Source organism: Anas platyrhynchos, chromosome Z (assembly GCF_047663525.1).
Source record: "Anas platyrhynchos isolate ZD024472 breed Pekin duck chromosome Z, IASCAAS_PekinDuck_T2T, whole genome shotgun sequence".
Lineage (NCBI taxonomy): Eukaryota > Metazoa > Chordata > Aves > Anseriformes > Anatidae > Anas > Anas platyrhynchos.
Genome location: NC_092621.1, coordinates 63,847,995 through 63,914,763, shown reverse-complemented (window position 1 = coordinate 63,914,763; position 66,769 = coordinate 63,847,995). Strand labels below are relative to the sequence as shown.

Sequence of the window (66,769 nt, the reverse complement as noted above, 5' to 3'; positions counted from 1 at the left end):
CAAAGGAACGAACCTTTAGGAGCTATAGGGTGGCACATTAAGCAGCTGTCTGCCCATGGTTGGGCCCACAGTCCCACCAGGAGGGGCTGTGCTTCTGCAGATCTGTGTGACAGGACCTTTCTGTGGTGACCAGGTTTGTGGTGCCTCGCTCTGCCCTGCAGAACATCCTCCAGAGGACCTGCCGAGCTATCTTACTGCATGGTCTCAGCTCGTCATGGTGCTCTGCTTGCACTTGCACTTGGGGAACAAGCCAGAAGCGGGAGGCTTGGCCTCACACAGTCCCTGCCCAGCCCTGGCATCTGTCTCGCAGCTGGGGCTGGAGCTGCTCTCCCCCGTCCCCTGTGTGCTCCTCACAGCAGGACCAGGGAGCAGGAGAGTGACTGCTCTTCAGTGCTGACCCTTGGCTTTCTGTCAATACAACCGGAACATTTTGCCTTGCTGTGACTTCAGACAACCTCCCGCCAGTGGCATTTTAGGCCTTTAGCTCAGCACTGCCCATCCCTGTATACACATGAGCAAACTACGCTGGTGCTGTAAGCAGGTGGCAGGGCCTGGCCGGGAGGACCTCAGGTGCCTGCGGGACAGGCAAGGAAAGGGACACGGCAACCCTGGCCTGGTGCAAAGTGGGGACGGGCAGCAGGTATCCAGCAGGCCTCAGGGCCTGCACAGATGTGCAAAGCCACTCCACCGTGAAACTGAACCCACTGTCAGGAGGGATTAAAGATTGGTAAAAGCACAGGGCAGAGTCATTGAATGAACACAGGGCACGCTACTCTGTGAAAGGAAAGTTAGCTCCAACCCAACCCTGGCATAGTTAAGTGTCAGAGCACAGCTGCTGCCTTCAAACCATGGGCACAAAAATTGGACGAGCTCTGCAAAGAGATGTGATATGCTCTGAAGGCCAGCTGAGTCTGAAAAGCTTTCAGGGCTCTGCCCCCTCCTCAGTGCCTGCACTGTTTCAGACATGTCCCCTCCCTATCACATGCAAAATTACTGAAATATGCATCGCTGCATTTGTATGCAGAGATTGGTAGGGCTCATCTTTCCTGTATCTTCACCCAATTTCCATGTCTCTGATTTAATTAGACAAACTCTTTTAAGTAAATCAATAGGCTCAGTAAATTAGCAGGCTCAAGCCTGCTGTTTTACTCAATATTTGTTAAAACTCCACATATACACAAAATTCTCGTTACATTGTCAAACTTGATTAACTGTAGTTGTAGCAAAAAATGGCAATTGCATTATATATTCATGGTATGTATCATTATGTACTTTAGCTGATTCCTTATAAATATATAATAACATACTCAATACATTAAATATTAATAATAATCTACGTACTTAACCCATATTTCTTAAATAAGCTTTTTCCCAGGGGTGTGTGATATTGTGTTAGAGTCATATGGGAAAGTCTAGATGAAATCATACATAAAAATAAATTTTCATGTGGCATGGATGCATTTTTAGCTCTGTGCTTTATTTTGTGTGTTTGTACCTGAAAAGTATTGGATAGAGATATTCATGGTATTTGAATGGAGCTCTCTAAATGGAGCATTGCCATTTAGAGCCTAGAAGTAGATACCTACCTGTACCTATATCTAGGTATCTGTATAGATAGATGTAGAGAGATATATATCTGATACAGATTTATTATACCTGTAGATACCTAAAGGTGACAAAAAGTCTGAACACAAGCTGCAGCTGCTCTCTGTTGAACATAGCAGAACAAAACATCTGGCTCCAAAACGTTGTGGATTTGAAATTCACATTTTAATTTTACTAAATTTGCCTTAGCCAGAGGACTTGCAGCCAGAAGTAAAGGAAATGTGAGGTACAGGCTGAGGGTGAGACTGGTTATTTTGGCCATCAATGATGGACAACATCACACTTAGCCTCAGAGCAGCTGCAGAACTGTCTCAGTATCTGTGTGGCTTGTTGCTGTTTGTGTGCTATATTCAGTGCTACATGTTTAGCGATCTTTTGGGGTTTGCCAGTATCTATCAGAATGAGGTATGCAAAACTCAGTAAAACTCTGTTTCAGACTGTGTTGGTGGGGAATAAAAATCAGATCACTAAGGAAGTCTAGACTGGAGACGTGAAGGAGGCAAAATCACATTCCCCAACATGAAGCATGGATGTGAATAGTCAGCTGCAGTGTGGAAAGGGATCTGGGGATTCCCAGGAATCACAGACTTGCTCCAGACCCAGAGCAGGGGCCATTAACACTGGTGTCAGAGAGTGGGGCAGGAGTTTGTCTTCTTGGGGTGGCTTCGGTGGAACCTCAGCTGAACACAGAATGGATGCAGAAGCAGACAGCTCCCTGACTGCTTACTAAAAGGCTTACATGGGGTTTATCCTCAGAGCAATGAAGGTGGGAATGGAAACAACCCTGTGGTCCCAAACAGAACTAGTAGGGATGGGTTTTGTTGCAGAGAGAGCTTTAGATCTGCATGCAGGTACTGCAAGCTTTGAAATACAATTTGGTCACATTTGTCCTGCTTGCAAAATCTTTCCAATCATCAGGTCTCATCTGTTTCAAGGCAATTTTTCTTCTTCTTCGCAACAGTTCCCGTCAACATTACTCCCCATGGAAGGAAACAGTTTACATAAAATTCATAAACTATTTACAGAAAATCTCTTCATTATTACTCAATTCGGACGTAGGCCTCTAAAAATTGTTAGGAGAATTAATGCACGCCATAGTCCTTACCACAGGCAGACATCCCTGGATATGCATATTTTGTTTTTTCATGATTTCAAATGTTTGCCCAAATGTACACTTTAACACTGATGTAGGTCCTAGTGAATGTCAGCACACTTTTCCACTACCTATTACATCATCTTTCTTGCCATCGCTGATGTTGACACTGCTGGTGACATCTGAGTCCTCTGAGATGGCAATGCACCTACACAGATCCATTTCCCCCATGAATACTGTAAAATAGAAGCACAGCACTTTGTATCTCCTTAGTACTGAAATATTATGGTGAATGGGGCTGCGTCAGGCTGGCGGGCGGTCACCAGTGGGGTCCCTCAAGGCTCCATTTTAGGACCGGTACTTTTCAATATTTTTATAAACGATCTGGATGTAGGAATAGAAGGCATTTTGAGCAAGTTTGCTGATGACACCAAACTTGGAGGAGTTGTGGACTCGAATGAGGGTGGAAAGGCCTTGCAGAGGGATCTGGATAGGTTGGAGAGCTGGGCGATCGCCAACCGCATGAAGTTCAATAAGAGCAAGTGCCGGGTCCTGCACCTGGGACGGGGAAACCCTGGCTGCACGTACAGACTGGGCGATGAGACGCTGGAGAGCAGCCTAGAAGAGAGGGATCTGGGGGTCGTGGTAGACAACAAGTTGAATATGAGCCGGCAGTGTGCCCTGGCAGCCAGGAGGGCCAACCGTGTCCTGGGGTGCATCAAGCACGGCATCGCTAGCAGGTCGAGGGAGGTGATTGTCCCGCTCTACTCTGCGCTGGTGCGGCCTCACCTCGAGTACTGTGTGCAGTTCTGGGCACCACAGTATAAAAAGGACATGAAACTGTTGGAGAGTGTCCAGAGGAGGGCTACGAAGATGGTGAAAGGCCTGGAGGGGAAGACGTACGAGGAACGGCTGAGGGCACTGGGCCTGTTCAGCCTGGAGAAGAGGAGGCTGAGGGGAGACCTCATCGCAGTCTACAACTTCCTCGTAAGGGGGTGTCGAGAGGCAGGAGACCTTTTCTCCATTAACACCAGCGACAGGACCCGCGGGAATGGAGTTAAGCTGAGGCAGGGGAAGTTTAGGCTGGACATCAGGAAAGGGTTCTTCACAGAGAGAGTGGTTGCACACTGGAACAGGCTCCCCAGGGAAGTGGTCACTGCACCGAGCCTGACTGAATTTAAGAAGAGATTGGACTGTGCACTTAGTCACATGGTCTGAACTTGGGTAGACCTGTGCGGTGTCAAGAGTTGGACTTGATGATCCTTAAGGGTCCCTTCCAACTCAGGATATTCTATGATTCTATGATTCTATGATTCTATGATTTGTATTAGCCCCTTCTGTATGGCCACCTGCAGCTGGTTTCAAACCCACCTTTGAGTAGATTTCCTCAGGTCACGATGGCCAACAACTTCACATGTGGCATGCAGCAGGGCAAGGCCCCTCCTGAGGGTGATGCTAGATTGCTACCACAGGTGTATGTTTGAGTGTATCATCTGTACTGTGTAAATGGGAAAACACTTTACAATCCTGGGTGAGCAAAAAGAATATAGTGTGCAGATTTAGTTAGGAATTAGAAACTTAGATGGAGGACATCAACCAGAAAATCTAGAGCTGTCACTGCTGTCCTGGGAGAATCAATGTAATTCACAGGTCAGGAAACATAAATTTCCTTTACAATTTATTTTCTGCATTAGTGTGTCAAGGCAAAGCATTGTGCCGTGTAACATTTCAGGATAAGAATGCAGGACCAGATTTTCCACTGGTATAAAACAATCAGTGCATAATTGGGCCAAGGATCCTTGCTTTTTTGGAGACACTTCCAGTTTAAGTGATATGAAGGAAATTAAATCATTCTACTGATTCATTTCAAGAAACATGAAGTGTTCTGACGTTGATAATTTCCTGATCACCAAAGTTTTGGATGCATTTTTGGGTGTCGATGTTCCATAGAAAGGAACCAACCTGAGACAGAAAACTGAGGGAGGAATAGCAGAGAAAGCAAATTCATACCAGCGATTTATGTGGAGCAGGTGAGGCATTCCCCACTATTTCTGCCGTACAGCCTACCTTGCAAAGGTTGCGTGAAACACAGCAACCAGATACCAAGTGGGGCTAAAGCCCCTGGGCCACCAGCTGCAACAACATGAGGCTTCTCCACCTGTCCCCGGCCTTCCAAGCACACATTCCTCTGTCAGCCTGCAGCCGCTTGAGATAAAGGCTGGTGCAAACTTTCCTCTGTCCTGGGGGAGGTAGATGGGACCCCTCGGGGTGGCCAGGAGAATCGATATCTGCTGCAGGGAGCAGTCCCAAACCCCTGGCCAGTCTAGATCTGTGGGGATAGCTCATGTGAGTGATACCGACCCATCCATGAGGCCCCCAAGCCTCGCAGCAGTCTGTGGGAATACCCCCTTCTGCAGGGCTGATGGCACACAGGGCTGTTGTACATGGATCTTTCCACAAAGAGCCACCTGGGAGGATGCCACTGCCAAAGATGCAAGATCAATGCAAAAGCAGGCAGTGACCTTGTCCTGCTTGCCTGTCACTGACAGCCACCTGAGCCCGGGATGCTAACAGAGCTAGTGCTGAAACAAAACCGCTCCAAATAGATGGCATGAAAGAACCACCAGCTTCGTCCTTCTTCTCCTGTATCCTCTGTGCCCTTCGTGACTTGGGCTACATTTACATCTCTTTTGTAAGCAGCAGCTAGGTCAAAATACCGGTGTGATTCATGGCCAAAGGACGCTGGACAGACGCATGCCACGTCAGAGCACGGCCTCGCAGGACGCTCGGTGTCGATTATCACGAATGTGACAGCCCTGCCATGAGGTGCGGGTGCAGACACACCTCCAGCTGAAGGCAGCAGTGAGGAGCCATCGTTTCCTATATAGAGCAGGAAGGGCTGTAAATTCCTCAGCTTTTTGCATGGCTTGTCATTGCTGACCAGCACGGTCAAAGGTATGTTTGCTGCTGGGCTCCAGTTATCGTTCAGAGGTTGATGCCGATGCCACGGTGCAACCCTCCCTGATGCCGGGGTGCCGCGGCTGGCAGGGAGCCTGGGTGCAGCCAGGTGAGGAGCTGCACAGCCCTCATACCCAGCCCCTGGCCGTGCTCATACCCTCCGAAACCACAGCATCAAAGCTTCCCCACATGGCTGCCACTTGGTGAGCTGGAATTAGATCAGAGGAGCAAAACATCTCAGTTGGAGTTAAATTATATATCACAGGCTTCTCAGCTGCGTGGGCGATGACAACTGACTCTCCACCGTGCCACTGCCCATCGTTTATTCCGATAAACTCTCTGCTGCTTGCACAAAAGCAATACGGGGAATGCTGAAAGCCTCCCTATACCCCAATAACAGGCTATTTGATTAATGAGTCATCTGATGTATGTAATTCTACCGTATCTAGTAACAGAAAAGTCCGGTGGCTATTCATGAGTCCCATTTCCTGAGAAAGAAAGGTATATTGTTTCTGTGAGTAACCTGCCGAGAGAATACGGTGTAGCATTACTACTGCATCAACAAGCTTAGGAAACACAGCCTCCGAAGGGATATGTTATCCCGTTATAAAACACCCTTCGCTATGCGTTCACCACGCCGGGGTGATGTGCCCCATGGGCCACCCGATATCCGAAGGGTAAGCGCGGCTTGTCCCCTTCCACCCCTTGGTCCGGGGGAGAGCTGGCGAGGGACCAGGGGAGTAAGAAGTCATCTGAAGTGCCCCGTCCTGCTTCCACCATCACTAGCAGGTGATTCCAGCTGTGCAGAGCGGAGGCCCTCACGGAGCAGGGCTGCGACACCTGCCATGCCTCAAGCACCCATCGCCGGCCACCCCACGGGGTGCCCTTGCCCAGCTCTTCCGGACGGCGTTTTGCAGAGTCCCCCCTGCCGGCCGCCCCTCTGAACGCCTCATCAGACCCCGAGGATCTCCTCCCCAAGCAGCAGGGTGCCGGCACCCCTCCCTGCGCCTCGGCAGCCTCCGGGCACGCCGCATCCCCCCCGCCCGGGCGGCAGCACGGCAGGCAGCCCATGCAGACCCGGTCCCACCCTGCCTGACGCCCCCCGCAGCCATGCAGCCGGCCGGGCACCGCACTGCACCGCATGCCAGCAGCAGCAGCCCCGTGCACAGCCCCTCGCCCACCTCCCCCCGCCGCCCCCAGCCGCCCGCCCCCCGCCGTGCCCCCCGCTCCCCCCCGCCGGCCGGGGCGCTGCCGCCCGGCCGCCGCCGCTCCCGCAACGCCCCCGGCGGCTGCGGCATGGCGGGGGCGCCCGAGGGCGGCCGCTTCGGCTACATCGCGGAGCTGCTGGAGCGAGGAAAGGTAAGGCATGCAGGAGAGGGGGGCGCGGGGGGCCGCGCCGGGACCCCCCTGCGGCCGGGGACGGGGCGAGGGGCGCGCCCCCGGGGCGCCGCCGGGCTGGGATGGGGCGGGCGGTGCCGCCTCCGCCTCCTCCTCCTCCTCCTCCCGGCGTTTCCCACGTCCCCTACGCCTTTATCTCACCTTATCCTACGTTATTTTATTTATTTTTATTTTATTTTTTATCTCATCTCATTAAAATTATTATTTTTAGTTTTATTTATTCTATCTCATCTCATCTCATTTCATTATTTTATTTTTATTTTATTTATATCATTTCATTATATTTTGTATCATTTCATTTCATTTTATATAATTTTATTTTTTATTTTTATTTATTTTATGTATACGATTTCTTTATGTTTTGTGCTATTTCATTATTATAAATAATATACGTGCATTATAAATAATAATGCGTTATTATTGACTATATCATCCTATATTATTATAACCATCATCATTGTTCGATTATTTATTTATTTATTTGTTTATTTATTTATTTTGCTTGTTTATTGGTGTGCCTCTGAGCGCGATGCATTTTGTACGCCCGCTTCGCCCTCGCAGCACACTCCTGCGGCCGCCGGTTGGAGGCCCAACAAAACCCCCGCTGTGCGGGGCACTGCTGGGCCCACCAGCTCGGCGCCTGGCACTCGTGCGGCCCGTCCCTGCGCTGACCTGTGGACGTGGGGCTCCAACGGGGCCGCACGCGGGCTGGCAGGGTGCTGGGTGCTTTTCCTGTCACCCACGGTTGGGCTGGCTGCGGGCAGCGCCGGAGCGGGAAGTGGCACCCGCAGGAAATGATTCAGGGCTTGAAAATATTTTGAGGGAAAGTAGCCAGTGCATTGCTCACAAGAAGGGGGTCATAAATCCAGCTTCTCGTGTTTGTGAGCTGCTGGTGCATATACAAAGCAGAAGGAGCTTCTTCTCCCCTCCCCTCAGAGACTCCGCTCTGACAGGTTTAGAAAACACGAAGCAAGCGCTGCATTTTTAGCCTTAAACCCAAGAGTGACAAACAAAGGGGTTATTTGGAAGAGTCTGCGTGTTCTGCACGCGTCCTGTGTCAGCTCCAGAGGTGCCTTTGCACGCTGCTGTTCGTGCCCACCACAGACTCCCCGTCCCCCTCCCCTCTTCCCAGTGCAGGCCCCTTGGGCCTGGCTGAGAGAGGGCCTGCCCCAGTGATCTGCTTATGGCCCAGCAGGAGCCATGCCCAGGGCGCCTGGGTCAATTTGGATGGCCGGGTCTTGTTCCCGTCCCATCCATTTTACATGATACACAAAATCATGAAGGGTTTCAGTCAAGAAACCCCTTTTTGCCCCTGATTTCCCTGCGAGAGGGTGACAGCCTGTGCTGCCTGTGCTGGTAGCTTGGATCAGACTTCCCTCCACGAGAGCATATGCCTCGATAGACAGCCGAGTTCGCACGTCGGAGTGAAATGTGCATGTTTACTGCAAACAGTGCTGTTCCTTGTACGCAGAGCATCGCATTGCCAAGTCCCAGCCCCAGGGATGCTTGACGTGTGTGAAGGAAAGCGGAGCAGTAGCTGTCCTGTGACCTTTACAGACTTTCCGTAGTGGCGGTCACTCTGCCCCCGGCTCTCCAGGGGCCACCTCGGAGGCCTCCTGCTTTCCGTGTTTTCCGCTTGCATGTCTTTACCTCCAGCCCGGGGTTTAGATTACAGCCCCTTTGTAATTTATTGATGTTATCCAGGAGCCGAGAGATATTCTGCTGCGATAATGAAGCTTCTTTCTCGGGTGACATAAATCATGCTAGCGAAAGGATGCTTCTGTGTGGTAAACCGTACGTGCTTAGGAGCAGGGTATTATTGCTTACAGATCCCATTACCCCAGTTTTGCCTTTCCAAACCTCTCACATCAATAAAGCTGTTGCAACAAAGCCGGGGAGCGCTAGCGTACTCTGCATTAACTGCTAAGCATCTGGTTTTCTCCAAACAAAGAGCTCCTGTTAGGGAAAGAGGATATATCACCAATTCCTTATTCCCGCACGCTCCTGTCCCTGCGGTGTGACATCCCAACAGGTATTAATTCCCTCCCTGCACACCAGTGCCTGCACCCTGGGCACGTTATCTTTTTTGGCAGTCACAATGTTTTTCCACTTAGCTTGTCAGCCCTCACACCAGGGCAAATGATTGCATATTGCTGTCCCCCAGGGGGACATCACTTCGCCAACTCGTTATCTTTCCTAATGATTTGTACTGATTATTCCCCTGTGACTCTGTTTCACAAGTTGCACGTTGTACCTGGGACACAGGGACGCGTGTAACACTTCTAGCCCCAAGAAGGCAGTCCTCGTGTAATCCATACACCCACGACATCTGCTTAGGCTCAGTACAATGCTCTGTGAGATATCCTAGGCCCCCAAGGCACCTGTCACAAACGTCACAGTAGCATCTGAGCACTCCCAAATATCCCTGTGAGATAGATTAACAATCAAGTGCATTTTATAGCAGAGGCACTGAGGCATTAGGAGATTGTATGACTTTCAGGACTCTGAAATCCCAGTTCAAATCACAGGAAAGGACTGTCATAAAAGTGCCATAATATTATAGAAATGGTTTCAGGCTTCTTTCCTTCTCTTTACTTCTCACCGTGTGTAAGTTTCCTTTTGCAGCAGTCAGCCACATGAACACCCCTGCAGTTATTTACCCTCAGTCTACTCAGAAGTGTTTTACTTGCACAGACCTATGTTTCCTTCATTGGAATTCATCTGTGTCTCTTGTAGCTTTAACTTCAAAGTATTTTTAGATGCTGTGAATAAATATTTGTGTCTGATGGTCTGATTGATAATAATACTCGTCCCTTCTTTAGAGCCATTTCAGGCATTTTTCTGCAAGTGGAATAAAAATCAGTAAACCAATATAAAATAGTGTGAATTTCAGAGAGAGGACAGCAATACTGGCACCGTCCTTGTGCAACAGCTATTGATTTTGTTGAAATAAGGATCTCGGTATACTCTGGTTTTTAATCAAATCCCTACTCTTCTCTGTTCGTATCTCATTCTTTTGCTCTGCTCTAAGATGTATTCCTGCTCTCAGTATGGTTTGCAGAAACCAAGAACTTGTCATTTATGAGGAATGGAATAAATAACATTTCTCCAGAAGGAGCCATTTAGAGAAATGGACAGTACTAGATACAAGCCCCTGATCCCAAATGATATGAACATGAGAACTTTCTGAGAATAGTTTTAAAAGCGTTTGAAATTCTGCATGTTCTCCACCAGGACCCTGCAGGTGACACCAGTTTCTGTCCCTGTCTTCTGCCTGGTTTTATATAGTGACTGATACACAGCTCTCTTGTGATGGCATTTCTTCTTTCCCCAGGTGGGGGTAAAGGATAGAGCTGGGCAGCGGTACAAAATTGAATCACATGAGGAGCTGCAAAAAGGAAATAAGCAGAGATTGCTGCTGGGACTTGGAGGTTTGCTCTGAGCTGCCTGACTCACGTGAACCTGTTGAACCCCTCATCCTTCAGAAGAAAAGCTTTTCATATTTCTTAATGAGCAGAAAAGGACTTGTCTACATTTTCAGTCCCCATGAAGACGCTTTGCTTTAAGATGAATTTTACTCCTGCTCACAGAGCATCAAGATGAGTGTTTGATTATGTCTGTGTTGAGAGGAGTGCTTATGCAGGAAGGTGACTTGGGTTGAAAGACTTGGCTTAAAAGAGCTGTAAAGGTAACGGGGAGTTCAGTTTCAGGTAACAGCTTAAGCCAGGTATTGTAGAGGAGCCTGAGTTTGAAATCCGGTGGCTAAGAGGAACTAAAATCCAATTTGCCTGTCTTTGCAGCTTTTAATCTGAATTACTTATCTGGGCTAGTTAGCCTGTGTGTGGAAGGTGTGTTTGCAGGCCTGCCCTCACTGTTTCGGCAGTGGTTCTCTGAGGAGCTGACAAGAGCAGGGGATGTGGGGGGGCGAGGGTGGGCTGCCCCTGTGCGATGGTGGTGGGGAAAGCAGCCACCAGAAGTGAAGGAAGGAAGGCAGCAGGGCAGAACAGCAGCCCACCCTCTACAAACGTCTGTATTTTTCATGCTTTTCACACCGTATCTTACATAGCATCAGAAACCAAGCCCATGGGAGAGCTTCCCGTAATTTGGACTTCTTATACATAAGGTTCTAAATCCTTTTAAAAATAAGTCCTATATTTCATTTCTGCTAAACAGTAGTATTTATTCACAGGTATGCTTCTCTTCCAGAATCCTGTAAGACAGAGCTAGAAGGTATTTCAGTCTGAATTCTGTATTCTTTTAGGAAGCCTTTCAGTTGTAATTCTTTCATTTTCTCAGCAAGTAATTACAAGGAAGGGAGGGAAACAGCAGTGTCCTCTGTGCAGACTGTTGCCTGTGGCTGCTCCTTGGATCCCCTGATGCTGTTGCTCGCCACGCGTCCTGGACGTGAAACAGAATACTGTACACACTGCACAAGGTGGAAAAGCCAAGATATACTGATCCAACACAAATCCTTTCCAAACCTGAGCACAGTCCTAAAATGCTGGCAGTTTGATGAGCACAGTCTTTATTGGCTGAGCACTCTGTGCAGCAGCAGCAGCTAATGTGACCTTCCAAACTTGTTCGGTCCAGCTGATCAGGTTATGGGATTCGTTAGGAAACCCGTCCGACCATGAAGGCTGTGGGCCTGTAGCACTTCTCTGCATGGTAGATAAACAACCAGAACCAAAGGATTAGGGCTTGATAGTTTTAAATTTATGCCCAGAAATCCTCAAGAGATCCTTAATTTTACTTTCAAACACCCGAGCTCTGTGGGCTCTTGCTGGCTGTTTGGGATGACGCAGCTGAATGGTAGCTGTCAGGAAGACAACGATGAGCCTGTATTCCTAAGCCAAAATGGACACATTTGTCTCAGGAAGCATAAAGTCCAGCCTTATTGCTGAGCTAACCATGCGTCTTTCAGCCTGCAGGACTGAGTAAGTCCTGGGGAAAACAGCGATCTTCAAGGCTGAACTTCTCGAGGCTGAGTAGAGAAGCAGATTTCACCAGTGACAATTTACAGAGAGGTGTAAATATGGTCTAAAACCCCACAGCTTCCACCCTGGCAGAAAATACTTTCCATTGCATGGAAAGGAAGGTGTCTGTCCGGTAGCTCAGTCCCCAGGACTGTGCCTGTACTATCGTGTGTGCTCAGGAACAAGTCTCACACGGCATCCTGTTTGTTTCTGCTGTGTACACATTGGCTGTGCTGTGGTGTGACTCTCCTGCCAGCCAGACAGTGGTTCGGTTCAGGAGACGAGTGCAGGATGCGAAAGTAGTGCAAACAAAATTGTCTTGGAAAATTTGGTAGTGACTTTGAGCATGGCTGCTGAAGGCAGTGAAGGCATTGCCAGGATGTCCTGAGCTCTCTGGGTCAGGTCTGTACTGCTTAAAAAAAGTGCAGGACCCTGATCACAGACCAAATACTGTCAGAGAAATGCAGGATTTTTCCAGCTAACTGAAAACTTTGCTCATCTTTGAATTGCACTGATAATTAATGCAGATGAGTGCATGGGAGAGTGCTGGGTAGTCCTGGTTAAATGAACGAGTGAATTCAACCTCGGGGAGGTGGCAGAACAGGGGTGACAGCCCCTGCTCCCCTCCAGTTTCAGCTGCAGCTCCCAGCCAGGCCCCCCGGCTGAGGGTGGGAGTGAGCTCTGCAGGATGGGCTGAGCCACCTTCATTCTTTACAGGGATTCCTTGGTGTAAAAGAAAGCCCTTGCTAGCACAAGAGGTGTCCAGCTGATGCATGCGTGTCTCTGGAAGCAAAGCAGACGAGCAGGGCCGACACCTGTGGCCACGCTGGTCTGACCATTCCCTTCCGCAGAGGCCAAGAGCAGGAGTCCCTTCTGGCCGTGGCTTCTGCTCTTACTTCTTTAACTTACCAGTGATCCCTAACTGTTCTCCTTTTCTCTCAGCAACTCAGTGCTAATGCAGCTTTTGGCACATGTCTTAACATGGTGGTGGAGTAGGAGGAGGTGGTAATTAAAATCCTGCTCTAAAGTACCCTGAAGCCAGAGCAAACAGACACAAGCAAGTTAATGCCTTAACGATCTGTCAGGGGATTGAAGAGTCACCCACATGTCCTGACCGTAAAAGCAGCTGGCACGGGGATGCCCCTGCGGGGCTGCGGGGAGACTGGAGCCAACGCGTGCCCCAGGTCTGCCTGCCCTAATGTCAGCCTTTGCTGGCACCACACCACTGGCATGTGGAGCAGGGCGGTTTTCCTGGCCCAAGGCAAAGTCCCTGACACTCCTGAAGGCAGCAGCAGAGCCAAACTGGCTTCATTCTGGTCTGCGGAGGAGAGTTTGCTCATTTGGACCCAAGTTGACCACGTCCAGTGTCGGCAATGAGCAATGCGCTAATGCAGTAAAGGGCTTCTTAAAAGCAACATCCTTTAAAGCCTGCCTGTAACATTTGGGGATAATAGCGGAGATTCGGGGATGACATTTTTACTCACAAGCTCACAGATGGCTGCACAAAACCCGGTGGGGAGGCGGACAGCCCAGCACATCCCTGCCAGCCTGCTCTGCCCCCTCGCTGGTTAGGTGGCGCGTTTCGGCCTGGATACACACAGCGCCCATCATAGCGAGAGCACCCATCTACTTGGATGAATTTGGTTCTAAACTAAATGTGAAATCAAATTTTTTAAGTGTGTTCTCTAAATAACGTTCTTTGTAGTGCTGGCTACGTGAAAAGATCACCTCTGGCTCCGTAACTCCAGAGTGAAATTTTCCGTTCAGACCTCACGGCCAGGCTGCTGAAGCCGCCATGAACGACCAGAACCCAAGCGAGCCTGATTTCAAGCCCGTTTTCCTGACTGACACAAAGTGCGACTCTGAGAGCAGAAGCGAACTTCTTCTCCTTGCGCCTGGCCTCTCAGGCAGGCTATGCAGTAACGCGTGGGTCAGGGTTAGGGCTTGCTGAGTGGGCAGCGTCTGGAGATTGCTGCAGTCCCCCTGTTTGCATGGACTGAACCTCCGCTTGTGCAGGGCAAGGACACCACACGCCTCAGCTTGGAGCCTCAGAAACAGCCTCGGCAAGGCGGCTGAGGGGACCGCAGAGCCCTGTTTGCCCAGCTGTGGGTGCAAGGGGCGCGCTCGGGGTGCGGCTGAGGCGAGAGGCAGGCTGTGGGGACGGGACGGGACGGGACGGGACGGGACGGGACAGGGCGCTGTGCTCCCGGGGGGCTCTGCCGCCGAGGTGGGGGGGGCCCTGGGCGCTGTACCCCGAGGTGAACGGGCAAATGTCGGGGTGCCGCGGCCGTGTGTCCACACGGCAGGGGTCGTGCGGAGGGGGCCGAGCCCAGCCGAGCCGCGCCTGCCCCCTGCCGGGCCGCTGCCGCCGGGCGTGGCCGCCCCCCGCGGCTCCAGGTGCCGCCGCCTCCCGCCCACCATTGTGCGGCGCCGCGCCCCGCTCGGCGGCAGTGGGCGGGCGGCCTCCGTCCCTCCGCCGCCCTCCTTCCCTCCCTCCCTCCTTCGCTTCCCTTCGCTTCTCCTCGGCCTCCGCCCTCCCCGGCGCCCCGACAGCCGCACAGGGAGGCGCCGGCAATGGAGGGCGACGGGCTGGAGCCGGAGCCGGAGCCGGAGGTGAGTGCGGGTGCGGGGGGCGGCGGTGTCGCCGTGTCGCCACCGTGCCCCCCCCCATCCCCTCCGTCCCGTCCCGTCCCGTGCTGTGCGGCTGGGGCTTTGACGCGTTTATTTGTTTATTTACTTATGTATTTATTTGTGTATTTATTTTGACTTTTGGTGGGACGAGCGAGAGCAGGTGGCCCCCGTGGTGCCACCCGGGGGTGGGGGGAGCTGCGGGCATCGGGGGGCAGGCGTGCAGGGCTCGGGCTGTCGGCCGGGCGAGTGGGGCTGCTGCTGAGGGGCGACACGGTGGCTTGCAGCTCAGCAGGTCCCTAGGTGGCCACCCGGGCTGCTCCCCGCCTCGGCTTGCCTCCCCCTGCAATGCAGACGTGACCCAGAGCTGAACCGCGCAGGGCAGCCGCCTGTGCGTGTGGCCTGGAAGGAGCGCTGCCACTGCCTTCATCCGTGTTCAATAAAGCTCTGCTGGCGGCGATAAGCAGGGCAGCACCTCGCAGCACCTCGCAGCACCTGCAACCATCGCTCGGCAGGGCTGGGGTTTGGGGGCATGCACGGGCGCGACACGCAGCGAGCCCTCACGCCTCCAGCACTCGCTCCTGTTGTTCCCCCTTTCTGCCATGAAGGTTGCCACAAAGAGTATTGAAAGAGAGCTCATCTGCCCAGCGTGCAAGGAGCTGTTCACCCACCCGCTGATCCTGCCGTGTCAGCACAACGTCTGTCACAAATGCGTGAAGGAAATACTCTTCACACTTGAGGACTCTTTCGCTGATGGGGGGTCTGAATCCTCTAATCAGAGCAGCCCTCGAATCCGGATCTCTTCTCCCAGCATGGATAGGATTGACAGGATTAGTAGATCAGGTATGTATCTGAATTTTGCACGTTTTTCCCATTCGGCGTGTTAGGCTGACTCGAGATGAAAGGTATCTGCATTGGTAAAATCTCTTCTCACTGCTGCTGACACAGTTGAGTAGATGACTTGGGGATAGTGCAGGTCTTGTGCGTTCTGTGGAAAGAACAATGGGAATGCTTTAATTTTAAGGACGATGCACTCCATTTCATACAGAATACATTTGTCTTTGTGGCATCTCGTAAATGCTTGTAGTCACTGTGTTTGTTTATTCCTTTATTTCAGTTTCTGTTGAGCATCAAGTTGTAGATTTCAGCAATGTTGTCGGTAGCACTGTTCAGGCCGTTCTCCCAGATTTTGGCCAGCCCAAATTCTGCAGTTAGGACCTGCCTCCGAGTCTTTGCAGACTTGACAAATTACAGTGTTCCCTACCCATTTCTTGATATTTGCAGTAAATTGTTTTCCACAGATGGTGATCGTTGTGTGGTTGAAGAACTGGAGGACTTGACTGTGAGAAGCAAGTGCTAGCAGCTTCTTTCAGCGTGGTCTGCCTGAGCCTTTAAGGAACACTTGGCTTGAGAATTCATAATGCTCTTTGTGATACCATAATATACAGATTTTGACTCTGCTCAGCTCTCTAATCCGTCGGTAATATGATCGGCTCTTACACATACATTGGAAGTACTTTGTGTGTGCTATGCTGAACAGAAACCTCACCTTGGCTTTTAGGCTTCGTGCTGAAAAAGTCATCTGCTATAAAACCCCACTGCAGTGCTCTGGGAAGTCACTCGCAAGACACGCCCTAAATCTGTATCTTGCACTTCACAGATCACAAACAATCATCTTCCCCTTCCCAATTCTCAAAGTTCAAAATCACTGTATTCTCTTAAACAACACTTATCTCATTTATACAGATACTCTTTCCAATGAGTCTAAGAAGCGAACGCTGCGTCTGCCATAGCTTGGCTGACTGGTGCTTATACAAGGTGAAGGAATCCCCAGATGGGGTGGGCAGGTATCCCCGTCCCAGCCCTGTTTTCAGGGAGTGGGATGGGTAGCCCTGTGGTTGATGTGGCCACTACACGCAGTGCACCCAGCCTTTGTAGCTGCGGCTTGACGCAAGCTTTGCCTGAAGGGGCTCCTGGCAGCCTGGGAGGTGGTCCTTTCTCCCCTGTCCAAACCTGCCTTCAGCTTGCTCCCCATCAGCCAGTTTCAGCGAGGACCTGACACGCTGCGGTCCTTCCGTGGTGCATGGCACAGCCCACACCCTGTGCACTGAAGGAGGCAGAGGCTCTGCTGAGAAGCTGACACTGAATTACTGCAAGGAACCAAATGCTGTCGCATCCTCCTGTGTGGCTGTAGTGGAAGGGAGGAGCGAGGAATCTCAGAGACTTGAGAATTAGGGTTTGAAGAACAGAGTTTGCAGTTCTGCAGTAGTTGTTGACAGCCTTTTTCATGAGGTTTTGTGTCACGGCTTTATTACATCCTTAACAGCAGGGTAGGAAAGACTCATTTTTGGTGCTCCTGCCCCCTGAGATCTGTGCAATCAGTTTATTGCAGGCGTTGTCCTCTTCAAATCCACAGCTGTCCGCCACCGTCCCAACAAACTGATCGGCAGTAATGTGTGGTATCTCCTGAACTGACCTGTTAGCTGAGGGAGAGAAATGCTTTGCTAACATCTTTGTCCCCGTTTGATGAGCAGCAGGGGAGTGCTGGTCCCTCGAAATAATGGGCTTCACCCCGTTCCCCCAAAGAGCATTGGGCAGAGGCACATCATAGGAGAATTACCATCCTAGACAGTTCAGATTTGCAAAATGAAAAGCATATGGAAATGGGAGCTTTAAAGAACACATTTGGACATTCAGTTTATGCTGTCTTTGCTTCTGATGTTACAGGCATTATAGCTCTTTCACTCTGTGGAGTGTGAGCTCTGCCCTCACAGGTTTGGTACCGATAACATTCATCCAGCTTGCAGCTTACATTTGTACCACTCACATCCTGCGTGTGAAGAAACTACATCCCCTCGCTTAATTCGTTCTGTGATCCTCAGTGGGGTTGATAATGTAACAGTTTCATAAGAGCACAGAGACACAAGGCAACATCCAAAGTGGGGCTTCATATGTATACCAAAAACCACAAGAATTTCCCATCGGGGTGTGCAGGGCATGTCACTGTCTAGTCATCACATTTGACAACGTGTGACATCTTTCTCCTGTTGTGTTTTTTTTTTCTTTCTTTCTTTTTTTTTTTTCACATAAGAAATCCTTACTACCTGCATGAGGAGTACAACCTATTATAAATGATTTTGGCATTTAAATGCTTGAGTGCCAGAAAGAACTGGTCCACGTTCTGTGGTTTTTGTGCACGCACAACTTGCATTTACAAGTACAGTTTATCTTAAAAAGGCCACAACTCGTAGTTGAAATGGAGTGTGTGTTCTTAAAATCTAATGTGCTGGTTAAAAAAAACAACCTGTGTTGTATATAAAATAATTTTGACAAAAAATTGCTGTATACGAAATGAAAATGAAGGGTATTACTGCTAATCTGTCGTAATGTTAGTGTAATTAAAATGTTGGTGTAGTTAGAATAAAGCATGTGATGTGGTTATGTTGACACTTGTGTAGAATTGATGGGTGATGCAGAAATTGAATGTTTGAAATAGATCTTTTTTCCTCTCCCGTCTCTTCTTTCTCCCTGTTTCTTTTCTGCCTAAATGCTACAGCTGTGTCGTCGTTCTAGGAAATTAAACACTCTTTCATTTCAGCCCTGCAGTGTTTTATCAGCTCCAGGAGGGAAAACAGTTGATGCTCTTCATTTAAGCCATTGTAAACCAATGGTATATCTCTTTTTTTTTTTTTCCCCAATTTCTTAACAGCTTTCTGTTCATTGTTCGCAGCCTCACAGAGGAGGTCTTTTGGGTGGAGAGGTAGAAATGCTTCACTTCTTGTATTGGCTCTAGATAGTTTAGTGTTTAACTCTAGAGTTAAATATTGTTGGTTAGCATATAGCTTTCTGTCAGTGGTCAAGTCCACAAAATGGCTTTTGCAGTGAGCAAAGGTAAAGCAACAGACTTCTATTAGGAAAGCTTTTCATTCTGTTTAGCGCTGACTTAAAGGTCAACTGGACTGAAACTCAATTAAGGGTTGTTTTTTTCGTGTGTGTATGCATGGCTAAACATACTTTGATAGGCGCAAGTAACAAAGGTTCTCTCTTCCCCTTAAAACAAAAATACAGCAGCCAATGCCTACAATTTTTAATTTTCAGGACTTTACACACTCAAGTTTCAGTGTCTTTCTAGTAGTGAAGTGTACTTATTTTATTGATTGTTAACTATTAAGAGGTCATGGTTTGCTTTCACTTCTAAGTGGAAGGTAAAACCAGTTTTCCACTGTATCTGAGCTCTCTTTAATTGCCTCTGATAAAGAAGCAGACTGAAATTTACACCTTGTTAATCCGAGTAGGTAGTTCTGGATCTGGCAATTCAGTACAAGGCCTGAATGCATGAGGAAAACTAAGTATTTCAAACTGATACCCTTGTAGTGTTTGGTGTGCTTAGTGACACAGTCAGGTTGAAGGAATAGCCAGTGTCTCTTGGTTTGAAATATATCTAGTTACTGAAATTGAGCTAGTCTGAGCATCTCAGCCACTGTTTGGGCTTACTATCGTAAATACTTCTTCTTTGGTGTAAAAAAAAAAAGCTTCATGTTACCATAATATTGGCAGACACATGAGCAATTGTTAAAGGTACTGTGTCCTTTGAGAAAGGAATGAACAGAACTAAACACAAATCCAAATTTCATACTTAGTGTGAACAGCAACAGGGCTAGTAGGACGTGGGCATTCGTTTGCCTCAGGTGAAGACTGGAAGTGTCATAAACCAAAGGTAACACAGGACACGGACAGTTCTCAGAAAGCTGTCCTAAATTAACTTTTTTTTGGAGAAAGCACCATGGATATGGGGAAGATTAAAGTATCGGAAAATGATGCTTTGCAGCTGCTGACTTAGTATCTTTTTTTTTTTTTATTTTCTTCCTAAGCATCCATCCAAAAGCATTGATTGAGTTTGGGGTGGCCATAGACATTTACATTTTAAAAAAGTTTTATGAAAAATCCAGTTGACTTTTAAAATATTCCTTTTTTTTTGTTTTTTAACTCACACATTTAACTTTCATGTCTTCCATTATCATGAAATGCTGGTGATACTGTTCACTTGGAAAACACAATTTTATCATTAAGATGTCTTATCCCTTTGCAAACCCTGAGGTTCAGGTTGGGCTTCTCTGCCTTTGAAGTGTTGGCACCTCTGCTCGGTAAGAGGAAGTTTAAGCGTAAGGCATATGCAAGGTTGCTCTTTGACTCGAGTCTTCATATTCTAGTATTTGTGGGTTTGGAGTCTAAGTCTGAGCACATGCTGTGCTTATTTTTTAGGTTGCTCATAGAGTTACTCATTGCAAGTGAAGTGGTTTGTTGACAAACCACAACGGGAGATTTCTTGTGGTGCTTCCTAATACTTGTACAAAATACATACTTGTTGGAAACTGGATTGGCAAAATGTAAAAGACAATATGGGATGGATCTGCGTTTCTCTGAGCCACACATCTTGAGTACAAAACTCCAGTTTCTTGCTGTGTGAAGTGCTTGCAGCTCAGTTTTAGGAAACTGAATGCAAGGCAGATAGAAGGGGTGTGCTCCAAGTAATTTATCACTTCATCATCACTTTCTTTTTAAAACACAAGCATATGAACCTCGTATGCTTGGAGAAAGCAGGCTACCTCATGCTGCATGTTAGCATTAACACTTGTTGGAGGCAAAAAAAAAAAAAAAAAAAAAGGATGTTTCCCTACTTTGAACTGCAGAAGTGGCCGGGCACGCAGGTTTTAGAGCAGGAGGCAGCAAAATTGGCTCTCAGAGAAAAGGGATGAGACATCTTAAGACTTGTGTGGGGCTTCCCTGTGAAGAAGAGTGTCACCAGCTGCTGCCGAGCATGGCTCGTGTCAACAGTCCGATTTTGTCCCACGACTGGCAGAATGAAAGGCCTCAATTGGACTGCAGCTGAGCTCACCTTTGCGTTGACAAACACCAGTCCCACGCGTGAGCCGCCTGGGCCAGGCTTCCAAAGCATGCTCCTGGATAAGAATTTCAGATTGTATTCTTAAACTTGACCACTGCACCATGTTTTGTTTTTTGTTTTTTTCCCTTGTTTTCTTGCTTTGTCATTGCTTGCTCTCTGCTGTAGTGAACTGCTTGTAGGCAGTCCCTGTACATACAACACTGTGCCATTATTTTCTTAGCTTCAGCAAATGTAAGTGCTCTGAATCCCTTTCTATAGCGATTGACTGCATGGCACCGCATGCAAAATCATCCTTTTGTTGAGGCCATTGTACAAGTCTGTGTAGAAGGTCTCTCTGCGTTTCTGTGCACAGTGCTCGCTTGGAGCGTACGTTCAAGATCCAGTTTGTGTTTCACTGCTGTTCTGTGCATTGCATGTGTGTGTTGCTGTGTATGCCAAGTTACAGGTATTGCAGGACATGCAGTTTGGGTAATTAATTCACAGCAAGTAAGTACCAGAAAAAAACAAAAAAACTTAAACCCACCAGTCCTCTGCTTCCCTTAGCCAGAGAGTTGTGCATGGTGACTTGGGTCATGTGTATGGTGTCCTGTAGACGTGATCGGGTGGTTCTGCTCAGAACCTGCAGGAAGGTGTGGGACCAGCTGAGGTGTGAGACTGCCAGCTTGTGCGCTCTTATTCATGCTTCTGGATGTGGTTTCTAAGCTGACGATCACACATAACTATCATGGGGCACATTTCAAAGGCGTTCAAAGGAGCTAGTTCCTTGTGGGAGCGTTGTTGGGTTTTGTGCGTGTTGGTTTTCTTTTTCTTATTAGAGAGACTTGAAAGGGCACGATAGGAAAGGGAGTTGTGAAGTGCTGGGTGAAGCAGCGGCAGAAGAGCAGTGCAAAGCAAGTGTCTTTTTGTCTGGTGTCAAAGGATGCTTCAAAAAGAAATAAGGCATCAACATTTCTGAAGGGAAGGTAATGACTAAGTTTAGATAAGAACAAATTTCCCTTCCTGAAGAAGAACCCATTTCAAGACTAAGAATTCAGGTTTGTCACCTCCATTCATGAACTTGTTAGTTACAGCAGCGTGCACTCCTCTCAAAGGGATTTAAAAACCATGGTCCAGCTGCAGAGGATGATTTTTTTGCTTCTTTACAAGGGGAAGCAGAGAAGGTACACATTAGGCCTATGTGCTGGCTTAGCCTGTTTCAGAAATCCTTAAGTGACTGCTTTGTGATCGTTGTTCCCCTTGGGTTCAGGTAGCTTGAAGAGCATTGTGCTTGCTGTAAATAGCTTTCAGGTCTGCGTGAGGCTCCAGAGGCTCTTTTCGGCTTGCAGCTTGACTCAAGCCTTCAGTCGCTTTATTTGAGAGAGGAGGAGAAAATTGTCTGTAGTTATCTGTCCGTAGTTATGGTTCCCTAATTCAGGGTGGAGGAAACTCTCCAACTTCTTCATCTCAGTGTCTCCCTTGGTATTTGGGGCTTATTTAGCAGTCCTCCTTTATCATGGCCTTTCATCCAGGGAAGGGCTAGTCCCTGTGCTGTGTGTAGCTAACACAGATGTTCCTTAGGTGTGGGAAGGCATGGATTTATTGCTGTGCAAAGCCTCTGGCTGGTCAAGGACACAAGCTGAGGCAGTCCCCTCCACCAAGGATGAGCTCTGAGCAGGAAAGGACCTGTTTGCACTCATGCCTGGCAGTGCAGTGCTTGCTCTGAAGAAGAAGGAGGTGTCACTGTTCTGGCATTGCAAGAAACAAAGCTGCAGGAAGCAGAAGGCAGAATTGGAATAGTTAAATCTGCCTGCACGTAGGATTAAGTTTTAGAGCAGTTTGTAGCGTCCCCTGGACTCAAACGTGACAGCACCTTCTCATGGCAAGCTTACTCTCTTTGGCTTGGCAGAGTGTGTATGAGTTGGTATTGATCGTACTGGTCTGGATGATGTGCTACCGTAGTTTGGAATTGGTTCGTAAGCTCCCGCGCTTCTGCCTTTAAAACCTAAAACTCTTCTGTTTGTGCTCCTTCTAAATCAGGATTTGCTGTCTACACAGGCAGAAAGCGCAATTCACTGACTCCTAGAACAACTCTGTTCCCTTGTCCTGGCTGTCAGCACGATATTGACCTTGGAGAACGTGGCATCAATGGCTTGTTTCGCAATTTAACGTTGGAAACCATTGTGGAAAGGCACAGGCAGGCAGCCAGGGCAGCCATAGCTATCATGTGTGACTTCTGCAAACCTCCACCTCAAGAGTCCACCAAGAGCTGCATGGACTGCAGCGCAAGCTATTGCAACGAGTGTTTCAAAGTTCACCACCCCTGGGGAACCCTCAAAGCCCAGCACGAGTATGTCGGACCAACCACCAATTTCAGACCCAAGGTGAGTACGCTGTACCTTTTGGAATTTGGATTGCTTCTGACGTGTTTGTGCTGCGGCAGGGCCTTTCAAGGACCAGCGTTGCTTTATTGAGTCCTGTGGTCGTTTCTGGAGGGAATCGTAAGCTTTTGTTTTTTTAAAGTAGTTGCTGTTGAAACATACATTGAGAACACACTTAAAGACAATCCTTAAGGGTTTGGAATTTTATTTTTTTTTACTTTGGTAATGGATTGTGTTAATTGTCATTAGAGATGCTTTTTGTGCCTTTTTTTTTTTTTTTTTTTTTTTTAAGACTTAATGATGTTGAATATCTAGAATTGCACTAAGGGAGCCGACCAGGAGAGGTGCCCCCTGGATTTGTTGCTTGTGAATGGAGAGGTCTTGTGGGTGAAGTAGTGATTGGTCACATCTTGGCTGCAGCCACCGTGAAGTAGCTGAGCTTCAAGGCTTTGGTGACAGGAGAAAAACTGCCACCAAAACTTCAGTCCTGGGTGTGGGGCGAGCAGACTTGCGACTGCTCAGGGGACGAGTTGGTAAGGTCCCTTGGGAGCTGCTTTTGAAGGCACTGGGGTCCATGAGTGCTGGTCACTTTTTAAGTACCACCTGTTCAGAGTGCAGGAGCAGGTTGGGCACCTCACAGATGGGGATGCCAGTAAAACAGGGATGTTTAATGCCTTCTTCCCATTCTTTTTAACACCAAAGATGGGCCCTGGGACCTCAGGAGCCTTAATTCAGAGGGGTGTGACTGTGAGAATGACAGACTCCCAGCTGGCTCTGAGCTCGTGTGGGATTTGGTGCATCAGGCACAGCACTGCTGGCTGGTCAAGGGAAGGGATAGTCCTGCTCTGCTCTGTGCTGGTGTGGCCTCACTTTCAGTGCAGTTTTGGGCATCCCAGTATAAGGGTGTAAAACTATCAGAGAGTGCCCTAAGGAGGGCAGCAAAGATGGTGAAGGGTATACCAGGTATGTGAGGAGTGTCTGAGGTCCCTTTGGATGTTTTGAGCCTGAACTTGATCCAACACAAACATCTTTTTCTGGCCTTCCTTCTTGCATCTAGCAGTGGCTCAGGATGGGAGTTCAGGTCTCAGTTGAAATTACACCGTGCAATTCTCTAGCTATAGTAAAAGAGACTGATGTAATGGCAAAATTTCTACTTCACACACTGCTGCTGCGTTCAGACAAAACAGAGTGCCTGCAAATTGACGTCGTTTCTCCTGCAAAGTGTGATGCAGAACAAGGCTGTGCCCTGGTGGATTTGAGTTGTGTGATAAGAGGAATTGTCACGTCTGCCATCCCTCTGGCAAAAGACCACAGCAGACCTTGGTGTCCCAGCATTTGCTGCATACCTGTGGCTGGTGACAAGGAGAGTGCAGTGGGCTGATTTTCATGGATTTCCTAGTGGCAGTGGTGCTCAGGGCTAGCACTTGCTGGAGCAGACCAGCTGTGCTCACGGCTTGCTGGGTCTTGGTCCCATGCAGGTGGTGTCGTGGTGCATAGCTCTACTTGTACATTTTGGGGCAGGGCATAGGGGCAAGGGCAATTAAAAGCAGCCCCAGTAATGAGCTAGTTTCTAGCATAGAGCTCCAGTCCCTAATTTAGAAGGGATGTAGCATAAGGAGAGGCATTTAAGATGAAGCTAACATACCTTTACTCCAGGCAAACATTCCAGGTGCTCCCAGGGTCTGTCCTGAGGGGGGAAGGATTGCATGGCCCCCGAGCAGGCTGACCCTGGTGGTGAGGAGAGTAGGGTCTGACGCACAGCGTGCATTGGCCCAGGTGCCCCTGTGTCCCTGATGGTCCCCCCATGTTCAGGGAGTGCTGATTCACTTCATTAAATTCAGTGTTGTGGGTGGTATAAGAAGCTCTTTACTGGCGCTCTGTCTTCTGAGGCTGGAAGGATTTGCGACTCAAGAAGTAGTGAGCTCGGAGATGGTGGATATCTGGAATGGTGCAGTTCTTTCTAGCATACCCGTTCCAGTTAACAGCAAGCCTGTGCTTGAAATGCTTTGAAATGGGCTAGAAGGTGGCTAATTTTGTGAAACGCCACTTTATTGGGTAAAAGTGAAACTTGGAAATTAGGAGTTTGTGTGCTATCTTCCACCCGTTGATGTGAAATGCTGTACCACACCTAAACTTTGCTTCTGTGGTATCTCAGCCCTCACTGCAGCAGTATTTCTACTCAAAATGCCAAAGCCATCTGATGGTCTCTGTGAACTCCTGCAGGTACCACATGTTGTTAAACTACATCTAGATTAAAACTAGGTTTAAAAATCAGTAGCTGAATTCTGAATTCTGTTGAAGGAGGGCAAAAGGGGGAGAAACAGTTTTGATATCCGTGGCCTTGATAAATCACAGAAACGCTTGATGTAGCTCTTTAAAATTATGGGTGGAAACAGATTTATTTTTTTAAAAAATGAAATTGTAGATACAAAAGTACGTTTATGTTGTGTAAAAATGAATGTCCTAGCAGCAGCAAATTAACTTTACTTTTTTTGAGGAGTGTTTGATTTTAGTCTAAGGAAAGTGCATTTTTTGTTACAGTCCATTTTCAAGGCCAGAACTCAGTATGCGGAGTGTTTGTTAGTCTCCTAAGCAGTGTTCCCAGTCATAACTTAAAACTAGATCGCAGAGCAAATTGCAACACTGGGGGCGTGAGGGGGTCATCTACCTCTTCTACCTCTTACAGCTTGCAGGCTGTAAGCTAGATTTACCCAGGAGGTGAATAAAAATGTGTGGTTCCTATTGAGCGTGGCTGGACGCTGCTGTGGAAAAAGGACTTCCATGGACTGAGATGAGTGCAGTTCCTTAGAGATAACCTGGCACAGTTGATTTTCCCAACAGTTTCCTTTTTTTTTTTTTTTTTTTTTTTTTAAATTAACTAAACAATGAGATAGATGCCTTATCATGTGTGGGATGGCTTATTGTGTTCTGCTTAATGAAGCCTGATGAACCAAGGTGCTAGTGAGACTGGTGTCTCTGGCTTCTGCCCCATAGTCTCAGATAACATTTGGGGTTTGAGAGTTGGTTTCACGGATGGTCTGCGGTTTAGTTTAGTGTGCCCAGGTTTGTGCCACTGGCAATTTTTTTCCCCTCCCTTTTTTTTTTTTTATGTTAAAATTAAGAGATGATATTTTTAGTGGCTCAGCTGCTGGCCATGATGTCTTGTCCTTTCTGTTCCTGTGACCCAGATGTTGTCTTGCAGTGCTTTGGAATGAGGCAAAAGGATTTTCTTAATCTTTTCCCCCCTTTTAGGTGTGTGTATCTGTTGTTTGAGCTTGGAGTTGAGTTGCGCTTCCCCTCCCCTCGCTGAGTAGTTATTCCAACATACATGTTCAGTTTTTGAAAGATGATTTTGCGAGCACCAGATTTTTCAGGCTACTGCTCAAGCTGATACGTGGCGTGGAACTTGGCACGAACAACCTGTAATTGGAGTCAGAAAAAATAAATGAAACACTGGAGCCTTTTGTCTTTAAACAGACAGGGACTGGTGGCGGAGGTTGTATTTCACTCGTTGCTCCAAGACCAGTGGCCGTGTGGCTGAGCCGAGTCTAGTTTAGATGTAAATCATCACAGTCTTAGAGCAACTCTTTGCTTTAAGAAAGGGATCACGTCAGTTTCAAGACAGAACTGAGGTGCTGACCTGGACATGGTTAAATTTGAGAGGGTGGGGTGTGTTGTATATTGCATTTGAAGCCCTGAATGTGAGTACAGGGAGCTTAAGGCATGCAAACCACTTCAGGGATTAGCAAGAGGGTTAATTGCAGTATGGAGGCTATGGGATGTGTACATCGTCATTGCTACATATTTACCTACTGTAGACCTCACTGAAACTGTGTTTCATCTCCTGGATGAACAAATATAAAAAGACAGCAGGTAAAGTGAACATAAAAATAAAAATCCATTGTGGCAGTCAGATGCTGTGGGATTGCTGTTTGTTTTAATGCTTTGCTTTTGGAAACACACCTTCATTCTTTGCTTTCTATTTTTTTTTTTCAGATTTTGATGTGCCCAGAACATGAAATGGAAAGAGTAAACATGTACTGTGAAATCTGCAGAAGGCCTGTCTGTCATCTTTGTAAACTGGGTGGATCTCACGCAAACCACAGGGTAACAACGATGAGCACTGCCTATAAAACACTGAAGGTAAAAGTAAATGTTGTTTGACCCAGCCGTAAGAATGGGAAGAGCACTGAGCTTCTGTTGTGAGGACAAACTGCCTCTGGCAGGAAGCCTGGACGTGTGCTTGGGGGACACTGAGCTAGTCGTGAGGCATGCTGTTGTGCAACGTCTGTTAATGTGCCTATTAACATGACATGGCACATGCCTGAGAAAGCAATTGTATATTCTATGGTGGCTGAAGCATAAACCACTTCAAAGGGCCTCCACCTTAATTTAGCCATCTGTGCAGCAGCGCTGACCCTTTCAGAGAGTTTAAGATGTTAGTGCTTTACAGCCTAGCTCACGCCAGTCAGTGTTTTCAGGTTGGTTTCCTTGTGTGTTGGGTGAGCTGACACCTTAAAGGCAGCCTGGTAAAATATGAAACTGAAGTATCTGTTGGGACATGGTGTGTTTCTGAAGCTGTATAGCTATTGATTCCCTAAGCCTAGTACAACAAGAAAGATGTGCAAGCAATATCTTGTTATCAGCGAATTATTTCAGCTACCTTCTCTTCTTCCTTTTCTTTTTCCCCTTGTTCACAAAAAAGAAAATGGAAGAAACAAAAAAGAAAGTGGAAGAAAGGATGAGAGAGGACAGAGGGGAAAGAAAAGGAAGAGAGAGGATGTAGCTGGGGGGAGACCAAACCTTCCTGCCTTCTGCACTTTGGCCTCCTTGCCTGTTTGCAAGGCTGCTCCTGTACCGATTAAAACTCTTTCAAATGGGAAGTGCATGAGATAGTGCTCCATACCTCTAATTTCTCTAGCAAATGTTTTGAAAAATGAATTAATCAATAGCAAGGCTTTTTTGTAAGTTGTAGTAATGTCCTTCAGGCTCCTGAAGTTTGGGAAGGAGTGAGCCAACTTAGGTCACTGTATCTTGCATGTGCTCCCTGTTTTGCTCAGAAAAGTCACCTGGTCTCCCTCCTTGCTCATCCTGATTTATCTAGCAGTGCTCTGCAGTGTTGCCTTCTGTAACTGTTGGCAGGCTGTCAGCCCTGTAACAAGATAAACCGAACGCTTGCAGGGTGACCACCTGTGCTGGTGGTCAGTTTGGGTGGGAAATCCTTTTTGTTCTGCCATTTTGCCATTTTATTTTGACAGGAAAAGCTTTCAAAAGATATAGAGTACCTCATCAGTAAGGAGAGCCAGGTGAAAGCTCACATCTCACAGCTGGGTCTGCTGCTGAAAGAAACAGAGGTAAGAATGATTTGTTGATTGGTAGGGGATGGTCCTTGAAGGGATGCAGCGGGGACTGGAGCTGTTCCTAGCACAGCTTTTTATTAGCTAACTGAAAATACAAACAATTTCTGTACAGTTTGTGTTAGTCAGTAAAAAACTACGGTAAAAAATTTAGACGACATACGGAGGGAAAGCAAGTTTTAGGTGCTAGTGAAAATGTAATTGAAATAAAGCTTATTTGATACTTTACCCAAGGAAAGCTGGGTTAAACTTCAAGGTCTGTGTATTAATGGCAGTGCACGATTCCTGCTTTCTATTTCTCTTGAGGATATTGCAATAAAGTCAGAATTAAGGACAAAAACTCCCCACAAGAGAGTCAGAGCTGGGGTTGTTCTCTGCATACAAGCTGCACAACTCTGTGACAGAAATTGCAGGAGGTCATGTCCCGGCCCATGTCTTAGTGTAGACCATACCTGTGCTTTATAGTTCTTTTTTTGTAGTTGGGGTGGGCCTGCTGCTGTAAGGGCATACGTGGGAAATAGGTGCAGGCTCCTGATGTAAGATGATAAGGGAAGACGGAAGAGCACCAGCCTCTTGGGCAAGAAGACTTCAGAGGCTGACCTGCTTTTATAGTGCTTTTCCATGAGCTGTTTAGGCAGAGGAATGTCCTGCATAATTCAAGGCGTAATCAGAGGAATATTTTTCTCCCCTTCGTTGGCTGTGTTAAGATGATAAACGCTCACTAGTTTGGGTGCACTGTTGCTTGCATTTTCAGTGCTTAACAGAGCTCTTAAGTCTTGTCACTCAAACAGATGACTAGATTGCTGTGATAGCTTGAGAAACCTTAGGTATATTTCTATACAAAGCCACAGTCCTGTGGAATCAGTCTGAAATGTATTTTGTTCCCTCCTAGTGCAACGGGGAAAGAGCTAAAGAAGAGGCATCTCAGAGTTTTGAGAAGTTAATTCATGTTCTGGAGGAGAAGAAATCTGCAGCTCTTCGGGCAATTGAAGCATCTAAGAATTTAAGACTGGACAAATTGAGAACCCAGGCAGAAGAATATCAAGGTCTCCTGGAAAATAATGGCCTCGTTGGATATGCTCAAGAAGTACTTAAAGAAACAGATCAGTCCTGTTTTGTTCAAACAGCAAAACAACTTCATGTCAGGTACCTCAATTATCTCCTGGTTTAGATGCACGTTCTGTTGTAGGATGCCTGGTCAAACATTCTCTTGACACCTGCTAGCAAGGTTCTGAGTGCAGTACCTTGTATTGCAGAGCCCTGTGACTGGTCCAGGTACAGCTCAGAAGAAATTACCACGTTACAGTGTGCACTGAATGGGTTTTATCCTTCTGCAACATCCAGCCCTGCTTAGTAAAACTGCAATGGGAAGGTGGTCCGTTCAGCTCACTGACACATTCCTTTGTTCAGTGATTATATCAGTTATTTGCAAGTTAATCAAACAGGTCTCTTCTGGCTTTAAACTTTTGATCTTAGTAGTTGTTCTCCATTAGCACTTCACATCTACTTTGTTCTTTGAACATAATGCCCCAAACAGTCAAAAATACTCTGCCATCTGTTTGTTATCTTCACATGTGTGTACAAAAGGCTTTTAAATTTTGAATTTAAATTCTGTCTAGTGAGACAAATTCCTGGGAGACTTCAGTAAGTACATGAAAACAGAACAATTGGAATGCGCTTTTTATTTTATAGCGTTTTTATTTTTAAAAATCCACACAAACTCTTTTCTTTCTTGTGTCTCCATTCGTGTACTTTCAGAATCCAAAAAGCTACTGAATCTCTGAAGAGCTTCAGACCAGCAGCTGAATCTTCTTTTGAAGACTTTGTGGTGGACACTGCCAAGCAAGAACAGATCCTTAGCGACTTGTCCTTCTATTCCAATGGTAAATTACACTCTTAATCTGTGTGGTTCAGATTATTTTTTCTCCACTGTGCTAAGCTGCTGAACAAAGGCTTGTGTGGAAATTCTAAAATAATGCATATCTAAGTATTTAAACTTCAGGAATTTTCTCCTTAATGTTTGGCATTCCAGGTCTGGAAATACCAGAAATCAATGAGGAGCAGAGCAGAATATACAACAAAGCTGTGATTAGTTGGGAGTCCCCTGGGAAGACAGACGCAGCTGATATCTATGTTCTCGAGTATCGTAAGTTTAATAGAGAAGAAGAGAATGTGATGTGGCAGGAGATCGAAGTTTGCAGCAAGAGCAAAGTCATATCTGATCTTGATGACGACAGCAGCTATGCTTTTAGAGTTCGAGGATATAAAGGGTCCATCTGTAGCCCTTGGAGCAAAGAAGTTATTTTGCATACACCTCCCGCTCCAGGTATTGCGTTTTCTTATATCCACAAGGTGCTGAATCTGTAGGTACTAAGAGCTGTTAGGTGATTTCCAGTAGCTTCCAGACTTCTGTTTCATTATTGGTTGCATACATGTGTATAAGCACTGTTAATAAACAGGTTAATTTGCATACCGAAACTATTAGCGTGCATGACATTCCTGCTAGCTTTTAGAAATGAGAATTTCTAATGCTAATGTGTTAAAATGTAGTTTATAAGGGGAGAAGGCCAGAAATACATAACTAACAAGAAATTCTTGGAATACTGTTTTTTCAGTTTTTAGCTTTCTTTTTGATGACAAGTGCGGGTACAACAGTGAACGTCTACTGCTCAACCCAAGAAGAACTGCTGTGGAAAGTAGAGCTGGATTTCCTCTACTGCTAGGAGCTGAACGCATACAGGTTGGATGCTACACAACCCTGGATTACATCATTGGTGACACTGGGATTGCCAAAGGGAAGCACTTCTGGGCCTTTCGTGTGGAAGCCTATTCCTACCTGGTGAAAGTGGGAGTCGTTTCTAGCGCCAAGATACAGAAATTGTTCCATAATACCCATGATGTGACCAGCCCAAGGTAAATTGCAGGCTTGTGCATTATATGTTTTATATAAGGAGATGACTTTTAAAAAAATTATTTTAAAGAGCAAATCTAGTCTCAGTTAATAACTAACATGAACCAAAACAGTGGAAAATAGCTTGAAGCAATATGGCGTGTGCTGGTTGTGCTGTTGCTCTCCCTGCTCCCTGCCATTAGTAGAAAAGTGTTCTAGTTACCCAGGTTCCTTTTATCTTTCTTTTTCGGAAAGGAGTCAGGTTTGTACAGATGTCAAGATGTGTTAGTTAAAGCTAAATGGGGGAAAAATCCATCAGTTGCAAGGCTGAAGCAGTGCTTAATTGTCACTAAGCGTAATTCCCTCAGCACGCTGGATTTGGCAGCCATTCAGAGGTGCAACGTTCACCGTGCGTATCTGTGTGTCTTCGCTGTAGCTTGCGTCACTCACGATGCGTTCCAAGCCACTGGTTTCTCCCAGGCTATACACTTACATACAGCACTGGGAGTGCTACTGAGCACAAGCCAAAGTACAGAGGGCAAGCCAACACAAAGGTTTCCAGCTCTCAGTTACATCTGTAGTAAGCTTGGATGTATGTAGGAGCTGAAGGCTGGGAGAGTATTGCGTGGGGACTCTAACTTTTAATGTAACAGATGTATTTGCTTTCTCCTATACAACATACAAAAATGCCAGTGTCTCGAGTTGTTTAGTCAGATGGAGCCTTTCTGCAAAGTGAGAAATCCAATCCTGATTTCCGGATTTCCTTTCTTCCTTGGTTTCCAGATATTCTTGTGACTTTCAGCTATTGCTCATCCATAAAAGTAAATAAATCACCACCAAAAATGCAAATCTACACAGGACTTGTCTGCACAGAATAATATCGGCTCTTGTGCTTCTCTGGTCTATATCTGGTGACAGAGGCTGGAGGAAAACGTGTAGACTGAGCAGATCTGGCTACAGATTTCCCCCAGCTACCTGCTGGGACACAGGTGTTCAGGGAAGCCTCCAGGCAGAGTGTGATTTTCTTTAAAACTTAAAATATTAATTGTTGTGTTGTGAAGGCAATAAAGTACGGCAGCAGCATGAAAAACTCACCAGACAACATTGATGTTAAATGTATTTATTGATGTTGTTTAACATAGTGTGAATAAAGTTAAACCTATCCTGCCTGTACTGGTGAGTCATATTTGCTAAATTACTTCCCAAGTTAACTAATTTGCTACACCTATAGGCTCTTTAATGATTACCTAGCGTAGATACATTCAGATAAATCTGCAACTTAATAGTTCCTTAGTAAAGCCTTCTGTGGTCTCATTCCAATTAGCGTTCAGCTCTTATTAGGTGTTTCAAGAGGCCCAAGTGAGCGCTCCCCTATGAAATGCATCTTCCCTTCCAGCATAGGTGTATTTTTGCCCCGCGAGGTTTTGTTAGTGATCACGGGTTGTTACCTGCCTAACAGAAATGTTTTCTCTAGTTCACAGAGCTGGCAGTGTGAACAAGTGCTGCCCAAACCTGACAAGCAAATGGTTGTTTTTTCCATTCCAGGTATGAACAAGACAGTGGCCATGACAGCGGGAGTGAGGATGCCTGCTTTGACTCATCACAGCCTTTCACGCTGGTCACTTTGGGCATGAAGAAGTTCTTCATCCCCAAGGCCGCTGCTGACCCCAAGGACGCAGCGAGCAGAGTCCTCCCCCTGCCCTCGTGCCTGGGGATCTGCCTTGACTGTGACAGCGGCAAGGTGGGTTTCTACGACGCTGGCCGCATGAAATGCCTCTACGAGTGCGAGGTGGACTGCTCGGGCATAATGTACCCAGCGTTTGCCTTAATGGGTAGCGCAGCAATTCACCTTGAGGAAGCCATCGCAACAAAGTATTTGGAGTACCAGGATGACCTGTAGGGTGGTGATCTCCTCCTGTGGCTGTTTTGAGATGGAATATGAGAGCAGAGGTGTCCTACCCTAGTTTTCAGTCCTGATTAATTACATTATACCTAAGTGCTGCATACAAGCCTTTGGGTCATGTTTTTGTGGGTTTTTTTTTTGTGCTGGTTTTTTTTTTTTTTTTTCAAGCAAATGATCCAGACACTTCCACCAGTAGGAAATGTTCTTCCAGGAGCTCTCCTGCCTTCCTTATGACCTGTGCAATGCTGATCTCCACAGTCTTTCCTCCCAGGGGGAGGTGGGGAGGAAGCTCAGCTAGCAACCAAAATCACTTGTCGGGATGAAAATCTGCCTTTTATGTAACTTAAATCCTTACACAGTCAGCTTTGCATTTAATAAAGTCAAAGCTGACAATGTGTGATTGCCATTATTCTTTTAAGAAATCTGCCTGAAGCCTCTGAGGGGTGCAACGGTTTCTGACTAACCAATGAGCACCCTGGAGGTGGTTCTGTGAGCACTCTACAACTCTTGCACAAATACAATACAAAGCAGTGAGAAATGAGAATTGCAGCGGAACATTTAGGCTGTTTTTGGAAGGAGGAGATTACATTAGAAGCTGTATTTCGTATATGTTTAATGTGACTGTAAGCTGAAACTCTAGTTCTGACACCTGTTGTATAGTTGGTGGTATAATGGTAAGTTTCTGTACTCTTCCAGGTTTTTAGTGTAGGCTACATAAAATATATAAAGTGCAATTTGACCTTAAACAGACTTTAGAGTCCAAAATCAGAAGTATTTGCATGTGTGAGTAATAGTAACCTGGTATTTAGGACAAAAGCAAAGACCATGACTAATAACATGCAAACTTTTAAAAATTCAGGTACTTCTGTTAATGTGTTTTTAAGTTAAATTTTTAATCTAGTAATGGCTTGTTTTTAGTAATAACGATAAAAATGCACTGATTAAGTTTTGAGACTCAATTTCTGCCTTAAGGGATGTTTCTGTTCAAATTTCTGTTCTTATGTTTAAAAACTGTATCCTGAAGTAGTGCTTGCATCTGTTTGGAAGTAATCTATGTAAACAAAAACCAAACAGTTGAGTACTTGCACTGTTAATTTGCATTGTGGAAAAATAACATCTAAAGTGAAGGATGTTTCTAATACACACTTGGTGCTTTCTGAATTGGGGATATCACGTCGCATCTCGATGAATGTGTGTGAAGTATGCTTACTAAGTACCTGTATATAGCTGTAGAGCAATGAACTGGGACCTGAAAATCACAGTACACTTAAATGAATGTAAGTCGTAGTGCAAAACCTTAGCTGTGCTTTGCTGTCTGAACTGCTGTGCTGACGAGTCTGCCCCGCTCAGTGTCCTCTCTCCTAAGCCTCCATCCAGTGACCACTGTCAGGAAAAAATGGCAGAGGGGAAAACTGGTGGGAGGTGAGCACGACAGCTCTTTGGGGGCTAGAAAGGCTCAGCAAGGGCAACCTCTTGCGTGTGTCTCACCACAAACGTTTTCTGCCTTATTAATGCCATGTAGGAGCAAATTCTAGAGCTTTTTGCCTGCCGATGAGAGAAGCACTTTGATACCTCAGGCAGCAGTGCTGAAGCAGCGGGTGTCTCGTGGAACTTTCTCCTGAAGGAGAAATGGCAACTTGTCCCTTAGCTGTTACTCTGTAAGTCTTTTCCTTTTGTAATAATTGTCATAGCCTTTCTCTCCTGTTGTACCCATCCCTTCGTGTTTTGTAGCCTGTGTAGTTTCTCACTAAACAGAAGCAATTCTGTCCATGTGAGCATCCTGCTGCCCTCTCCTTCTCTTGCCTTCTGAGACGGACTCTGTACAGACACTTCTGTGAAGAATGACAAAAGTCCTGGGATTTGCTTCTTTCTGTAGTCCTAAAACTGTATTTGCCTTTTTTTGGCCAATATTAATATTTGGCCAAGTATTAAGCTGATGTGCATGGATTTACTTCTGCAGTGTTTTCCACACAATCCTTATGGTTAGCTGTGAACAAGATGTGCACATGCAGGGCTTCTCCACCTGAGGCACTAGCTTGCATTTAAGGTTGAGTTTCATCTGCCAGCTTACCTAGTCACTTTGTACTGCAAGTACTGCAAGTACCAAGGGTTGATTCTCCAGTCACTTCTAGTCTTGATTGTTTGGAGAAATTTTATAGGGCACACAACTGCAGTCCATTTTGTTTGCTTCCTTTTCCAGATCTTGCAACAATTTATATTGTAATGGGACATCAATTCTCTTCCTCTCTGTTAAACATGTACCGTTCCTTCCATTTATTAAACCGTAGTTAATTACTCAGCTATTGAAAACCCTTACATTTTAGTATGCTCTGACTCGAAGATCCGTGTTCTTGTGAGCTCAGTAAGTCAAACAGACTCAGGAGACCAGATTCTGTTTTCAGTAGCTGTGACTTGTCCCAATGCATAATTGTCATTTTTCCATTTATCTGCTGAATCTAGTATCAATTTAAGGCTACAGATTATAGGATTGGATTTCCCAATCTTGTCCCCAGATCAAATCTCTTTCTACAGACAAATATGTCATTAATTTATATTGTTCTGTTTCAGAAATTGGTCTATATTACAGGTTTTGCGTTAGTTAGCTCTCCACAATTCCACATTTGGATTCTTTGGAAGCATCTGGACCAATATCACCAGGCTTTAGCATTTTGTTACTTCTTGAAAATATTCATAAACTATGCACATCATCTTAGATACATAGAGACTGTCCCTAAGGCTTGCTTACTTAAAAAAAATAAAAAATAAAATAAAGTACTGGTTTGAGAATACAGAAGTAAGGGAAGAAGAATTCCGGGTTGTTTTCTGCTGTAGCTTTACCTTACATTCATTTAAGGTGTGCCCTGCTATGCAATTACTTATTTTACTGGACACAGACTGATGCTACTTTTAACATTTATCTGCCTTTTGATATGTCTGTTTGTATTTATCTCATTCTGAGTTTAAAAATCAGATACACTTCTGGTGTTGAATCCTTTGGATGTGTTCATTGCATACTACACGGTGCTTGCTCCAGCTTATTAAATAGAAACTTAATGTCAGAGGCAAATGATGTTTTTCCTCTCCAGTGGGAGCATCACCTTTCAGAAATACAGTTCAGTGGTACTTGCCTATACAGATACTTATTTTTCCAAAACAAGTTTCTTCATACAAAACAGCACTTTACGATGTAGACTAAGCTAAGAATGGTGTGATATTGTGTGGATCTTTGTGCAATATAGCTGTTGGTGACTACTGTGTGATTTGCAAAGCTCCATGCAGGTGTGAATATTGTAGACTCTTTTTAAATATCTAAAGCTTTAACAAAAAGGCCTTATTTAAAAATATTCTGAAATGTAAATGTGTTGTCTTTTTTTTTTTTTTTAAATAAAAGCTGAAAATACAGTAGTTTGGCTGTTCATATTATTATATCCCATCTCTGAAGTACCTCAGCTGAAGTAACGTTTCTGGGAGTAGATGAAAACAAGTGACTTGGGGGAAGAAAGCAGTGCTTGTGGTTTTCAAGTCTGCACCTACCCCTACCCGGTACCTCTGTTCTTCAGCTGCTGAAGGAAGGAGTCTAGGTAGGACCAGCTGCCACATCAGGTTCTTGAGGTGTCAGGAATGTGGGTGCCCAAGACTCCCTCTTCAGTCAGTGGAGGGGAGAAGTATCAGGAAAGAAAGGCTGTTCAGCGTGAGCAGCCCAGCCAAGCAACTTCAGTGAGGTTGGGTGGATCCAGCACCGTGCTTGATTTGGTCTGCAATTCTGAAAACTGGTGCCAGTGCTCAAACCTGCATCTCTGAACGTTCATTCAGTGTTTGCACTGTGAGATGTTACTGATTCCAGGGTGCTGTAAGTTACAGCTTCTGTTGGTTCCTGCCTTTGGGCGTGTTGTGTGTGCAGCTGGAGGCTGTTTGCAGTGAGCGTCTTGTGAGCAATGTTAATGTGGTTAAAACACAGCTACGGTGTGTGTGTCCACGCTTTTTTATGAGAAAAGGGCTCACACTGCTGGGAAAGCAGGAGCACTGAAAAAGAAAGGCAATGTGCTGCTGAAAATTCCCAACTTCCTGATACAACAGCCATTGTCAAGTACGTTGTTCAAAGATAAAAATGACAGGTTTGTTTATCTCTTTGAGTAAAACTGACACCGTAAAGACTAGAAGGGTGGCTAAGGAAGCTTGAAAAAAGACTCAGGCTGAAGGACATTCTTGGAGGCACATCAGCACATGAATAAGGAGTTTACTGACACTTCCTGAAATGCTTGCCCTGAGGGGCAGGCTAAGGTGTTGAGTGAGTGGTCTTTGGCTTAGCTCTTGCTCAGCGCCAGTTTTCTGAAAGCTTATTTTAAGGTTCAGAGAAACAAACCACACAATGGCATGAGAGAGAGCTTCAGTTTGCACGGGAGTCTCAAATTAGAAAGAAATGGCTTTGACTTGGCCTGGAGGATATTTCTAGCTCCTTGCCGAAATAATAAGGCTTTTTGTGTATTTATTGCCCAACTATAAACATTGCACTGGGAAATCCAACTTGGCATGAAAGGATCTGTTTGTTTTAGCTAGCCTGCCTGGTTTGACAGGCTTAGTCCTTGTTCTTAACCCTTGCATTTCTCCTGCCTCTTGCTTCCCTTCCCGTAAGACATCGGTGAAGAAGAAATGGGAGGCTGGAACAGTTGAAAATAGCATTTTTTTTCTAAATCAGTTCTTTCCTGCCTGTCAATTAAGTTCTGCCCATCTCTTTCTCCTGCTCCATTACAACCACATCAACTTGGCTGTGATGCAGTTACTGCATTTTCTGCTATGTGCTCTCAGACCTGGAAACAGCAGCAGCAGCCGTGTCTTCTGCTCCTCCATGCAATGTAACTAATGTGGGAAGGAGGGAAAATATGGTTGTCCTTAAACCTTGCTGAGGGAAATGGAGAGAAAGTGCAGGTAGACAGAAAGCTTTCATCCTATAGAAGGTGTCAGAGGAGACAGAAAATGGCTATTTTCTTCCCCAGGGGTTGTGACTGACCATTTTGTGTGGGTGGCTGAACAGAGCAGGCAGATTAGGTTCTTGCCTAGTGCTGCTGAAAACATACAGCCCACGGGCACATTGGTCAGAAATGGTTATTTCTGGGGTCGGGAACCTGCTGTGACCTGGTAGGCTAAAACGGGGAAGTTCAGTGCATTCCTTCATAAATGTCATAATGTAAAACGATTATATTTGGCCAGCTGAAGATCACAGAATCATAGCATGGTATGGGGCAGAAGGGACCTTCAAGACCACCTAGATCCAACCCCCAGTTCGGCCAGGTTGCTCAGAGCCCCATCCAACGTGGTCTTGAACACTGCCAAGGATGGGCCATCCACAACTTCCCTGAGCAACCTACAGCTTCTCTGGGCAGCCCACAATGCCCATCTACAATGAAAAACTTACTGAATCACTGCACAGATATCTCTCCATCCTGTATTAAAAAAGAACTGCAGTATGAGCTTATTTCACAGAATCACAGAATCACAGAATTTCTAGGTTGGAAGAGACCTCAAGATCATCGAGTCCAACCTCTAACCTAACACTAACAGTCCCCACTAAACCATATCCCTAAGCTCTACATCTAAACGTCTTTTGAAGACTTCCAGGGATGGTGACTCCACCACCTCCCTGGGCAGCCCGTTCCAGTGCCTCACAACCCTTTCAGTAAAGAAGCTCTTCCTAACATCTAACCTAAAACTCCCCTGGCGTAACTTTAGCCCATTCCCCCTCGTCCTGTCACCAGGCACATGGGAGAACAGGCCAACCCCCACCTCTCTACAGCCTCCTTTAATGTACTTATACAGAGCGATAAGGTCACCCCTGAGCCTCCTCTTCTCTAGGCTGAACAAGCCCAGCTCCTTCAGCCGCTCCTCATAGGACTTGCTCTCCAGGCCCCTCACCAGCTTCGTCGCCCTTCTTTGGACCCGCTCAAGCACCTCGATGTCCTTCTTGTAGCGAGGGGCCCAAAACTGAACACAGTACTCGAGGTGCGGCCTCACCAGAGCCGAGTACAGGGGGACGATCACCTCCCTAGCCCTGCTGGTCACAGTGTTTCTGATACAAGCCAGGATGCCGTTGGCCTTCTTGGCCACCTGAGCACACTGCTGGCTCATATTCAGCCGACTGTCCACCATCACTCCCAGGTCCTTCTCTGCCTGGCAGCTCTCCAACCATTCCTCTCCCAGCCTGTAGTTCTGCTTGGGGTTATTGCGCCCCAGGTGCAAGACCCGGCACTTGGCCTTGTTGAACTTCATACAGTTGACCTCAGCCCATCGGTGCAGCCTATCCAGATCCTCCTGCAGAGCCTTCCTACCCTCGAGCAGATCGACACACGCACCTAGCTTGGTGTCATCTGCAAACTTACTGAGGGTGCACTCAATGCCATCATCCAGATCATTGATGAAGATGTTAAAGAGGACCGGCCCCAGCACCGAGCCCTGGGGGACGCCACTAGTGACTGGCCTCCAACTGGACTTGGCTCCATTCACCACAACTCTTTGGGCCCGGCTATCCAGCCAGTTTCTAACCCAACGAAGCGTGCGCCAGTCCAATCCAAGAGCAGCCAGTTTCTTGAGGAGAATGCTGTGGGAGACGGTGTCAAAAGCCTTGCTGAAGTCAAGGTAGACCACATCCACAGCCTTTCCCTCATCCACCCAGCGCGTCACTTTGTCGTAGAAGGAGATCAGGTTCGTCAAGCAGGACCTGCCTTCCATAAACCCATGCTGGCTGGGCCTGATCGCCTGCTTGCCCTTCAAGTGCCGCATGATGACTCCCAAGAGGATCTGCTCCATGAGCTTCCCTGGTACTGAGGTCAAACTGACAGGCCTGTAGTTCCCCGGGTCTGCCCTCCGGCCCTTCTTGTAGATGGGCGTCACATTTGCTAGTCGCCAGTCAGCTGGGACCTCCCCCGATAGCCAGGACTGCTGATAAATGATGGATAGGGGCTTGGCCAGCTCCTCTGCCCGTTCTCTCAGTACCCTTGGGTGGATCCCATCCGGCCCCATCGATTTGTGCACATCCAAGTGCCGTAGCAGGTCACCAACCAGTTCTTCATGGATGGTGAGGGCCACATCCTGCTCCCCGTCCCCTTCCACCAGTTCTGGGTACTGGGTATCCAGAGAGCAACCGGTTTTGCCGGTATTGTATTATTGTATTAATACAATATAAACGGGTCATCATCCTTGGTTTTAGTTATATTATGCCGCAAGGCATCATAACTAAACCAGTAGAATAATAATAAAAAAAAGTTCCGTTAAGATGTAGCCTAATAAATACTCCTCCAAAACCAAATTAAGCGATAAATTAAGATGAAGAATTCATTTGAGAAGTCATTTCATGAGACAATTGCAAGGCTCTGAGCCAGCCACTTGGCTAAGGAAAACTGGGAGCACTTCATTTCATTTACCACTGAACCTGCCTGTACGTAGCCATATGGATATATGCATTTACATGTTTGCACATGTCCCTTTGTTTCTGGAACTAAGCTACTCATTGATAAAGTGTTAGGAAACACTGACATTTAAGCGATGCTGGCAGCTCTGAGGGCCCTCTTGTTTGTGGTGTCGCACATTGTTGGGCCGAGCACACGCCCTGCACCCGGTTATTTGGAATATGCAAGGTGGCAGAGAAGCATCCTTTTTGGGTGCTCCTGGGGGTGTGTTTGGTGAGGGGGCTGTTCGCCCTAGAGGCACGAGGACCTCAGGTGATGCTGGCGGTGCAACTCCTCCGGTACCTGCGAGCTCTAAGCCAGAGGGGATGTGGAGGAGTGACAGCACACCTCAGCAGAGCCAACAGGATGGTTTTCTTCAGGATTTCCCCACCTGTCAGGCATCTGCACTGTCAGGTACCTTCTGAAGTTGCAGGGTATTCATGCAGATGTGAATTCAGTCTTGCTCCAGGTGTCTTTTTCCTGCCTGACAGGGAAATAGGCAAATAGTTACGCAAAGCGAATCCAGCTCAAAATTTTAATTGTTGCTTTTTCGTTTCAATGACAATGGAGTCCATTTCAGAGTGCTAGTAAGATATAAAAGTAGGGATGAAGAGGGACTTGTTATGAGAACAAGTAAGTTATAATACCACGTTGGCACCATTTTAATTTCATTCCAGAGCACTTTGTTTCTTCTAGATACAAAACATTACGAAAAGAGCATTGTCAAGACACTAGCGAGGAAAGGATGTACTGGTCAGACGTCTCTCTGCAGATCCTAATTCTCCTTTAAATACCCCAATTCGCCTGCCCGTTCAGAGATGTTCCTAGCATCGTGCCCTTACACTTGCCCCCTCCAGCTCCTGGTGTGCAGCCAGCGCCTGGCAGCGCCGTGCTCAGCCTGGCTTGCTGCTGCTGCTGCTCAATCAAAGGGCAGTAGCACACAGCATGCAGATTTGTGGTGTAAATACATCAAATGGCATTTAAACATGAGTTTATCTTCCTGCACCCCTCTTTTAAGTTGTCGTGCGAGCAGCCAGTAAACCAGCATGCATGGGCCTAGGGGGCTCTTCCTTGGGGCCATCCCATCATTTGTGTTGGGTCCATGGCAGTGGTTTTGGTGCTGAGAGGACAGACCCTGACCATGCAGGCAGGCTTTGCTTTCACTGACTTCCAAGCATCTCCCCCTTTATTTGTTTTTTCCTTCTCCCCAGGTTTTCTTATCTAGTTAGTAGCTGGGTTTCTAACGTTAATGCAAACAGAATGATGTTTTTAGAGAGGCACTGCAAAGAACATGCCCTTGGAGATCACATAACCACTTGTAGGGTGATAAATATGGTAAGGAGAAAAGCCTACGTATTTACTTGCTTACTTATTGCCCGGTTTAGTATTTCATTATTTACAGCTACTCAAGGAAAGAATAAAAAAGACTTAAGCCTAGCTTTTTTTTTTCTTTTCAAATTTAAAGACCCATCACTACCTTTTAAAATTGTTGTCTGTATTGCTTAAGAAATCCTGATTTCTTCACTCTGACTTTAGTTCCAGTCCAGCTGTTAGCCGTACCAATTTCCTTTCCGAAGAGGGGCTGACGGCACCCAGCATTACCCCAGTGCTAAGCCCCAGTTCCTGCAGCCGTGCTGCAGCGCTGTGCTTCTCCCAGCTCACCCCCGGGCACTTCTGGGGAGATCTGTCCTCCTGGGAGCCCTTGCTGTGGGTGCACCCCCACAGGGCTGGTTGCACGTGTTTGTGAGGCTGGACCGTGCACCAGGGCAGCAGGAGGGAGCAAGGAGATGTTTTAAAGCGCCCATAATCGAGGCATATTGACTGAGAAGTAGGCATTAAAATAATGAGGGGAGATGGGCTGTGTGGTTCCTCAGCAGCCATTGGCGGCATTTCCTGGGAGACAGGCCCGGCCTGCTTTGTGAAGCTCATGTATAGTCAGTGCGTGCTTTGCTTTGTACAGTCCGCAGTTTCACAAACACCTATTTGCTTCTCAAGGGAGAGGCACAGGATTTAAGACCCGTGAGGTGCTCTTTGACATGGGACCAGCCCGGGTTTTAATGTGTTTTCCGACACCGCTGGTAGCATCGGGTTATCCTCCGTGGAGCATTTATGAATGCGAAGGCACAAGGGCTGGCAGCTTTGAAGTTAATCTGGGAAATGGTTCTTCTTTGAAATGCAAACCTGGTGGAGAAGCCACTTCTCCGGCTGCCATTCCTTTTGATATGACACATACAATGCAAATGAATGTTGGAGAGTGACAATCAAAAGGGTTTGAGAAGCAAAGGACCAGAGAAAACACATTCTTACTTTCAACATCTTTTATGCTAGGGAACACTTAGCCTGTTGAAAGAGAGTAGGTCTGCGGGGACCGACTTGCTGGAAATTAAGCCAAAAGCTTGCACTTCCCCAATGCTACTCAGAGTCATGATTATACCGTGTTTCACGGCTGAGGTCAGTACTGCTCACATTTGGAATGTGTTTGCAATGACAAATTTAGGTTTGGTTTTGCCAACTTCTACACAGATTATTGAGAAATCTGCTGTAAGTTCATAAATTGTCGTTAAGATGAACTCTGTTTTAATAAAAATATTCTTTATCAGTAAGAAAAAGTCCCTTCTTAGTCACTTGTTGACATTTGTTATTTTTATGCTTTAAGCAAGATACCGATTTTCTTATATTTACTTCTCTCTTTTTTAAAAAGGCACAAAATGTGATTTCCCTTTGCCTCTTTCATTCCTGGTGTGAGAAACACTCTGTAGCCAATAACTTAGGCTCAGGCGAGGATCTCAGTGAAGTAGTAATTTATTCGCGATTGCAATGGCGGGCGCCCCACAAGCAGGAGAGAGCGCATCTACTAGTTCCAAAACACAGTTTATATACCTTTTGATGGCAGGACCCTCCCCTGTTTCCCCACTGAGTGGGTAATCCAGGTTCACAATCTATCTGATGCTTCACAAACAATGCATAGTCTTCAGTTGCCGGCCTGTTAAATTTCAAATTTCTTTTGACATTTTTACTGCTTGAAGTGGTAATGTTTCTTCACTTATCTGACTTGACTTGACACCGTGATTTTCACCTAATTGTCCTAAGGAGACTGGTTGTCTGCATTTTACTAGGTCGCCTGCTAAACTTTCTTATCACTGTAAGCGTATCTCAGTACCACATTCCCTCCTTCTAAACAATGTAACTCTGCAAAAACAACATTTCTATTCCCACAATTCCCCCCTTTTCTTTTTTTTTATAAACTGTTGATTTTTGCAAAACCTTTCTCTAAGGTGCAATTTGATAGACTTCTTCTTCTTTGCTTTCTTTGCTTTCAATCTCCTCATTATCACCTTATCTGAGTAAGGTGGTGGCTCCATGGTCATTTGTTTCAATAGTGCGGTTTCAGTTAACCACTGTACTAGTCCTCTTACACAGGGGATAATGCAGCAACCAATGGCTGTCAAAACTCCTACAACTACGATCAATGTTGCAAATATGCCTATTTTTTATTTTATTTTATTTTTTTTTCTGCCAATTCACTGGCAAGGGTGGTAAGCCCTTGCAATGCTCTTGTTACCGAGCCATCTGGGACACTATTGTTGGGTATAAGAGTGCAACAATGGTTGCTCAGTATTACACACACAAACACACCTACTTCTTCTGCGAGCATCATATCTAATGCTATCCTGTTTTCCCAAGCCATTTTGCTGATGGCATCTAGTTGTTCAGCGATTCCTCTCATCGCATCCTTGGTATAATTGATGAATCTCTGCTGATTATAATAGAAATAATTAATCCAATCCACATTTTTATTGATTGTTACCCACCAGAACAGTGACTCAAACCCTGCAGCAATTTGATTTCTGGCTTTATGTTCATCTGGAACTCCTCTAGGTACCCCAATAGAATCTATATATACTCTATCATCAAATGATATTCCTAAGCCTCTTTTAGTTCTTCTGGGTATTTGTGATGTTTCTCTTTCAAATGCCAGGGTGAAGGGTATAGCTAATTGAACAAGTGCGCAAGTGCCTTCCCAATTAGATGGTAGGGTGGACCGTAAGATCTTCCCTCCACCGTACCACCAGAGATCTGCCCTGGGGATCTCTAGTCTTGAGCAGTTTCCCATCAAGTCCTTGGTAGCACAAGGCAAATTCTCCCAGATGCCAGGTAGCACTCACACCCTGCCGTGAGAGGCAAGCTGTATGGTTACCTATAGCTGTAGAGAATGCAGGGGGAACCGCGATATTGTTATCATGCAAGGAACAGCAAAGAGAGACTTACAGGCCTCATTTCCCCAGGCAGTCTTTTCTTGGTACAATGCAATCATACATCGCATCTCTTGGGAGTCTTTGGTCCACCCCCATGGGAAGGGCACTATCTGGGCAATCGGTCATCCCGAGGCACAAGCATAGCAGTAGCTACAGTTGAGACTCTGGACGGTATATTTGACCCATTCTATCCAGGCATTCACATCCCCATACCTTGTTTGAACTGACACATTTCAGAGGGCCTCCTGTTTTCTCTCCTGTTTTCTCCTTGAGTTTCTCCCTTTCTCTGATGGCAATAGAGGATTGTTTCCATACAGTATTCTCAATCTGGCTGTTGGGTCTCTTTCATTTATTGGTTCTCTCTGCTCAATTGTCGTTGGGCATTTAAATCTCCACAAGCTAACACCTCACAAACATCAAACGTGACAGAATGTGGTACATAACCCTCTGTCAGAGTCACCCATATTTTGATGGGGTATCTCGTTTTTGCTATTATCTGGTCATGCCTTTTGCAAGTTGCCAATTGACCAAGGCCTTCTCTGAGGCCTAGAATCACTAAAAACAAAATTAGTAATCAATTTTTCCCTGTCATCATTTTTAAACCTTAGGTTTCCAAATAATTATTGATACAAAAAGTAAGATGTACACTACTACTATAACAACCCCCCCTTGGGAGCACTGCAATTCACTATAGGTCTGTTCTTTCTCTCAATCACAAGTCACAGTCTTTAGTTACCTGTGAAAATAAAAGGTTAGTTTACAATTGTAAGCTCTTATCTTGCTCAGAGTCCACTATGAGATTTTTCAATTTCAACTTCCAACAAGTCTTTTGTAGGAACAGCTTCCCAGGTACTAGCGTCAACGGATGCCTTCACTCGAGTATAGTGAGTCCAACCTTTTTCCACAGTTCTTAGGCTGTTTCAGTGGTTAGTAATTGTCCTTCCCATTCAGGCCGGAGTTGACTCTTTCCAGGTCCAAACCAGGACCCGGTTTCCTGGGTGATGGTGGTGAATGGGGAATTCCAAAGGTGGGGTTTGAGCCAACAACCCACAGGTCCTGAGAAATGACAAAGAAGAGGACAACTCCAGAATACAGTTCTTAAGAAAACTCTCTTGTTTTGAATTGTGGTATCTCATCCCTTCTGCCCAGATAGGGCAATCTGAACAGCATCTCATATGGTAAAATTCCTATATCATTTTTTTTTTTTTTTTGGTGCTGTTTAAACCTGTAGGAGTAAGCATTTTACCCAAGGAAGTTGGGTTTCTAACACTAGTTTAGTTAATTGCTTCTTTAATGTCTGATTCATTCGCTCCACCTTCCCAGAAGAGGAGGGGTGCCAGGGGCTGTGAAAATCCCACTCAATCTCTAAGGCCTGCTTTAACCCTTGCAGTAAAGCTTTACACCCATCCAGTCACGTGGTCAATTAGGACAAACAAGTAACTCAGTAAAGTTTACCTGTATACTTTGGAAAGGTCAAACCCCTGGCTCCCGTCCCCCTCTAGATGGGTTACAGAAGACCTTTTTATTTACCTTTTGACATATGGTACACCCTCTACATATGTGCTTCCCTAAAGTGTATATTCCTACACAGACATACTTTCTTAGCACAACATCACACATTGCTTGCACCTCCCAATGACTCTTTTGATGTAAAACAGTTAATATTTGCCTCATTATCACTTTATTCAGCATTTCTCTCCCATTAGGGAGTATCCATTTTCCTTCAGACTTCATGGCTCCTGATTTCTTAAAAAAAATCTTTCTTTTAAAACTTTTTAGTTCTTTCTTAATTTTCAACAATTCTTTGAATCCTCTCTGCATTTATTCTTTGTTTTCCTTCAGACATTAAATGCCTTAAATACCTGACTTCTCTTTCTCCATATTGTAATTTATTTATTTTTTTTAATACTCCCAAGCCCTGCTTTCCCAGAAAGTTGAATAGCTTGTTAGTAGCTTTCTTCACAACTCTTTTCTCCTGTCCTGACAATAGAAAATGATCCATATATTTGTTAACATTAATACCGCCTTGGGAGGTTGTAATTGCTCCAAAATCTTTTTTTTTTTTTTAGAACTTAACCAAATAGATAGGTGGCCCAGTAAACCCTTGGGGTAAAATTGTCCACCTATATTGTTGCTTCCGCCCCCATTTCAGGGTCTTTCCAGTCAGAGGTGAATATACATGTATGTTTGCTCTCAGGGCCTGAGAGCACTCCATTAATAACACTGTTATTCCAGTCTAACAATTTACTATTTGAATGCCCAATTTAATCATTAAATCCCTTCTCAACAAGTTAGTCCCTGCCTTGGGTACATACAATAATTACCCAGTGATCATTTTATCCCCTGGTCTCAGGTTGGTATCCCCCAAAAGTGGCACTGTTATTCCAGCCCCTTCTACCCCCATCACTTTTTAGGGTTTCATTAGTTAATTTAATCCCTGATGCTTTACAAGTCAGTAATGACCTAGCTGTTCCCCAGTGTATTGGGTTTGATGGCAAGGTTCGGGGGCTGTGAGTGGGGGGGGGGGTAGGAAACTGCAGTGGCAGCCCCCGTGAGAAAAACCCAGAAGCCTCCCCGTGGCAGGTAAGAGACAATTTCATCTGGCCCCTAAGGGGCTCACTGCCGCCCAGAGCCAAGCCATGAGCAATACAGTCCGTGCATCTGTGAGAGCACATCCACGAAAACAAACAAACAAAGAAACAAACAAAAGCCTGCTGCTCAACAGCAGTTGGGAGAGCGAGAAACCCCCCCCGCAGACACCAAAGTCAGTGCAGAAGGAGGGGGAGGAGGCGCTCCAGGCGCTGGAGCCGAAGCCCCCCTGTGGCCGCCGGAGAGGCCCCTGGTGGAGCAGGCTGTTCCCCCCCCACCGTCCCCCTCCCCGATGTTTGGGAAACTGACCAAACACCACAGCAAATATGCAAATATACCAAAACTTCTAGACTGTTACTTAGATAATGCCTACATCCCCCTTCCCTGCTCATTCAACTTCAAACAGCTCTGTCAAATATTACATGCCACACCTTTAACCCCTTCAGCAACCCTTTTAACACTTCCTTTATCTTTCTCCAGCCTGTACCTTTCTAATACCAGCACCAAAGGCTCAGTCAGGGTCCAACTTAATTCCATACCTTTTCCCTCCAAGATAAACAACATATCAATATAGCATATTTCATCCCATTTTCCTTCTTTCCTCCTTCTTCCACTCCAGATATTCCTATTCGAAGTGGCCAGCCTGGCCACACTTAAAACATCTTATCAAAGCCTGTCCCTGATAGGACTCAGGCCACAACACTGGCAGCCTTCTTTGCCTGCCATTCCTTCATCTCTCTTCCTCTCCTTTCCATCCTGGCCCTAACTCCCCCTGAAGATTTTCTTCCTCTTTCTCCGACCCTCTGCCTCACTACCTGCTGCACTGTCAATACCACTAGTTTCACTTTTTTTTTTTTTTTTTTTTTTTCCTTCTTATCTCCCCTCTGGACACACACCTCCAGGGCCTCCCACAGGAGGGTCCCCCAGTGACTGTTCACTACATCCCCCCACCTTCTGAAGCATTTTCTGCATATTTTGCCAGGCTTTAATCACACAATGAACTTTCAAGAGCCCTTGGGATACTGGGTCCTCAGGTCTCATCCCCAAGTACTTTCTCATTCTGACCCCAAGTCTCTCATATGATTTCTGTGTTGCACACTATTATTATTCCAGCCAGGATTGGCAAGTGGGTATTTCTGCCCTGCTGGTATTACCCCTGGTCCTGGAGGATGAGCTCTTTCCCATTCTTGTATAGCAGCTCTCCTCCTGATCATTCCCATTTCTTTCCCTGTAAACAACATACTTATAGACATAATTCCCTCCCCCAAGAGTATAAATCAGGTCGTAGGAACTGGTCTAATTGTTCAACTAGGCTGTTGGGGTCCTCAAATAAAGACTTCCTCTCCTTCTTAAAAGTCCTAACCTCTCTGCTGGTAAGGAGGAGGGGGTAGTTCACCTTAGAGGATACACAGTTAGTGTTAGTACTGTTAGTATCAGGGAAGGCAAAATTCTCAATATCTCTTCTACCTTGTTCTAATTCTTGCCGGAGCCTAGGGTACAATACTTTTTTTAGGGACAGTGTTAATTACAGTCCCTGTCTCCCTTCCTGGAGTGACTGCTGCTGCCACCAGTTCAATATTAAGATTATAGGGAGCATAACTTGGCTCCTTCTCTGAAAAAGGAATCTTCTTGTTTACACATAAATTTAAAGCCTGAATTTTCACCAGACCCGTATTTTGGCCAAAATACTGCTGTTTCCTTAATTGGTTCTTTTGTCCAGACTGATACACAATATTTAACCTTTTTTTTTTTTTTTTTTTTTTTTTTTTAATTATTTTTCTTTTACAATCCCTCTAATTTTGGGATTATGTTTCCAATTTCTTATCATTCTTCAGGAAGAACTATTAGTAGGCACTCCCCCAGGGATATCTCCCTGTCCCCTGGAACTCATATTTTCCCATTTTTCCTAACCCTCGCCAGTATGTGCTACAGAAATTTCCCTTCTGCAGTGTACCACACACCAACGTACTGAAAAATGGGGGTGTACCGCCGAGCACTTCCCCGTGCCAGCGTTACCGCACACCTATGAGTTTACCAGATTCCCTGGAACTCGTGCTTCCCATCTTTCCTAACCCTCACCAGTATGTGCTACAGAATTTTCCCTTCTGCAGTGTACCACACACCAACGTACTGAAAGATGGGGGTGTACCGCCAAGCACTTCCCCGTGCCAGCGTTACCGCACACCTGAGTTTACCAGATTCCCTGGTGTACTTCCAAGCACTTCCCCGTGCAAGGATTACCGTACACCAGATTCCCCTGGTGTAGTGCCAGCACTTCCCCGTGCAAGGGCTTACCATACACCAGATACCCAACCCCCAAGGCAATACTTAATATTTCTTACCTTGGTCTGTGCACAGAGTTACCGGATCGATTCTTAAAAACCCGGAGTGCCTACCTTCTTCCTTTCCCCACTACTTCACGGATCCTGCCTCTTTAACCAGTCTCGGGCCCTCTGTCAGCTTTCCGCAGAACCGCCACCGTCGATGCACAGGACCGCTGAAATCAGCGGGGCATGCCTTCCTGCTGCTGCGGCGGTGGGGCTCCCCAGTAGGTGACTGGATCCCGGACGAGCCCCCAAATTGTGAGAAACACTCCGTAGCCAATAACTTAGGCTCAGGCGAGGATCTCAGTGAAGTAGTAATTTATTCGCGATTGCAATGGCGGGCGCCCCACAAGCAGGAGAGAGCGCATCTACTAGTTCCAAAACACAGTTTATATACCTTTTGATGGCAGGACCCTCCCCTGTTTCCCCACTGAGTGGGTAATCCAGGTTCACAATCTATCTGATGCTTCACAAACAATGCATAGTCTTCAGTTGCCGGCCTGTTAAATTTCAAATTTCTTTTGACATTTTTACTGCTTGAAGTGGTAATGTTTCTTCACTTATCTGACTTGACTTGACACCGTGATTTTCACCTAATTGTCCTAAGGAGACTGGTTGTCTGCATTTTACTAGGTCGCCTGCTAAACTTTCTTATCACTGTAAGCGTATCTCAGTACCACATTCCCTCCTTCTAAACAATGTAACTCTGCAAAAACAACATTTCTATTCCCACACTGGTGACAATACAAGCAAGTCTTATTGCAAAACAAACAAATAATTAATCAATTAATCAATCAAACCAAAAGAACTACCTCACCCCCCAACTTTCTCTATTTTCAAATCAATATTAAAATACACTAAAAAAAAAAAAAAAAAAAAGACAAAAGACTAAGGGGGGACCTCAATACCCTTTAGGTTGCACCTTCCTGAACTATCACTAAAAAAGTAGATGTCTCATCCAGGTATAATCATTTATCATTTTCAATGCAGATGGGATTTTAACCATGCTCTTGAACCCTGCATAGTTGTTGTTATGATCTGGATCTATCCAGTTTACAAAGTTTACTTAGGTTTCCTTCACGCAGGTTTACATCATGTGTGAATAAGCCAAGTCATGTTCAAGCCAAATGGGCTGAAGTCACAAGGTGGGCTTTGTTCCAAGGCGTGCTGAAATCAGAGGAGAGCAGCTCTCAAGAAACTGGAAGATAAAAAAGGATATTACCATAAATTTTACAGAAATTTTAGTGAACGTTATAATCTTGTCATACAGGAGCCTGCCAATTTTTACTTCCCTCTTCCACAATTGAGTTACTGACCAGAACATTTATCTCTCTGCCCTTCTCCTTCTTATAGTAGGTTCGGTCTAAATGCACACAAAATACTGTGTAGTTGACATAAATATGGGAAGAAATATTTGCAGATAATCAATGTTAGGTTGTTTGGTTTAGCAGCTGGGTTTCCTATCTTATCAAAGCAATAAGATAGGAAACATTACAAGATATCAAACTACATATCAAAGAGGAAGCAAAACCTTGTTCTACACCTTCATTTACAAGATCTGATTTGATCCTTGGATAGCTGTCATTTGACAAAATTAATATTAACAAACTTCAGGTTCTCTTTGCTTTTTTTAAGTTTTGCACATCAAATTAATGAAACTCATTGTAGGATTAGAAAGAAGAGGAAGAAAATGTGTTTTGGGTCTGAATCAGAAAATTTCACATCGTCTTTCTCATTTTGGAATATAGCTAATCCAGCAAAGTTCAGCTTCCCCATGCTTAAGAAAGTGTACTCCACTGACAGAACAGCCAGTTGTCATTTGCTTTTGCAGCACATGTACCATACAACAAGGCTGACAAAGAGGAGCAAATGGAACAAAACCAGGTTTGAGAATGTAATTTAAATGCATCTTGCTTGCACAAGTTCAAGTCCTCATCACAGAGTTTCATCAGTTCTGGAAAAGACCCTTGAAAGAAGCCAAGGAAAATACTTTCCTTTCAACTCCAGATTAACTTTCTGCTGGAGGGATATGAATGTTGGACCACATGGATATTTCTGAATTACAAAGACCTTTACTTGACAACAGCCACGATCTGTCCCATATTAATAAAAACCACACTAGATTCTTGCAAATAAAGTCTTAGACTCCTCTGTTTTCCACAACTCTCTGCTGTGCCCCTCTTCACTCTTGGGTGTGTTTTGCTTCTCGTTGCATAACCCTTGTGACACGCAGTGACTTCAGGTGGGTTTCAGGCTTGTGGCTGGACTTTCAACCTCCTGCTTTGGGCAATTAGCATAGTGGCCTCTGCTTTTGCCTAAATGCTCAGATTCAGTTTGAAATAAGTATTTCTGCAGCTGAAAAGCCAGGTTTTTGTGACACTGTGCAGTCGTCAGTCTTCCAGTGCGCAGGCCCTAATTTGAAAATTGGCAGGCTTGCAGCTGGGATAGCAGGAAGAAGCAGCTCTGCTTATCTCCAGGTCTTAGTAATATAGTTATTTAATATATTCAATTAATAAAATTAATAAAATAATTAATATAATTGTCAGACCTGGAGATAAATCATGAACTCAGACCCTTTAAGTTGCCGTCATTAAACTGTGCAGCTGGCCATTGCAACACCTGTGTGTACAAAGCAGAAAGAACTCTTCCTATACAGAATTTGTAGCGAAGTAAGGCATTCAGTCTCTTATTCCTCAAAGCTATTACATTTTCATTAAATACTGGAAAGCTGTATTAGTCAGTGACCTTCTTTTTATCTATCTTTAAGAGAAGCAAGAAGCAAATTCTGCACGAAGCACATCCACCTGATGCACCAGAGCCCATTTTCTGGGCCACTGGGCAGTGCCATTGCACATCACGTGTTGCACACAACGTTTGCAGTCCATGGCCTGGTTTGTTTTTTGCTACCAGTCTGAAGGTGAGCAGAGGGCAGTGCTAAGTGCTTTGCTGACAGTGGTGGTGGTGGTGGTGCATGGAATAGCTGAATGGGCACGCTGGCCACACATGGTCTGAGGGGATGAGACTGGCTGCCCTCCCAGGGCGTCCATGAGGCAAAAGCCTGGGGCAAATCATTAGGGAAAAATTAAAAACTAGGTGGGGCTATGGCAGGACCTCTCCCAGAAGAAGGGCAGGGGCAAGGCAGGGCTCCTTGCGTGCCATCAGGGCCCTGCCCGCATCCCAGCCCTGGGGCAGCTGGCCAGCAGCACAGGGAGCATTGCAGCGGGTGCTGCTTCTCTGCCAACTGGAGATCAAGAAGGCTGTCGGTTTATTCTGACAAGCAACAGAGGTTTAGATTTGTCTTCCTGCTGTTAAATCTGATTATGGAGCATAATGCCATAAAAAAAAAAAAAAAAAAAAAAAAAAAAAAAAAAAAAAAAACCATCATGTAAACCACTAAGGAACATGAATTTCTACTTGGAGTACCAGGTACAAGGGAATTGGGAAAATAATCATAGAATAATTCATAGAATTGTCTCGGATTGGAAGGGACCTTAAAGACCACCCAGTTCCAAACCCCCTGCCATGGGCAGGGACACCTCTCACCACACCAGGTTGCCCAAAGCCCCATCCAGCCTGACCTTGAACACCTCCAGGGATGGGGCAGCCACAACTTTTCTGGGCAGCCTGTGCCAGTGCTTCATCACCCTCTGAGTGAAGATTTTCCTCCTAACATCTAATATAAATCTCCACTCTTTTAGTTTAAAACCATTCCCCCTTATCCTGTCATTATCTGAAAAAGCAGAGTTGCTCTCCATCTTTTTTATAAGCCCTCTTTAGATACTGAAAAGCTGCAATGAGGTCACCCTAGAGCCTCCCCCTGCCACAAAAAAAAAAAAAAAAAAAAAAAAAAGCACGTGTTTAAATATAAAGTCTGTAGCTATGCACAATACGCTGCACTGTTCAAAGTCACATGCTGAATTGCTGCAGATGTTAAAGCTGGTGTATAAATTTGTGATGTATGGATGGAGGGAACCCCCTTGCAGTCCCAATATATTTCATTGAAAGTGAATATAAATTAGCTGCTATAACGGCAGCATATTTCTAAATGCCAGTAGGAAAAAAAATGAACAAATATACTTAGCAGATTGAAAGCTAGAAATAGTCTGAATAGTTTGTTCCAAAGGGTATCTGGTCTCAAACGCCCACAGTGCTAAACATTTTTAAAAAATGATTCTCCAGAGTGTGAGGTGTGCTTTAACTTCGGCGTGCCTGGCCATCCATCCGAGGTGGGTGATTTTTTAAGGGACGTGACCCTCCAATGACTTTGAAAGGCGCCCATATAGGAGCCAGCACATATAGATGTGGCCGAAAACGGCTTTCGGTGGGGAGTGCCCCCACTGAAATCCCCCCACATCCCGAGGATGCTGCTGAAATGTGGCCTTCCCGGCCCGGCCCCGCAGCCAGGAGGTGGCAGCCCCGCTCCGCCGGCAGCACCGGGGGGACCGGGAGGGGGGAACAGGGCTGGCAGGCGGCCAGCACACCACGGCAGGGGCAAAGTCGGCCCTTTGTAGCCGAAAAGCTGCCCAAATTTTGCTTGCGGGCGTGGGAAGGTCTGCTGCCCAGGCTGGGTGGGCTTCTTCACCCGTGTGACGGGAGGTGCGGGGTCTCAGATCCTGCACCCGGTCCGGATCTGCTGTGGTGGTGCTGAGATGCTCGGTTCTGAGCACGCGAACCACCTGCGGGATGCATGCACTGGCTGTACAGTAAGTACCAGGCAGGATACATCCTTACAGGGGTTAAAAAATGCTCCTGTACCTTGTCTCATTTGGCTAGCAGAGATTTCAAAGGCTGGCCAGCACGCAAGCATGTGGGACATACACAGCAGGGACGCTGTAATGGAGGAAAATCGTGTGCTCGTTTGGCCTTGCTGAGGAGTAAGCCAGTTGATAATAAAATAGATTTTTTCCTGCCTTCCCCCGCAGGTCAGCGGGTGCCCATGTGGGTACATGAGCTGCCCAAAAAGCACCCACGCCTTGCCCTGTGCTGTAGGAGTGCTGAGTTACGAGCAGTGCTTTTGAAACCCCGTTCTTTTCACTTAAGAGCAGGGAGTTGAACTGGTACCAGCTTCCTTCCCTGCTGCACCCCTCGTGGCAGGGCAGCAGTGTCCTGCCCAGGGTGCCAGCTGCTCCCCCAGGACACACTCATCAGCAACACAGGGGCCTGGGGAAGGCCCCGCCGACATTTTTTTAGGCCTCTAAGGAAAAAAACGGGTGTAAAGGGGACACAGCCCTCATTTGCATTGCAGGCTCTGCAGCTGAGAGAACAACTTTCACATTTGCTGCCTAGATGGCGTCCGTGGCCTGCTAAAGCAACTCCTTGGGTATCTGAGTCTCGCTGAATCTCCTGTTCAAGCAGCACAACTGCTCAGGTTTGGAAAGTAGCCCTGCCCGGCTCTGCCAGCCAACAAGCATGGCAGCAAGAATATCTGTGATTTTTTTTTTTTTACTTTATTTCTCTCAACACATAGAAGATACATTTTTATTTTTATTTTTGTCCATGATCAGCTCAGTAAATGATTGCTTCATGATAGTGACTTAAACATTCCAACAATTTACCCAAAAGGGTGACAGCCATGCTGTGAAGGGGCAGCACTGATAGCTATGCCCTGACAAAGAGCTAGTTAACATGTCCTTAGCCCTACCCAGAGTGGGAGTCGCCAGTGGGTCCCTGGAGCATCTCCCTGTCCTGGGACAGCACAGCTTGCTTGATTAGATGATATGTATGGTGGATGTGAAGAGCAAAACTCCTCTATTTTCTATGCAGAAGTCCCCTGACTTTTTTAAGATGCTTATTACATCCCTTCCTCCTTCATCTCCTCTTTTTTTTTTTTTTTTTTTTAAATACAGCCCCCCTCTCCAATTTCTTTAATTCACCTCCAAAAGTCATGTTTTCTATCATGTCAATTGCTCCCCCAACCCCAACCCTAGACCCTCACAAGAAACTCCTATTTTTATGGGAGGACAGCCCCCAGACGGAATCCAGGCCTGGGGAGAGCAGAGAACTGCTTCAAGTTTTGTACATGAGAGCTTGTGGATCCATTCTGAATTATTGATGTCTTTTTGCCCATACTCCTGATGACCTCCTGTACCTAAATTTCAGAAAATAAATGTACATATTTTTTTCATAAGCAGGAAAAAATATGAATTTAAGAAGGAAACTGCTTTTCTGGAGGCAAATCAGAAACCTTGTAGTTGAACAGATGAAAGTTAAAAAAATGATGTCCTTGACGCAGTTGACAAGAGAACTGTTATTTCACCTGGCACTACCAAGCCAGACTCTCAGCATCCGGGTTTTGATACGCCTGCTTGCATAAACTGCGTGCTTGAGAAGAGCTGGAGGAAAGGAGACGAGTTTTTTTTGACAGGTCCTCCTTTTGCAGTGTCCCTTGGTCCTGCATGATTCACATATCCGTGTGATCCAACATGCTGACTCTGTATTTCCCCTGCTCTCTGTGTTTTACCTGCTTTTCCTGTCTTTCTGCTTTTTCTGTAGCTTATTTCCTTAGCCCCAATTAGGAGCATCACAAGTCTACCCTACAATTAACTCAGAAATTGTTGCAGTCATCTCTTCCTTTCTGACACATGCACGCTCATTTCTCTGGAGCATCTGTGTCTTATTTAAGGACTCTGCTGTCAGCACTGTGACATGATTAAGTGAAAAAGGGATCTGTTTCAGGTCAAGGCTGCTAAGTCACATTTGCTGTAAAGAATAACAACGTAGTCCCGTATTGCAATGTTTCAGCCCCAGAGCTGGTGTGAGATGTTTCTGGCCATGCTGCCACCAGCAGCTGACCCTTCATCACACCTCCAGGCCATTTCTTTAAGGGGATGATGGCTGATATTGCATGGATGTGAATGAGCAATGTGCAGTGGGAAAAGGGTAACCTCTTTGGCAATGAAGCTACATTAAGTAAATGTAATGCATGATTATGTGCTAGATGCTTTATAGCTATCCAAATACCAATAGAGGCGTACAGTGATATATTATTTCTCATTTATTTTCTCTTGCATGATTTATTTCAGCCTCAGTATCTTCTGGTTGGCATCAGCTATAAGAAATGTTGCCAAGTTTGTGGGATTCTGCCCATGATTACGCTGTAATTTAACAAGATAAGCAATTTTCTGAATGCCATGCTAAGCAGCTTATTGGGAGCCTGAGCACTACTGATCAGTCCTGACTTCCAGAGCAGTCTCCTCCAGCAGGATGAGTGCCCAGCATTTTATTAAAAAATATGTATTTATATATTGCATAATAGAATGGCAATTGATTTTACTTCCTGAGTTGTTTTTACAGATATGTTTTAAAAGTCTCTTCTGGCAGTGAGTTTTATCACTAGGTGGCTTACTCTTTTGATCTGCTGATGCTTGCTCATCAGATAATGGATGGGTTTTCATGGTCAATGCCTGCTTTTGAATCAGGGTGCAGCAGAGAATTTTCTCTACAGAGGAGTTTTTTTAATGTTGGTGCCTACAGTTAAAGTAATCCTGACTGGAGGGTGAGATAGCACACAAACTCTACAAGCTCCCACAAAACTCACTCATTTGTTAATGATATATTGTTTTTCAAGAGCATTGCAGCTTTTACAAGAACAGAAAAAGAAATAAATATATATATATTTATTGAAAGGACACAATATATCATACAATTCCATTGTATTTTCACATGTGGGTAACGATTATTATCTACATGTATTAATATTGCATATGAGTATTTGAGATATTTACTCAATTTTGTCATAAAACTTCCCTGACCATCCCAACAACCTATTCTTTGTTTTCCAGTTAACCCATTTCTTCTGATTTTGTGCATGGTATTAGACATTATGTCAAGCAGATGACAGTGACTTGAAGTAAAGGTTCTGTTCAGGACAATTTGTCTACTTAACTGCAATGCCAAAATTTATAGTTTAATTTAATCACATATGGTAAATGAAGATCAAAAAGCAATTTCATATGCCTTTATACTCTTCTTGTTGTCTTAAAATGATTTTGTTTTCTTTCAGGATTTGCTGGTATAAGTATGTTTTCCAGAAAAGAAGAAAAAGAAAGAAGTTTTAAAAGCAAACGTTCTAATATTACTCATATTTCATTTACTTACCATAGACCTACTCAATTTCACTGGTTAGCTACACAAATTTCAATCAGTGCTGTTTCAAATACCACTAATAAAAGAGATCAGCTTAGAAAAAATATGTATCAGAGTTACACACCATTGTTAATAAAAACTTGCATGAAAAATTAAAGAGATTAAACTTCTATCTGTGTTTCCCAGCAGTACTTAATAAAATTTATTAAACTGTACTTTCATCCTCTTAAAATAATAAATGAATCCATAACAGAAACTGTTTCCTTTCCTGAAGAAATCACTGCGATTATCTAACCCTGGAACACAGACTAATTTAGGCTGCAGAATTTAATCCAGCAAATCCTGTGCATTACTTCTGATTTACTTACAGCATCATTTAGGGAAAGCATTCTCTAAGATCTGTTTCTTCCTGGATGTTTATAAAGATACCCTAATAATGGCCCTTAGCTTATAAAATATTTCATTTAACATGTTTATTTATTTATTTATTTATTTTTCTTATCATTCAGCTGACATGAGAAAGTTCTCTCTAATTTCAGATATTGGGCAAAGGAGACATTAGAAACATTACTTTATTTCTGTGATTCAGGACTTGATGTTATCATAGTTACTGCTTTGTGAAGGTAACTATTAAGAAGAACAAAATTAGATATTTTTGTTCATTTGTTTGTTTTAATTTTGTGTAAGGACACTTTGCTCTTTGTTTTGAATTGTAATGAAGCATCCCAAGCTCAGTCTCTTCACTCCATCCTATATTACTACCTCAGAAGAAGATTTAATGAAGTTCCTTTTCTGAAGGACATATACACTGGTTGTTTCCAATCTATCTGGAAATAGGTTTCATCTGGTGGAAGAAAAGCTCAACATCATCCAGCAGTGTGTGCTTGCAGCCTAGAAGGCCAACTGCATCCTGGGCTGCATCAACAGAAGGGTGGACAGCAGGTGTAGGGAGGTGACTGTCTCCCTCTGCTCTGCCCTTGTGAGGCCCCACCTGGAGTGCTGCGTCCAGGTCTGGGGCCCCCAGCACAAGAAGGATGTGGGGCTGTTAGAGCAGGTCCAGAAAAGGGTCACAAGGATGATCAAGGAGCACCTCTCCTATGAAGAAAGGGTGAGAGAGCTGGGGATGTTCAGCCTAAAGAAGAGAAGGCTCTGGGATGACGTTATTGCAACATTTCAATACTTAAAGTGGCCTTAAAAAAAAAGATGGAGAGCTACTCTTTGCTCATTCAGATAATGACAGGACAAGGGGGAATAGTTTTAAACCAAAAGAGGGGAAATTTGGATTAGAGGTTAGGAGGAAATTCTTCACTTGGGGGTGGTGAGGCACTGGCACAGGCTGCCCAGTGAAGCTGTGGATGCCCCATCCCTGGAGGTGTTCAAGACCAGGCTGGATGGAGCTTTGGGCAACCTGGTCTGGTCTGGGATGGGACTGGGTGGTCTTTAAGGTCCCTTCCAACACAAACCATTCTGTTATTCCATGATTCTATCTCTTATGTGTATTCACAGATGAAATATAACAGACTCTGTTTCAGACCACATAAATGCTTGACTGTAGCCCTGTGGTCAAATACCTGTGTGTACCAAGCAGCTGTCTACCTGTGCTCAGAAAAAGGTTGTTGCCGTGCTTCTTAATCACTGCTTATCAACCAAATAGTGCCTTGCTGAGAACGCAGCCAGGTCTGTGTTAGGGCCTTTTTAGCAAGGTATTTTGGTATTTTGGGGATTGAGCAAGATATACATGACCGTAATAACTGTTTTGCTAAAATGCTTTTTAAGGACTTAGTCTACCCCAATGATTTTTCTTGTTTATAAAAAATAAAATAAAATAAAATGTTTTGGAGGCTAAAGGTGTTTCTTAACATGCGTGAGGAATGACAGAAAATGTGCATTCATGTTCATGCTTGTGCTTCAGCTTCCTCACCTTGGAGTATTCTGTTGTATCATTTCATAGGAGGTTTCTCTGGGCAATAAAGGTGATGGAAACTCTTCCTTCTTTGTTGTCAGTATCTACCTTATGTTATAATGCATTGTGTTTGGGCGTTATGTGCAGCTACATAGATGTCTCCCTAAGCCTTAAGGCTTAGATGGATTTCTATGAAGTTCGGAATATGTTTATTGAGCCTTGGATTTGGTTCCTCCAGTCATAATATCCAACAGAAACCCAGCTGGTAATGGAACGGCCAACTTGCCTCTTATTTTTTTGTTTTTATTGAACCAATAGGGTCAAAGTTCCTATTAGAAGAGGCAGACCCCTTTTGGCACGCTGACTTGCAACATCTTTCTTGTCTGATTTCTTAACTTTGATTACACTCTGAAAATTAGCACACAAGGGTGCTGGAGGTAATGGTGATTTTGTGAGGTGAGTATTTGTCCTTGATGCTGAGAATATCACTTTACTCTGCTGATTAAATGAGGATTCACTGAGATACAAAATGCTGTGTCCACTTACATCAACTGTGAACGTGACCCTCTTTCGTTAATGACTGTGTGCCTGTTGTATGACAGATCCCCAGTTCAGATGCTGATGTTCTCTCTATATTTGGCAGTACTCTCAGACTCCTTTTTAAGTACAGAAAAAAAAAAAAAAAAAAAAAAAGTTCTGTTCTTACTCCCAGTTCTGCCTAAAGTAAAGTGAAACTATGCTGATGTCTCACATTTCCTAATTCAGGCACTCAATCCATTATTAGCACGTCATTTTCCTTGGATCATCTTGCCACAGTTCAAGTGGAAAAGACAACTTGCAATAGAGATGTGTATCTGAATACCCAACCTGACCAACTTGGACCATTTTGCTCCTTAGTTTGCTTCCTTGCACAGCCTGGATAAGTGAAATTCGTTCTTTTGGTTGTCTTTGTGAAAACAGAATGAAATATACATTCTATTGCTGTTTGGAAACATAAGAATTAATATTAATAAAGTAAGGAGAAGGCTTCCTCCAGCCAGGATCACAGCAAACAGACAGAAACCATCACTACTGTTAGATTTCAGTTCTCCTTGTATTGTTAGGTTTACTCTTATAGCTGGATGGAGAGTGAAAACCGATCTTTTTTAAGTCAGATAAAAACGTACGTGCTTCCAATACCCAGCCCTCCTGCACACTTGGCTACTGTCGCACTTCTTTTGCATTCAGATATCCAGCCTGGATGAAGAATTTTGTGGTCTAGTAGACAAGCTAAAAGGAACAAGCTAAAAGCACTTTACAGGTTACTTCAAGTGAGACAGTTTCCAGTCTGAAAGGATACATGTGACATGACATTTAAGTACATATTTAGTGCAGAATTGTCAATACAGTTCTTATCTTTAAAAAAAACGATTGATAACAAAATAATAATAAACCCATTAAACCAGATGTTTCTTGCAATGGCTTCCACTGGCTAAGATGCTGGACCATGGGGGAGAAAGTGCTGAACAGACAGCAAGCCTTGCTGTATGGTCGATGATTTACGAAGAAAAAATGCATTTTATTTGCAGTCATCAAATACTGGCAAAATAAACATGAAATCTGGTTCTTACTGGCCTTGCAAATAGCTTTACCTCTGACTTCAGTGTGCCTGAGATGCTCCTCACTGTTCTCCCTCTAGCCAAGGACCATCTCAGTGTTGGGATTCATATACTGCTTGGCGTATCTTCACTGGAAATGCTACATGACTCTGTGCATTTTTGCTTTCATGTTGCATAGCAAAGCAAGTATGACTTGTGAAAACTCCCTCTGTAGATGTCAGTAACGCGCTTAGTTTGCTGGATTGTCCTGAAATTTAGAGATAAGGCTGTTACATGAAGAATCACTGCATAAAGAAACTCACCAGCTACACTCGTCTGAAGATATACCACTTACCTTCAGTCACTTTAATTCTTATGATTGGGATTTTCAAGTCTTCTACCAGCCTGTCAAGCATTTTGCTATAAGGATTAATTATGTTATAGAGACTAACTACTATTACAGCCTATTCCCTCCTCCCTATTACTCTTTTATAATACACTAGATTTTTGTTATTATAGTTATCATCATCATCACCATCACTATCATATTCATCTCTGGAGAAAGAAGGGTTGTGAGGGGTATGATTGTTATGTTATTAATCATGAAAAAGGCTCTTCTGAAAGCAACGAGATGATGTTCAGAATGAAGAGGAGATAAAACCCAGGGTCCTGAAAGAAAAATCAATTTATAAGAAGCCAGAAATGCAGAACTGCTTCAGTCAGAGGAACGATGTATGGAGAGGGGTAAATCAAAGAATAAATGGTCTGACAAAGCTGTAAAATGCTAAGATTCATGTTCAGCAGAGGAGCACAGTTCAAGCAGTTTATAATCCAGAGTTGGGCCAAAAAGGAGGGTGACATGCCTGTTTTACTTAATGGTCTTATATTCCGCCTAATCTGCAGCACATTTTGTAGGGCAGATCTTCTTCCCTCCCCTGGATATACAGACACACTGATTTCCCAACACCCAGGGCCTTCTTCATAGGGACAACTGAAAAGCCTGAGGAAAAATTTCTCAGGTTAGGACTGACTGCACCCTAATGTTCATTAAGATTTTGAGGAGAGAATGGCCAAGAGGGCCATCTGAGAGCATTAGGGATTAATGAGATTAATGGCTCCAGCCACCTGCAGCCATTGATCTGGAGCTGTCAAACACCCCCAGGTAAGGAAATGTGTAACTTGGAGGCCCCATTTTCTCTGGCCTCTTATATCCTTTAAACTATAACAATGGTACAAAGATGACTGAAAAAGGCTTGTTTATAGTAGAAATCTCTGGGCCACCTCTACAACTTCTGTAAATTTATCACTGGGTGCATTCCAAGAGACTAAGGCAGTGCGAAAGTCATGAAATTATTTTTAGAAAGGTAAGTGAGTCATTTTAGGTCAATATTTCATTGATTTGTGGCCAAAAAAAAAAAGGAATGGTTAAAAGATTGCAGTATAATTGATGTCAGTCAATATGGCCTAAAAGAAAATAGGTCTTGTCAAAGGTACTTAATTTAATTGCTTGAGATCACAGGTTTGGATGGTGAAAGTATAATGGTTTTCTTGGGCTCCCCTTTTTTGGACACATGCCAGTCCACAGTATTGCTCCCACAGCCTTGGTCATTTTCTGTTTTAGGATTTTGGGTTGATTTTAGGTATTGTCCTCAGTTTGGTGGCTTTTAGTTGCAGCTGCCTGTCCCTTGGACATGCGGCTGACCTGAGAGCCTTGTCTGTAGGACACATGCATTTTCTTTGAGAACCTCAGCTAGACAGAATGAGCTGCCCTTTGGAGCAGAGTGATTGCTCATGTGTCTGCAGCATAGACGTGTTTGATGTTGTTGCTGTTTTTTATGTAGTCAACATATATATTTTTTTCTTTTTTCTTAGAGACTGTGGGTGCAGTCATGTAAGTTGTTCTGGTGACTTAGGTTAAACTGGGTTTAGAGGCTTTCCAATTGAAATGAATTATGAAAATGTGTGTGGAGTTAGGGAAACACTACAAGAATGTTAGTGGCAGTGTTGGGAAAACACTACAAGTCTGACTGATGGTCCTACAACAGGTGATTTAGCAGCTTGGTCTCTCACTATTTTATATTGCAAAAGTGCTTATTTGGGGTGTTGTATCTCTCTTTTTATTCTTATAAACTGTAAGCAAAATCATCATGAGAAAGCATAAAAGTCAAAACCAGAAAACACACACTTGGAGCAGTCCTCTCAAGGGCTAAGATAAATGGTCAGTCATTTGGGATGCTCACGCCAATTGACTGGTGCCTTTCTCCATATATATAGATTGGCCCCACTCTTTAGCTTCTGGCAGAAGGTGCTCAGTTTCATTCTGTAGCTTGTGCTGATTTGGATTTAGTACACTTATGGGCCAATCAAACCTACCGCAGGAAGCACCTACCGTTAATTACAGAAGCACTTGTCTTCTCAGGTCTGATTCTTGACCAAAATATCTGAGATCATATTAGGATATATGCTATGCTAAATGCTCAGCTGCTAAGGATTTATTTAGTACCATTGACTTAGCTGGAGCTATACTCATTAACATCAGTTTAATTTTGCTTATGAGAATGTCAATCAAAGTAAGGCAAGCACTTGAAATTCACCTATCTTTGGTAACTATATTGAGCATCAAATGGAAAATTTTTATCAAAGCAGACATGGCATCTCTTGGGAACAAACAGAATTCTTGACTTCCCTCTGACTTCAGTAAACTCTTTGCTTATCGTTTCTTAACATGGCTGACTAGATTCATTTGTCATAGTGCCCTGTAATTCAATGCTCAAATCCCAACATGACAAAAGGGAAATAAATTATGTACCCTTTCTTCAGGCCCCAGACCTCAAGGCCTTTTTTTTCACTGCTACTTTGACTATACGTAGTGTTTTAGTACAGAATAAAAACAAAAATATATGAAGACAGTCAGATATTCTGTCAGCTCTGTAAGACCAGCATTTGACACAGCCAGAGGAGTAAAAACATACACAAAATTAAAACAGTTGAAAGGATAATCCCTTTGGAAGTGTAACTTACAACATTTATCTAGGGCATTAAAATTAGAGCATTCCAGTGAGATTCCTGCAGAGATATGGAATTGAAGTAAAGTTTCAATATGTCTTGTAAGCCTGTGAGATTTAAGCACATGCCTAAAAGTTTTGCTGATTGCAAATGCATGTGAAAACTTATCTCAATAGAAGCATACAATCAAATTAGGGCCAATGAGAATTCTACTGGTATTGCCTCCATAGTAAAATGCATTCAGTGAAAAAGAAATAAACCTGTTTGACATCTCTTATTTCTTTTTATTACGTGTCTTCTAATATATTGCAGCAAAGCCAACCAAACAAAAAGACAACAGATAGCCAAGTCTTGCAGCCTGACTTTATTATCCATATTGAGTAGATATAAAAGATATCTAGTAACTTCTTTAAATAAAAAGAAACTGAGGTTTAGAAAATTCTTCATAATTACGTCATCAGAAACTTTGCTAATACTTTAATCCAAAGCAGACAAAATGGTATGCTTTTAAGTTCATCGTATGTTCTTACTGTTCAGTCTTGCAAGATGTGTTTATTTTCATGGTATTCAGGACAGTGCACTGCTTCATTGTAATAATCTTATAGCTCAAGCCATATTTCACATCTGAGCCTTTTTTCATGAATAGTTATAATATCCATTTATTTACTTCAGTGACGGTGTTTATAGAGAGAAGGGGACAGCAGAGATATTTAAGATTCATCCTCGTTCACCTGCAAGAGTGACTGTGGATGACTTCTCTTGTGTTCTCTTCCCTTGGATGTACACATGCCAGTCTGCCATCGCTGGCAGTTCTGGTCTCTTGGGCAGTTAGTTCAGAGGGATGTCAGGGTTTCATTCAACACATCACTGGGAGCAGTTCTGATGAAGTCAGAAGGCTTTGGGTCAAGTGTTTAGTGAGGGTATAGCAAGAAAATATTATACATGTCCAACTTTGGGAGAAGAAAGCAGGTTATTAGGTCATGCTGGTAAGCTAAATGATAGGAATTGCTCTTTCATGCTTTCTGGACTTTCAGACAGGTTTTTGTCCAGAGGACATGCACAATTCTTCAACAGCTGAAAGAAATGGTAGCAAAACGTAACAAACAAAACAAAACAGCAAAGATGTTGAAGTGTAAAGGCTTTAACAGCCCTGTTCTGCACACATGCCAAGATCTGAATGTTGGTAGATCCAAAAAAAAAATAGAGAAATCCCCCAATCCCATTGCCTGCTATAGGTAAACAAGTTTTGCATTTGTGGTTAGAGACTCTTCTAGCTCATAATTTGATGGGCATTGTGTAGGTCTCTTGAAGCAGAACTCTCTCATTTCAGAGTGAGCCTTTATAGTTGTGAAGAATATGAAAATCTGAAGGAAAATCATGAGCTGAAGGCAAACTTCCTGGCTCTCCCGAGAACTGAAACAATTCAAGTGAAAGGTGTCAAGTGCTACATCCATCTCAATATGTCAGAACTGAAACCTAAAAAATGAACATTTAGATCTCTGCAACTATTTCTAAGCCAACCACTTTAATGGGAAAGTCCCTTTTGCCTCCAGGCAAAAATTTCCCAGATATTAAAACCTCCATTTCCTTCCCTAAACAACTGCTCCAGTTCAGCCGTGAAATATTAAAACAAAGATCTGCAGGGAGCTGCCTGTCAAAAATGTGGGGACAGAGCAAAGCAGGAGTAATTGAAGAGGGATGCTGTGCCGCGAGCAGAACAGCCTGGGCAATGAGCACTGCCGTGTGCCTCTGCCAGCCAAGGACAGTTGGTGGATGCTGTTAGGGTGCCCGTTCCTGCTGCAATCCTCTGAATTTACTGCATGGGCTTTGCGCACAGCTCCTGATTTTTATCTTCTTGACAAGCTGGCTGTGGCAGGCATATTCCTAGGGAAAGACACATGAAGGTTTGAGTGTGTATACAAATTATGACTAATTTTTCCAAAGTAAATGTGGTGCTTAAATATTTTCCTCCCTCATAAATAAACAATAAAATTGCTGTTATCATTCATGCCGTTTCCTCCATAAAATGAACAGATGAAGCAGGATCTGAGCATCAACACTAAAATCTAATGTGCTACAATATCATCCTGAAAAAGCACAGCAAACTACAGAAACTTTTCAACACCCAACCCCTCAGACTTCATTCACAGGGGCAATCCCTTCTCACAAGAGAAATGTAGTTGACAAAAAAAAAAAAAAGGAAGCAAGTTTAACACCAATATTTGCAACTTCTTAAAGTTTTTTGTTTGCTTGTTTGTTTGTTTTTAACATAAAAAAAAAAAATTGTTGTATTGCTTACACATCTGAAGTTACTACTTCAGAAAATGAACCAAAACAAAAATGTAAGGGGCTTTTCAGTACAGGTTTATTTTTGTAACTCTGTTCCGCTGATGTTTTCTTGATTTATGCTGTAACTTTGATATAAATGTTGCAGTGTGGAGTCAGTACAATACATGACAAGTACAGGACAAGTGATCAACCTTAGGCTATTTAGCATATTTTTTTTGCACTGTGAAATGTGAC

The 66,769-nt window shown here is 44.8% G+C and overlaps 1 protein-coding gene and 1 long non-coding RNA gene across 4 annotated transcripts; one reads left to right on the top strand and one right to left on the bottom strand.

Annotated features, from left to right (window-relative positions):
• The first annotated feature begins 6,890 nt into the window (after window positions 1-6,890).
• Window positions 6,891-34,208, top strand: LOC113840223 (E3 ubiquitin-protein ligase TRIM36). 3 transcript variants are annotated; one of them, XM_072031137.1, is made up of 10 exons: window positions 6,891-7,015; window positions 15,264-15,498; window positions 22,595-22,920; window positions 26,914-27,060; window positions 28,176-28,271; window positions 29,167-29,420; window positions 30,033-30,157; window positions 30,307-30,600; window positions 30,890-31,187; window positions 32,710-34,208. In XM_072031137.1, exons 1-10 carry the CDS (start codon window positions 6,953-6,955, stop codon window positions 33,062-33,064), a joined length of 2,193 nt encoding a protein of 730 aa, XP_071887238.1. In that variant the 5' UTR covers window positions 6,891-6,952; the 3' UTR covers window positions 33,065-34,208. The 3 variants fall into 3 exon arrangements, with proteins under 3 accessions (XP_071887238.1, XP_071887237.1, XP_071887239.1); XM_072031136.1 differs by having other exon boundaries at window positions 22,577-22,920; XM_072031138.1 differs by lacking the exon at window positions 6,891-7,015 and adding an exon at window positions 14,393-14,640 and having other exon boundaries at window positions 22,577-22,920.
• Window positions 34,209-43,292: 9,084 nt separating this feature from the next.
• On the bottom strand, window positions 43,293-50,403 carry LOC140000736 (uncharacterized). Its single transcript, XR_011805905.1, has 2 exons — window positions 49,694-50,403; window positions 43,293-45,818 (listed from the first exon to the last, which is right to left on the bottom strand). It is a non-coding gene; the product is annotated as an uncharacterized lncRNA (long non-coding RNA).
• Between the last annotated feature and the right edge of the window lie 16,366 nt (window positions 50,404-66,769).

Excerpts from the sequence above, each read along its gene's own strand:
- LOC113840223 (XM_072031136.1), top strand. The coding sequence starts at position 6,953 with ATGGCGGGGGCGCCCGAGGGCGGCCGCTTCGGCTACATCGCGGAGCTG. Across the intron at positions 7,016-15,263 it reads AGCTGCTGGAGCGAGGAAAG|GTTGCCACAAAGAGTATTGA; the intron begins GTAAGGCATGCA and ends TCTGCCATGAAG. Across the intron at positions 28,272-29,166 it reads TGCTGCTGAAAGAAACAGAG|TGCAACGGGGAAAGAGCTAA; the intron begins GTAAGAATGATT and ends GTTCCCTCCTAG.